The 72,089-nt window shown below is 38.2% G+C and overlaps 3 protein-coding genes across 3 annotated transcripts; 1 reads left to right on the top strand and 2 right to left on the bottom strand.

Annotated features, from left to right (window-relative positions):
* Positions 1–18,320: 18,320 nt before the first annotated feature.
* On the top strand, positions 18,321–19,097 carry LOC133785044 (uncharacterized). Its single transcript, XM_062224304.1, has one exon. The coding sequence runs from the start codon at positions 18,321–18,323 to the stop codon at positions 19,095–19,097; it is 777 nt and encodes a 258-aa protein (XP_062080288.1).
* Positions 19,098–20,857: 1,760 nt separating this feature from the next.
* LOC133784000 (uncharacterized) lies at positions 20,858–23,547 on the bottom strand. Its single transcript, XM_062223558.1, has 2 exons — positions 21,416–23,547; positions 20,858–21,325 (listed from the first exon to the last, which is right to left on the bottom strand). The coding sequence occupies exons 1-2, from the start codon at positions 21,524–21,526 to the stop codon at positions 20,975–20,977; spliced, it is 462 nt and encodes a 153-aa protein (XP_062079542.1). The 5' UTR covers positions 21,527–23,547; the 3' UTR covers positions 20,858–20,974.
* Positions 23,548–61,494: 37,947 nt separating this feature from the next.
* LOC133785043 (uncharacterized) lies at positions 61,495–65,106 on the bottom strand. Its single transcript, XM_062224303.1, has 4 exons — positions 65,074–65,106; positions 62,980–64,033; positions 62,092–62,711; positions 61,495–61,989 (listed from the first exon to the last, which is right to left on the bottom strand). Exons 1-4 carry the CDS (start codon positions 65,104–65,106, stop codon positions 61,495–61,497), a joined length of 2,202 nt encoding a protein of 733 aa, XP_062080287.1.
* Between the last annotated feature and the right edge of the window lie 6,983 nt (positions 65,107–72,089).

The following is a 72,089-nucleotide window of genomic DNA, read 5'->3' as shown; positions in this document are numbered from 1 at the left end:
AGGTTATTCATTTTTTTCTTTTCTCTCAATTGTTTCATCCATTTAGGATTTTGTTTCATCATTTAGGATTTGTTTGCTTTGCTTGCCCAACTAAGATTAATTGTACATATACATGTATATACAAGGATTTGACCTATATAATGATGAATTTTGAATGGAGGTGATTCTCTCATAATCTATTTTAGACAATTAAGATATACGATAATATATTATAAATAAAAATAAATAAATAAATAAATAACAAATTTGCACAAGTACTCAAGTTTTATAATGCAGGATATTGTTAATTAAATTTTACAAAACGTAAAATAATGAAGAATAAAGGCAATTTCCTGCCATTCACTTATTTTTTGTTTAGTCATTCTTCATAATATAACTTCACTATTTTATATAATAATTATTACGTAAATATTATATTGATGCTCTTTTGTTCCAAATTGCAAGAAAAGTTTGAGGCTGTTATATTTGGTTTTAGAAACAACAATTTAATTTATTCAAGGTAAAAAGAGTTACTTGATTCAAATAATAATAAGTGAAAAAAAAAAATAGAATGATAAAAATTGGTGCACATGCCTTGTATGTGCCATTTTCACTAGTATATCTCTTCTATATAAAAAGTGTGTAGATAACGAAAATTCTTGATTTTAACAGTTTTTTATTTTTTTCCGCTAACTTTAACGGAATATTCTTATATTTAACGGTGGATTGTAAACATTACTGAAACTTAAATAAAATTGCAAATTCTTTAGCCCGTCATGGGACTTAGTACAACAAGTGGGACCCAAAAAATTTGACAAGTGTCAAGCTATGAACAAATTTAGTGTTTTTCTTTTTTAAACTTTATACATGATGAACTAATTATGTAAACCGGATGTGAAAAGTTATGATGGCGTGGCTGTGAAAAGTAAGGACAATAAAGTAATTTGCAGTCCAAAAGTGTACAGTCGAGGGAAATAAGATAAAATTGGTATTGTGTTTGAACTTATTTACGATATTGGGTAAGTAATTTTTTGATGTCGCTAAATAATTTTTAATGAAATGATCAGTAATAACGCTGTATCAGAAAGTAAAAATCCTTAAAGTAATTTTTATTTTATTTTTTTGCGTATAAGTAACATTTTTATGTGGGTAAGTAATGTTTAATTGAGTGGTGAGTAATAACGTTATAGCTGAAAGTAAAAAAGCTTCAAGTAAATATTGTTTGTTTTTTTGCGTGTACAAATGAATTGTCTTAGGAAATGTTTCAATTTTGTTTAACTAGTTTAATACTTAGAAGAATGAATTACCATTGATTAGGTAGCTTTAGGTTGTATAATTAATTTAAAATGAATTTTTTTCCATTTTATGGTATTTGATACGTAAGACTTTCCCTTTGTATAAGTAATTTTATAATTCTCTGTTTTGTAACACAATTAGAGTAAAATGTAAGAGTACAATAATAATAATACTACTAAATGTATCCTAGATTAGTATGACGATATAATAATTATATGGCTGTTCGATTAGGAGTCGTTACTTGCTTAAATTTTGTTTGTGATTGAAATATTTCTGCCATAAATAATAACAAGTGATAGTTGTTAGTGTAATTTATGGGGAATAAAAATTTAATCTGAAAGTATTTAGAAGATGATTAATTGATGAATTATTCATACTGTACTTTTTTTAAATTCAGTTGACATGTACTGTGAAATACATAGGTTTAAATTGGAGAACACATTAGGAGCTTAGTTGACGAGGAAATTATTATTTTGTTATTGATTGCATGGAAGAAGGGGTCAACTAATTGAGATGTGTCGATTGTACGAATATGCCGTATTGGTGGTAGTAGAACATCCCCAATCACGGTTGTGTAATCTAAGTTATGGTGATTGAAAACGAATACACCCATCTGGTTTAGCGCTAATACTCTTTCACCATTTGACCATAATTGCCTGATTCTTGTATCTAATTATAAATCTTGTCGGGATCCTGGAAGTATGTAGGTTGTAATTGAACTACCTCCCAATATGTCTATGTCGACTACCTTGTCCTGGTGATGATAATATTTTGACATAGATGAAGTCTTTACTCCCAAACGGATTGAATGTTTATTGAGGTTGATGTTGAAGACATCTTTAATTTGTTGTGGGAAGTAAATCAGTATAACAGTTGGATTTCTTGAGTCGAACAAGTACAATATGTCATTGGTACAATGTACCGCATCTAGACCATTCATGGTGACCTCGTTCCCAATTTTTTACATAATACAATCTAGCTATTTAATTTTATGGAGACTATAAATTGAATTTTGAATTTTTGATGAGAATCTTTGAGATTAGGTTGGGACCTTAATGGTACCTATTTGGGGCTCCATTTGGTTGTGGTTGAAATCTTTAATAGTTGTGAATGTGTTGATAGTCTTTCCCACTGATGGAAGATGGCTTAATTGAACGGCTTGACTCCGACCTATGTCCCGCAGTCATAATTCGTCCCTATAGTGTAGTATAACACATTCGTTGTTACTCAGCCCATTGGTTTTGAGAATAGGTGTAATACCCCAAAATTCCTAATAAGGTTTAGGACCTTGATTAGGACGCCGGGAGGGCCATAATTGATTTATCATGCTATTTAATGATCATATGCATGTTTATGTGAATTATATTATTATATGATGGTAAATGCATGCATATGAGTTTATTTATAATTATAAGGGCATTTTGGTAATTTGGCCCGTTGAGGGAAGTAATTGTGTATTTTCGTGCATGTGGGTGAGTTATGATGGTGCCACATTTTATGTGGATTTCTTCGAGCCTTTTGGCATGAGACGATCATGAAATGCAAGTGTTCGGTCTGGTCATAACGGGTTTAAGTTCGAGGCTCGGGGTGAGTCTCGGGGTGATTTTAATGATTATAGCATTACTGGGAATTAAAGGGTAATGGGATATGGATTATTGTTATGTGAGAATATTGAGAATAGCGGGAATTGGAGGGTGTTAATTATGATTAATGAAATAGGTGCGAAAGGACGGTTTCTCCCTTGGTGGCGATTAAGGCTTTATTTTAGACTTGAGGGCATTTAGGTCTTTTCACCCTTAAGGATGTATATCAGCCATTAAGGCTGTAGAAAGAAGAGGAAAACAGAGTGTTGCTTTCCTTCTCTCCCGATGGTTTTTCTCCTCCATTTCTCCTTGAATTTTCAAGCTTCTTTTTTAGGACTTAATTTGATGTTTGGAAGCTTTTGGTTTGAGTTAGAAATGGAGGAATCGAAGCAAGGATTTTCTGGGCTGTTGCTCGCTGAAGGTAGTGCTACAACGCCCAGTATAGGGCGTTACAGCGCTACCTGCAGAGGAGGTTGGGCTGTTTTGGTTCTGTCTTGAGCGCTGGGGCGCTAGGAGGGTAGCGCTACCCTGTTTCTTCAGAGCCCTGTTTTGAGTGTTTTTAAGGGTTTTTGGCTCGGGGTTTCAATCCTTACGGCCCGGGATCGAATCTACTCACCGTGTGGCTATGTTTTGAGGTCCCAAGAGTGGGGTTTAGATCAAGACCATATCTTTGTTAATTTTCATTAATCGGAGATTGTATTTGGTTATGACTAGGTGACCGCTAAAGGATTAAAGATCGATCGTTCTCAAGGGTCGATCTTGTTTTAATTCTCGCTCGAACCGGAGGTAAGAAAACTGCACCCTGTGTATATGTGACATGCATGGCTATTCTTGATGCATGTTGGATGCTTAAATGTAATGCATGAGAAACATGTGGTTAGGACATGCTTTGTATACTGAGTATGATATTGTTCAGAGCTTGAGCCTCTGTGTTTATGCATGATCCTAATTGTGCTAGTATTTGTTAAGTAAGCATGTTGAATGCCATGTATTCAGATATTGGATATATGATATATGTTTGGTGGCATTGCTTACTTGTTGATGGCACTGACTAGTCAGGGATACTGACCTAAGAGTTAGAAACGGCATAAGCGTCCTGAATGCAGGGCCGAATAAAGATTAGATCAAATTGATATCAACGTTGAATGACTCTATGGCATTAATGTTGGACCGACCCTAAGGTCGATGAAACTTATAAGCGCTTGACTAGTCTAAGCTAGTTACTCAGAGCCAGGGCCTAAGGCCTAGGTGACTGCTTGTCACATGGCTAGGGAACGATGTTCCAGGGTTATGACTCTATGGTCATGAGGAAGGTTATGTTGGTGACTAGTCATCATGCACCTATCCTATCTAAGCTATTGAAAGGATCACTTATCTATAGAGCCCTGGTGACCCTATCGTCACATGGCTATTGGGAATAGAACCCACCCTAGTGACTGTACCACTGTCACTCTTCTATTGGGGCTAAAAGCCCTAGATGACTATTATGGTCATTGGTTGATGTGTTATACTCAACTTTGCGTGGATTTGTTTGCCTGGTGGAATAAGGATATATCTGCTAGGTGTGTGCCTTATGATTTGATGACATGTTATTAATGTTCATGAGCATATTAAGTTTTCTTGCTGGGCTTCGGCTCACGATGCTATGTGGTGCAAGTAAAGGCAAAAGAAAGCTGGACCATCCTTGAGCTAGAGAACTTAGATGATGACGTGTACATATGCAGCTGCTCGACCGCCATGACCGAGGGTTGAAATAGGAACTAGTGTTAAACTCTATTTTGCTGCTTAGATCGGCCTGTTGTAAATATTTTCTTGTAATAAACCTTTAAAATTATATTTTTGGGATCCCAATGTATACAGTAAACGTTCTAATGAAACGTTATACCTTAACCAAAATTTTTAATCCCTAAACCACTAATCATACTTAGTTACACGATTTTAGCCAAATGACTGGATTAGCGAGTTTAGCACTGTTTACAAGGCACACTGTAACAGTCCCTGGAGTTTGGGGCGTTACAACTTTGGTATCAGAGCAAGCCAAGGTTTATGGTTCCTGAAGACAAGCCGGGCATGTACACTCGTCACTGAAGATAGCTTCACTCAGGGAATGGTAACTATTTCTGTAGTTATGTGCTTAACTACTTAAATAGAATGTAAATGCTTTACCTGCACATTGTATTAGGAAGCATGAGATTCTGATAGAGCCTGGATCTTGATTATATGATTATATGCTCCGTGAATATTTATATGAATGTGATCATATGATTACCTGCTCCATGAATATATAATTGTAATATTTGCATGCTGGAGTTGGAGGCATGGTGTGAATGTTGGAAGAGTAGGGATTATGATTGATGTATGAATGCCATAGGCATGTTTTTAGCACTGCAAGTGGTTTGTGATGTGGTGTGGTAAGATTTATCTCGTGGGGAAAAGCTCCTGATATGTTCATCATGATTAATGGGTCAAGTTATTGACTGCATATTCAATCAGCAGGTTTATATTCAAGGCAGATAATGAGGCCTGGTGATGGTTATACATGGGCTGGGAGTTACAGCCAAGGTATCAGTTCTTCATCTGCTTCTATGAATTTCCAGCAGATGTTCTCAGATTTGCAACTAAGATTGCAGAGGCATGAGGAAGAGATTAGGTGTTTGAAGCAATAGTAGAATCTGTTGGGGAGCACCTCTTCCTTTGTTGTGCCAAGAGTGGCACCAGTTTTGGCTCAGCCTAGGGTTGAGAGCAGATGGGAATTTCTCTGTGGAAGATTCCAGGAGTATTACCCTCCAGTCTTCAAGGGAGGCCTAGATCCATTCGGAGCTGAGAAATGGATGGGCATGATTAGTTCCATTCTTGATAGTATGGGACTGGTAGGTCATGATAGGGTGGCTTGTGCGACATTTGTTTTGCGGGATGATGCCCTGACGTGTTGGGAAGTAGTATCCCAGACACGAGATACAACTGCGATGGACTAGAAAGAATTTAGGCAGCTGTTTAATGAAAAATATTACTGTGATGCAGCCAAGACTGTTAAGATGAATGAGTTCCTGAGTCTCGTTCAAGGAAAGGCAACAGTAGCCGAGTATGCTAACGGATTTGATGGGTTGACCAAGTTTGCTTTAGACATGGTACCCACAGATGTAGCTCGGAAGGAAAAGTTTGTTCAGGGATTGAATTCTGGAATAGCTCAGGGCGTTAGAGTTGCCCCAGTACATGAAGTCTCAACCTATGCTCAGGTGGTAGAGAAGGCTCTTGCTGTTGAGAGCATAAAAGATGAGAAGAATAGTGCTAGGGAGCACGAAGCTCAGATAGTGGTATCTCCACTTATTAGAGCAAGCAAGAATGAAAGCTGGAAGACTCATCCAATATGCATTTGGTGCAAGAGGCGTCATCTGGGAGAATGCCGAGCAAGGGCATGTGTTTGCATGTGGCATGGTTGGGCATTTCAAGAAGGACTGCCCAAGGCTAGGAGAGCATGAGCATAAGGGGATAAATAGCTCGATTCCAACTCGAGTGTTTATTCTGAGGCAGTCAGAGTCTGAGACCGAGACTAGTTCCTCAGGGGTGGCAGGTTAGTTTTTGGTTTTGATTTTTGTGCTGACTGATTTGGTGCAATGCTGTTCCTTATTTGTTATAAATAGAGAGGTATAAAGTTGATATACAGGTCATATGGTTATGTTATGATGAAAAGTGATACTGTATTGGTAATTTAAGAGATTAGGTGAATTATTGTGGAAGGACTCATTAGTGACTTTGATAAAGATGGTTATGACTGGCTTTGGTTTGATCCAGGGTATGGATTGGTTAAGTAATTATGAAGCAATTTTAAATGGCAAGAAAGGTGTAGTAACTCTTGAGTTTAAGAGTGGGAAGCCTTGTGGCAGTTGGCACTGTGCATAGATTTGATATGCTGATGACATCTGTATTGAGAGCTAAAGTTTTATGGCAGAGAGATGCATGGAACTCTTAGCTAGTGTGGTGGATACCACTTTGTTTGTGTCAGTGGAGTTAGGGCAGGCTAGATTAGTTTGTGAGTTCTGGATGTGTTTCCAGGGGATTTGTCAGAGTTTCTTTATGTGAAGAGATAGAATGGTGATTGAGTTAATGCCAGGAATGGAAACAGGATTTAGGGCACTGTTTTGAATGGCTCAAACAGAGTTGTAAGAATAAAAGGCCCAGTTAATGAGTAATATGGTATTATCTAAGGTGAATCTTATATCTGGTTAGTACCAGTTAGAGATCAGGGAAAGGATTATACAGGATTTTGCTGTTATAATAGATAAGGGCACTGGGAGTGCTGAGTTATGATTTGGGAAATTGTTTAATGCTAAGTGTTTGTGAATCAGATGAACAAAACATTCAAAGGTTTATTTGAATGGGAATTGTGATCATCTTGGATGATGGTATAGTGGTATTTTCTCTGCGGAGATTTGCCAAGGTTAAAGAACGTCTTAGGGGCAGAAGTGTCCTTGGGTGGTGAAGATATTTAAGGTGCCTTGGGAATTAATTCTAAGTCTTCTTGCAGATGAGAATCAATTAGTAGGTGGTTATGACATCTCAGTAGTAGAAGGAAGTGATTGCCTATGCAACATGTTGGTTAAAGCATCTGACCGGAACTAGAGTAGAGTTCCTGGAGGGCCAGGTGGCCAGATTCATGTTTGAGATTATTATCTCAGGAAAAGTTAAAAAGGAAAGATGATTAAGTGAACTGCAAATAGGAAGATTAAGGAGAATGTCTTAGCTAGGTTAGCTAAGGGTTATACAGTCTTAGATATGAATTTATTGAGGTATGAAGATCAGATTTAGAATCCGATGGACACTGGAATTAATTGGGAGATTCTGGATGAATCTCATGTTATTCTCCTATTCTTTTCATTCAGGCATCCTGTCAATGTAATAGGGTATGAAAGCTTCATAGTGATGGCCTGAGATGGAGAAGGGTGTAATGGTATATTCGTGGTAAAGTTCTTAGCCTGTTAGCAGGTCGGATCAGAGTGTCGGGAATCGGTGAGGCCATGGTATCCTCTGAGTATTTTGTAATGGAAATAAGGAAACATCGCGATGGGATTGCCCAGGTTAGTGGGTCAATGTGAATTGGTTTGGGTCATCATGGACCAGTGTTTTAAGTAAGTTTATTTTGTCAGCAAGGATGAATAGCACAGCTGATCAGTATCAGATCTCCATGAGAGAGATAGTGTGCCTTCATGGAAACTCAAGGTCTATCTTATCAGATGAAGACTCTAGTGCGACTTCCAGGTTTTGGAAGGGGTAAGAAGGCAATGAATATATAGATGGAATTCAGTACAGTTTATTACTCTCAGACTGATGGTAAATCAGAGAGAGAGAGGGTTATCCAATTATTATTGGAAGAACATCTTGTAAGATGAATGGGTTAATACATATATATATATATATCTGGATCCTGAGCTGCTTCAGGGGACTATTGTGATTACTAGAGATTGGAGCTTGGATGCTCACTTCGCAGAATAAATGGAAAGATTTTATTAAATTGAAAAGTAGGAACATGAAGTTCCAAGAAGGGAATTGTATCTTCCTTAAAGTATCACCATGGAAAGAGGTGAGGAATTAGGGGCAAGCTAAGCCCTAGATTATCTTGGTAGTTTGAGTCCTGGATAGGACTAGTTAGGTTGATTTTCGATCAGCCTTAACTTTGGCACTGTCAGTTGAATGCAGTGTGTTATGTATTTCCATGCAAGGACATGGTTAAAGGAACTCATGAGTTGAGTCATAAGAATCTGAAGGTTAAGGTTAAGTATTCCGATAAGGAATAACCAGTTCAGATTGTAACAGAAGAAATAAGGTTCTGAGGAACAGAGTGTACCTTGAGTTAAGGTAATGTTGCAGAATCAGTGAGGTCGAGGGAGTGACCTGGGGAAAAATTGGAATCAGTTGTGCGGAATTCTAATTCCAGGCTGTTTAGGTAAATTTTGAGGATGAAATTTCTGTAAGGAGGGGATAGTTGTAATGCCCCAAAATTCCTAATAAGGTTTATGACCTTGATTAGGAGGTCGGGAGGGCCATAATTGATTTATCATGCTATTTAATGATCATATGCATGTTTATGTGAATTATATTATTATATGATGGTAAATGCATGCATATGGGTTTATTTATAATTATAAGGGCATTTTGGTAATTTGGCCCGTTGAGGGCGTAATTGTGTATTTTCGTGCATGTGGGTGAGTTACGATGGTGCCACATTATATGTGGATTTCTTCGAGCCTTTTGGCATGAGACGATCATGAAATGCAAGTGTTCGGTCTGGTCATAACGGGTTTAAGTTCGAGGCTCGGGGTGAGTCTCGGGGTGATTTTAATGATTAGAGCATTACTGGGAATTAAAGGGTAATAGGATATGGATGATTGGTATGTGAGAATATTGAGAATAGCGGGAATTGGAGGGTGTTAATTATGATTAATGAAATAGGTGCGAAAGGACGGTTTTTCCCTTTGGTAGCTATTAAGGCTTTATTTTAGACTTGAGGGCATTTAGGTCTTTTCACCCTTAAGGATGTATATCAGCCATTAAGGCTATAGAAAGAAGAGGAAAACAGAGTGTTGCTTTCCTTCTCTCCCGATTGTTCTTCTCCTCCATTTCTCCTTGAATTTTCAAGCTTCTTTTTTAGGAATCAAGCCAAGGAACCAAGCTGTGATAAGCTAGGGTTATGCTTCACCATTGAAGAGGGTGTGTTGCTGAGATTGAGGTGAGGTTTTAGCCATTAGAACTCTTGCTTTTGATCTGTTTTCTTAGTTGAGTTCCAGCTGGTTTTTGGGTTGGAAAGTGGGGAATTGATTGGAGTTTTGGCTAGGGTTCTTGGGGTTGTGGTGCCGACGACATGTGGAGGTGGTATTTGGGTTCATTTGGGACTTAATTTGATGTTTGGAAGCTTTTGGTTTGAGTTAGAAATGGTGGAATCGAAGGAAGGATTTTCTAGGCTGTTGCTGGCTGAAGGTAGCGCTACAACGCCCAGTATAGGGCGCTACAACGCTACCTGCAGAGGAGGTTGGGCAGTTTTGGTTTTGTCTTGAGTGCTGGTAGCGCTACCCTATTTCTTCAGAACCCTGTTTTGAGTGTTTTTAAGGGTTTTTGGCTCGGGGTTTCAATCCTTACGGCTCGGGATCGAATCTACTCACCGTGTGGGTATGTTTCGAGGTCCCGAGAGTGGGGTTTAGATCAAGACCCTATCTTTGTTAATTTTCATTAATCGGAGATTTTATTTGGTTATGACTAGGTGACCGCTAAAGGATTAAGGTTTGATCGTTCTCAAGGGTCGTTCTTGTTTTAATTCTCGCTTGAACCGGAGGTAAGAAAACTACACCCTGTGTATATGTGACATGCATGGCTATTCTTGATGCATGTTGGATGCTTAAATGTAATGCATGAGAAACATGTGCTTAGGACATGCTTTGTATACTGAGTATGATATTGTTTAGAGCTTGAGCCTCTGTGTTTATGCACGATCCTAATTGTGCTAGTATTTGTTAAGTAAGCATGCTAAATGCCCTGTATTCGGATATTGGATATATGATATATGTTTGGTGGCATTGCTTACTTGTTGATGGCACTGACTAGTCAGGGATACTGACCTAAGAGTCAGAAACGACATAAGCGTCTTGAACACAAGGCCGAATGAAGATTCGATCTAATTGATATCCGCGTTGAATGACTCTATGGCATTAATGCTGGACCGACCCTAAGGTCGATGAAACTTATAAGCGCTTGACTAGTCTAAGCTAGTTACTCAGAGCCAGGGCCTAAGGCCTAGGTGACTGCTTGTCACATGGCTAGGGAATGATGTTCCAGGGTTATGACTCTATGGTCACGAGGAAGGTTATGTTGGTGACTAGTCATCATGCACCTATCCTATCTAAGCTAGTGAAAGGATCACTTATCTATAGAGCCCTGGTGACCCTATCGTCACATGGCTATTGGGAACGGAACCCACCCTAGTGACTGTACCACTGTCACTCTTCTATTGGGGCTAAAAGCCCTGGATGACTATTATGGTCATTGGTTGATGTGTTATACTCAACTTTGCGTGGATTTGTTTGCCTGCTAGAATAGGGCTATATCTGCTAGGCGTGTGCCTTATGATTTGATGACATGTTATTAATGTTCATGAGCATATTAAGTTTTCTTGCTGAGCTTCCGCTCACGGGTGCTATGTGGTGCAGGTAAAGGTAAAAGAAAGTTGGACCATCCTTGAGTTGGAGAGCTTAGGTGACGACGTGTACATATGCGGCTGCTCGACTGCCACGGCCGAGGGTTAAAAGAGGAACTAGGGTTAAACCCTGTTTTGCTGCTTAGATCAGCCTGTTGTAAATATTTTTTTGTAATAGACCTTTAAAATTATATTTTTGGGATCCTAATGTATACAGTAAACGTTCTAATGAAACGTTATACCTTAACCAAAATTTTAATCCCTAAACCGCTAATCATACTTAGTTACACGATTTTAGCCAAATGACTCGATTAGCGAGTTTAGCACTGTTTACAAGACACACTATAACGATCCCTGGAGTTTGGGGCGTTACAATAAGAGTGGTTGTAGGGGAAGTCCCACATCGCTTTGTATTTTAATATCCCCATTTCTCAGATCAAATAATTTTATATATTTATCTCTGTTGTTTTTATAGAATAATAAGTTTTGAATGGTCGCGTGGCAGTGATGGGTTTCCTGGTTAGGTTGGTTTTTTTCAGTAGAATTTTTATATACATATGCAGAAAGACATTTGAATGGGTGGTCTTCCCAGCTTGCAAATCCAGGGATTTTGTGGAAGCCGTTTGTGTACATAGTTATATTTTCATATTGATTAGAGCGTCCAGTCGTTGTGATTGCTACTCCATTCCAAATGCTAGAGGGTAGAATTTTTCTTGTACAATACCTCCTTGAAAGCTTTAATTGTAAAAAGGAAAGACAACAATTTGTTATACTTGGGCGTTTATCATAAAGCAAATTATTTTAAAAATGATTTATGCTGGAGCAGCATGTATGAATGGGGCTTGATAAAATGATTTTATTATTATTATGACTGGAATCCAATGGCACACCTCATGAGCCTTATTTGTCTCATGATCATCATAGAGAGCCTTATTGGTTGTATTACTCATGTTGACAACATTTCACTAGTAATACATTTTAGACCAAATGAGAATCAGATAAATGATAATCATCTTAACACCATAAGAAATTTACTTGGTTCAAACAAGTATGACCTAAATCAAGTGGATGGGACTAACACTCTTTATTAAGCATAAATCGAGATCAGTACAAAGTTATATAATTCGAATAAGAATGTTGTTTTTATTTTTCAAACTCTCATCAACATAATACAAGAACCCAGAAAAACCTTTGTCAATGCTGAATACAAGATGAGATCTAAGTTACATATTCTCTCTATAAAGCTATTAATATAGTCTATTGATCAGCTTGAGCCTAAAGATCATTTTCAACCACTAAAACCACCAAATACTCAAACTGCAATTATTACTACCTTCTATTGTGACAGTTGAACTGTGCTTAAGTCAAATTTGAGAAAGTTTGGGAGCAAATAGTAGATTTTAACCTTACATGATACTATGATGAGAGTTTTAGTCCAATCAGTTTATGTAGTGGAATGCAGATTGCATCTAATTTGTACATCAAAATTATTTTTTAGTGCACACTCTGGGAAGAGCCAAAAGACAATTTCACAATGTACATAATTTCAAGTCAAGTTAGGTAAACAATATAAAACTTGATAAGAGTAATGATAAAAATGAAAGGAAAAAAATGATCAACAAAAAATGAAACTTAACATGACAAAGAGTATGTGACTGCTAATTATTACAGGGGAAACACATCTATACATTCTACAGACACAATAAAAAGGTGAGATTATGAGTTAGAGAAGTACAAACCTCATCAACATTTTATCCACTGGGATGCGCTCATGATCAAATCTTAATCCTACTGTCTATATTATTGTACACAAATAACAATATAAAAAGAACTTATCATTTTTCTATTTGAAATTGATTAATTAACTAAAAGTCAAAGCTATAGATATTTGATATGACATAAAACAAACAAATAATGCACTATGAATATCACTAATATGTTTTTTTTTTCCTATTAAAGCAGCAAATCGAATCAATCTACAAACTTTTATCATCGTGAAAAGATATATGCAATAAAATCTCTTGGGTTTTTGTTTATATCCTAACAACATAATATGATTACTTGCACTTGCTATCTTGAAGTCAGAACCACAAAAAGCTAGAAACATTGAAATAAATACCCTGAAATTAGTTACAACGAAACTCCCCATGATCTATACTTACAACACAAAAGAATTAATATAAATAAAAGAAGCCCTAAAAGAGTGATTGAAGCACCTTAAGCCTACAATATCACTTATAAAGATTACAAATCACATAAATAATAGGAATATTAAATAAATGAACATTTCATTTAGCTAATATTTTAAAGAGAGAGGTTTAACCTTTTCTGGCACCATTGCTTCATCACCTCTATTCTCAATATTCATGTGATTCCTCTTATGTTTCATCTTTATTGTATCAAATCTTTAAATTGGATTAACAACAAGAACATGAAAAAAGAAAAAAATAATAATAGAAAGAGAACCTAATTGTCCGTGTGTTCATACATATATATACATAAAACCATTTGTCAATTAATATAAGCAGTTCATTTATTGTCACATGAAGATGATATGAAGCAAAATAATATTAGCATGAAGCAAATACCCAAAACTTAAAAACCAACCTCATGAAAATAGCAATAAGCTGGTGTTACTTTTATTCAACTTATATTTCCTTTAGATCTGCTTCCATAAAAATGACACATAAGTTTGGTTGAGTAAATTTAACAAACTGGTGGAGTTTTGAAGCTGAAAGTCTTACAACAGCAAGCATAGCCCATATGTACTGAATAAGCTCAGATTCTTTAAATCTCTCCAAGTTCTCAGGTGCTTCACCAAGGCTAAGAGGATCGAAACCAAAGTCATTGAATATCTATAATTAACAAAAAATTAGTTAGAGTACTGGGGTTTATTTAATCACATATAATTCAAAATTAAAACACTAACATTTTTTGACAAAGATTTAATAAAACTGGAACTAGACAAATACAAACACCTCACACAAATCTGGCAAAGACAACTATGGACGACATCAACTCACAATCTGAAGAGGAACACCACGACAAAATGGGTTGAGAACCAGAGTTCAACCAATTTAAGCTAGTTGCATAAGTTGGATATAACTAAATGGCTAAATTTGAAATGATAAATACCTTACTAAAGCCCTCACTGAAGCAGACAAAAGAATAAAAAATCTTTATAAGCTTTCTCACATGTTTTTTCTTTTTTTCTAAAACTTCACTAACATCAATCTTTTAATCGTATTACCTAAATAAATAGTCTTCAAATTTTCACTCATCAATACCCAATACAAAAACAAGAGTGTCATCTAAAATTCAGCAATGAAGACTACTTTTCGATACATCATCTTCTCCATTTGTGGAACACATTCATGGTGTAAATGAAAAGATGAATCACCATTTCCAGCCCAAAATAATTTCACAACTTACTAGTATGCCAAAGAACTCCAATCACTCTCCGATTCTTCGATTTAGAAGAAATGATTGACAAATATACTGAGAACCAATGACGATGAATGAAACCCACTGCGCTCGAACCTCCAAACTTTGCGTACTGGATATGTACCACCAATCAGCAACAGAAGTCGACCTATTCTATAAGAAATTTAACAGAACAGTCACACACTCCTGCCAATCCTTTGATTATTGCATGAAAGATTTCAGAACATTATCTTTTAGAGTTTTGGTTTTTTTTTCTTCAGAAATAAAACCAAAAAAAATTATATGTGCAATGGGTATCTATGTATTTTAACACATTCTCAATCAAACACCACATTCTCACCATTCACCATGGATCCAACGACTGTTAATAAATGAATGGTCAAATCCTTCAAATACAACTGAAGGACTAAAGAATTGTCCAAATAAAATTAAATAAATAAATAATCAAACAAATTTAAATGGGATATTTTTGAGATATTTTACAATGATAATTATTTAAAAATAATAAAATCATACATTTTTAAACTTAAATAAACTTAAACTTAATATTATATTAAACATATAATATATAATATTGTATTGTCACTACCAAATTAAAAAACTAGAACAAACATAAACTTAAAAAAATTAATTAATATAGGATATTTTAAAGATATTTTATGATAATTTAAATCATATTTATTTAAAAATAATAAATGCATACATATCATTTTTTTTAACTTATAAATTTGTGTGATAGTTTTATCAAGTGATTGTAACTCTTTTTCTTCGTCAAATTTACCAAATGACATTGTGAGATACATTATACTGCTATCTACACTATGCCTTTTTCTATTTCTAATATTAATTTTTTTTAAAATATTATTATATTTTATATATATATATGTCATGTAGCCAGTAAATATATATCTATATTATTGATATAAATAGGGATATTTGCGGCAATAATGCCTATGTAGTTCAGTTTATTGCACTTAAATGCTTATGTAAAATTTTTGGCGGCAATAATGCCTACCGTTACGATTTTAGAGCAGCCGTTGGTCCCTGGGCCGTTAGGGGTATATTTGATACACGTGTCACGACTTGATTGGGTTAAATTATTAAAATTTAAAAACAAAACTCTATTTATTATTCAGGTTTCTAATTTGAAAAAAAAAAACTAACCTTCATTAATTAATTTAACAAGAAAAACCGATTGTCTAAAACAGAGACCCAAAATCTAAAACAAAAAAAAACTCAAAACTCCATACCCAGAAAAATCATCTTTCCCCCCACGATCGAAGAGACGATGACAACCGGAACCGGAGGAGACGACGACGACACTTGCAATACAATGCCGACCATTCGACAACCGGGGGAACAACCACCCGACTACGGTGAGTTCTTTTCTGTTGATTGGGTTTCATTTCTCAAAGTCTTCATGCAGTTATTTTTGGGGGAGAATGATAATGATGCTCTATATAGAGCAGTTTGGGCGGGGAAGGGTGTTGATTTTAAAAATTTTTGGGGGTGAGAATATTGTTGATTTATGGTAGGAGGTATTATTAAATTTGGGTAAAAATGTTGTTGGGAAGCATGTGCATACAATTGACAGAGTGGGGTCCATTGAAATATATACTTTGTTTATTGAAAGGAATCTTTGTTGTTGTGGTCCATGGTTCAATCGTGTGGTACACTATGTTGCTCTTCAAGTGTGTAAACTATATTGTGTTTCAGTTTGTGTGTGTGTGAAGTGTTGACATTGCATTTTTTATTTCTATTGACAGGTGGTCATACTAACATCTTCACTATTGCAATACACCATGAGGGAAGCTGGTTTACTCCATTCGACAATAGAAGATACGAGGGAGGTAAAGTTGATTATGTTGATTGGGTGGATACTGATTACTTCACTAGGATGGAATTGGATGGAATGGCCTTGGACTTAGGACATAAACTTCCAGTGGGTTTTATGTACAAACCAATAGGAAAGGTGCTTAATATGGGCTACATGGTGGTAGGGGATAAGGAGATCCTAGGAATTGTAGAGGATATTGAGAGTAATCGGGCTACAAAGATTGACATATTTCTTGTTTTTCCTGAAACAGTTCTACCTTTAGATTGGAAGGAAGATTCAGAAGCTGTTAAACATGTCCCTGCTAACATTTTACCTCCTCTGAAAAGATGTATTATAGAGGAATTACCAGATGATTGTGATGTCCCTACAGATGTTGTTGGTATCCCTGTTGATGCAACCATTGATGGGGAACAAGAAGAGTTTGATGCTGATCAATATTCTGAGGAATTTCATGATGCTGCCTTTGATGAACCTGATAAAGAGGAATATGAAGAAGATTTTGACTACATGGATGATGAAAGTGATATGGAAGACCAAATACCAGAGGTGGTTGTGCTTTCAGATTCAGAGGATGATATTGGTGATGTGAGGGAGGATACAGTTGAGGAGAACCAAGACCTGGTTCAAAGTGACAGAAATAGGAAAGGAAAGCAAGCTGATGTGAGGGAAAATACATCTGAGGATAGCCAAGACAAAGTTCAAGCTGATGTGAGGGAAAATACAGCTGAGAAGAGCCAAGACAAAGTTCAGCGTGACAGAAAAGGGAAAGGAAAGCAAAGTGATGAAGATTTCATATTGGAGGAGGAAGAGTTTGAGCAAGATGTTGAAGCTGAGATAGAGATGGGTACACAGTCTGACCCTAGGAAGTGGTGGCGATCAGTTTCAGATTTTTGTACTCAAAATCTTGATGATGGAGACTCAGATGGTATATGTTCTGAGGAGGAGTTACACGAATTGAAGTCAGATGATGAGTTTGATGCTGGTAAAAATTCCAAAGAATTCAACCCGAAAACCAAAATGCAAAACTTCCAATTTGTTCTTGGCATGGAATTTGCCACTGTTACAATTTTAAGGAATGCAATAAGGGAGTACTTTATTGAAGGTGATCGAGAATATGTATTTATTGCCAATGATTCAAATAGAGTTAGAGTTAAGTGCAAGGGTGCAAACTGTGAGTGGATGTTGTTTGCTTCAATAGTTAACAAGATAGATGGCAAAACAATGAGGGTCAAAACACTTGTTGACAAGCATAGTTGTGGCATTGTTTTGGACAATAAAAAGCTGACCTCAACTTGGCTTGCAAAGCACTTTTTGGAGAAATTTAGGCTAAATCCGAGTATGGAATACATTGTATTTAGGGAGATAACTGCAAAGACCAAGTACTCACGTGTGTCTAGCTGGACATTTTACAGGGCCAAGAAAAAAGCAAGGAAGATGTTGGATGGGTCTGTCAAGGAACAATACACCATTCTTGATGACTACTGTAAAAGGTTGTTGGCTACCAATCCTGGATCTACTGTGAAGTTGAAAACTGATTTGGTTAATGGGAGAAGGCAATTTCAGCGTATTTATATTTGTCTTAAGGCATGTAGAGATGGCTGGTTGGGGGGTTGTAGACCTCTAATTGGTCTTGATGGCTGCTTTTTAAAAGGATATTGTAAGGACATTTTATTGGCTGCAGTAAGCATTGACGGTAATAACTCCATGTTTCCCATTGCCTACTGTGTTGCTGAAAAGGAAAACACTGAGGTTTGGACTTGGTTCTTGGAGCTATTGAAGGCTGATATTGGGAGTTTGAGTCCCACCAAGGTGACAATGATGAGTGATCGTCAAAAAGGATTAGAAAAATGTAGTGGGATCCATCTTCAGTGGGTGTGAGGTGAGGTTTTGTGTTAGACATCTTCATGCTAACTTTAAAAAGGAATATCCTGGACTTTTACTTAAGCAACTTTTGTGGGCAGCAGCTAATACTACAACATAAGCTGAGTTTGCTCGAGCAATGCAAGAAGTCAAGAATGTCTCGGATGGTGCTTACTATTGGCTGGCAGGGAAGAACCCCACAGAATGGACTAAGTCACATATTTCAGAGTACCCAAAATGTGACATTTTGGTGAATAATTTGTGTGAGAGTTTCAATGCAGCCATACTTGATGCTCGCGACAAGCCAATTATAACTTTACTAGAGAAAATTAGATTTTGGTTGATGTCTCAGTTTTATAACAAAAAAGCTGAGTTGGAGAAGATGACTCAACCTGTGGGGAAGAGAATTTTGAAGATAATTGAGAAGCAAAAAGAGGTTGCAAAGCATTGTCTGGTTACTAGGTCTGACAAGTTTCAGTTTCAGGTTCAATGCAGCAATGGTAGTGCCTTGGTTGTCGATTTGGAATTCAGAACTTGTACATGTAGGAGGTTTCAACTATCTGGGCTTCCTTGTGGCCATGCACTAGCTACTATCTGGTTCATGGGAGGTAATGTCTTTGATTATGTCCACGGATTCTATAAAAAAGAATCATTGCAAAAAGCATATGGACAGAGTGTGCATCCTATGCCTAGTCCAGATATGTGGCCTCAAACAGGACTCAACCCAATTGATCCACCACCTGAGACAAAGCTGCCTGGAAGACTTAAGAAAGCTAGGAGAAGGGAGACAGATGAACCTCCACCTGCTTTAAAGAAAGCTCGAAGAACTAGACAAGTTAAAACATGCAGCAATTTTATGAAAACAGGCCACAGGAGAGAAACATGCAAATCTGCTAAGGTGGTGGTTGAGGTATAAACTTTTTGCTTTCTTCTCAATCCAGATAATTTTTATCATTGATTAGTTGCTTTATCATTGTTTTGTGAATTTGGAGTTAAATATTTGTTTGTTCAACCTATTTTAGAATCATGTGGTCAAAAAGCGAGGTCGTCCACCACTGCAGAACCCAACTGAATCCACACTTTTAAGGAAGGAAAGAAGACTGAAACAACATGTGTTATACCCAAAAATTGGAGAATGCATCCTAGGAGGCTAAGGATAATGCATTCTAGGAGAGCTAAGGGGAGTGGTCCTAGGAGACCCCAAGGAGGATGTGGTCCTAGGAGACTCCAAGGAAGTGGTCTTAGGAGACCCCAAGGAGGATGTGGTCCTAAGAGACCCCAAGGGTGTGTAGGAGGCAAGCCTCCCAAGGTTTCCTAAGTTTTGGCTCGAACGTGTCCAAGGTAAGTAGCTAAGGAGGAGGAGTCTCATGAAAGAGGATGGAGACTTAGATTTTGATAAGGAGAGCCTATACAATGTTCGATCGGACATGTTTGGGAGATGCTAAAGGAGAATGCCTTGGACTTGTTCAAGGTGAGATGTCATGGAGGAGGTTGCCTCAATATTGCCCAAGGTGAGGTGCCAAGGAGGTTGCCTCAATGTTGTCCAAGGTGAGGTGCCAAGGAGGTTGCCTCGTACCACCTTGGTCCGAGGAGAAGCCAAGGAGATTGGTTCAAGGAGGAACATGGCATGCTAGAGGAGAGTGCCATGTTAGAGGAGAGAAGTGCATGTCCTACCACCATGCACGTTCAACCCACGAAAACATGTCCTACCACCATGCATGTCCTACCACCATGCACGTCCGACCAACACTTGCATGAGTGGTCAGTAGGAGGTGGATCAACTAGCTAGAGGAGACTAAGTCAAGATTCCCAGAGACAGCTTCAACAACATACGCGGGAATCTCTCATTCTTCCCACAAATGGGGGGTTTGTTACATTTCGAATTTTGAATGTTTAAATGTAATAAATATAATAAAATATCCCTATCATAAGGGGATATCAGTTGAGGATCCCAGGCCTATAAATAGAGAGCTTATGGGATGAGAGAGGGGTTCTTCTTCTGCTTCTTCTTTCTAGAGAGAGAAAATTGGGTCTGTCTATTCTAGAGAGAGAAAGTGCTTAAATTAGAGAGAATTCTTGTATTTTCACAATCTGTACTGAAGAAACTCAGTTGGCTCAGTCCATCTGATCTTGAGTATAGATTTATAAATCACAACTCTAAGTGGATTAGGCTATTACCGACAATCGGGGCTGAACCACTATAAAAATCTCCTGTGTTCTTTATTTTCTTTATTAAACCGTCTGTGTCGTTTTTATTTCTCTTGAAGGCTTGTCGTTATTGACGTTCTCACGTCGTTGGCTAAAAACGCAGTCAACAACATGCTAAAGGAGGAACTAGTGGTGCAACCAATGCTCAACCCGATACTGTCTGACTGGAAGGAGTTTCATCTTTTGATTTTATTTTGAACTAGTGGTCGAATCTTATATTTTGGTGTCTGTTATGTTGACCATTTTAGAGTCATGTATTTTGGTGTCTGTTTTTTGAGTCATGACAGGGTCATGCTGGCCATGATATTGGTCATGTACAGATCAGATACATTTGGCTTTTTAGGCTATATTTTTGTACCTATCTCTTATGGTAATGAATGTAACTAGTTGTTGATCATATTTATTTCACAAAATACATAAACTAGAACATTGAATTCAAAATAGACCAAGATAGATTACATTGATTTGGGGTTTCATTTTACAAAAAAATTCATTACAAATCAATGCCTAGGGTGCAATAGCTTTGTCATTGTCAATACTGCACATGAAGATTACCCAAAAATAAACTAACAATACCAACAGCTTCTACTTTGATTTTGTAGCCCAAATAACCACAACCAATAGAATTACAGCAAAATACATAGTATTCAAAAAGTAGTAACACTGCATTCGACCTCCATCATTTACTCTATCCCTGCTTTTAGCACAACTTTCACAGCTTTCTCTTCCAACATTTTGAAGGTTGTGAGATTGTGTCTCAAATCCATTTGAAGAACCACTGCATTGCCGATGACTTCCAATGTCAGTTGTCGTACTTAGGGATGTGATTTCAGTTTCAAGGTCACCAATTTTTCTTAGTAGTCCAGGGATGACCACCTTTGCTCGATGGCACATAGGAGGGTCTATCCATTCAAAGAAATTACACCCACCATGAATCTGAGTTGACCAAAACATACAAAATTTATAGTGAACACCCATAACCATTTATTCAATGAATCAGATTACAAAAACAAATGGAGATCTTACCCGATACTTGTTGCATGTTTTGAATCTTCGCCCAGGATTTTTGTTTTTCCAAGCCGTTCTTTCTACCACTGGCCTTGGTGGTCGACAATGGCAATTTTTTCCGTTCTCCATTAACCCGATGCAAAAGATGCCCTAACCCCCAATTCGAAGGAATTACAAGTTTTCTTCTACTGGGTTCACGTGCTATACTGTCGGGGGTGGATCGTCTGGGTGTGGTCGGGGGGAAAGCTTCATCTTCATCGTTTTTCTGGGTATGGAGTTTTGAGTTTTTTTTGTTTTAGATTAGTTTTAGAACTTGGTTTTAGACAAACGGTTTTTTTGGTTATATTAATTAATCACAGTTAGTTTTCTTTTTTTGTTTTTAATTAAAAACCATAACCATTAATTGTTTTTGTTTTTAAATTTTAATAATTTAACCCAATCGGGTCGTGACACGTGTATCAAATATACCCTTAACGGCCCAGGGACCAACGGTTGCTCTAAATCGTAACGGTAGGCATTATTGCCGCCAAAATTTTTACATAAGCATTTAAGTGCAATAAACTGAACTACATAGGCATTATTGCCGCAAATATCTCATATAAATATTTATATATACCCTAAAACTATAATTCATTCTATTATATATATATATATATTAAAAAAACAGTGAACACAATTTTTATTAAAATTATAAACAATGTTTACAATTTTAAAATTAAGCAAACGTGCATTGTATGTTGCTTCTATCTAGTATATATATATATATAAAGATAGATGATTTAAAAAAAAAAAAAAAACAGAATGATATTATGGAGGGTATTTATAACTTTTTCAAATTTTTTTTTCAACTCTCCATAGATGGGGAGATTGTATATGCTGGACCATGGTGATCTCTTATTCCTCCAAATCTCCTTTTTTTTTCCTCCTTATCGTGTTACCGAACAAGTAGAATGGTGCTCTTCCTCTTCCTTTCTGCCAAAGACACTGTTATTGTCATGTTAACTATTATATATAAGTAACTCGATCTATAAACAAGTATAGAAATATTAGTTCTCCTCCTAGGAAGCATTAGAACAAATAGAAAAATTGATCAGAGAAGTAATAATGTCTATTTAAATTATGAAGTGCAGAGTTGCCGCAACACCTTCATCACTCGTTGCATCCTGATCACGCCCTCTTAATTCTGGAGAAAAGATCATCATATACAACACTACTAGTAAGTGTTATTACTGTGATAACTCATTCCAAAGCCATGAAAATCTTGCTTACACATGCACACAATGCTCTTCTGTCCACATGCATACAACATGTGCTTTGATCCCTCTTCCCACCATAACATGGAAACTGTCACAACCATGATCAAAATATTGCTCAATACCATTGCCATGAGAGTCTCATGACATTGGTTGAGCATGATAATTCAAAAAATAAAGCTAAATGCTTTGCATGTCAATCACCTTTGTCTTAATTAGCCTATTCTTGTACCTATGCAATGTGTAAGAATTTTCTGCACAACTCTTGTGCAGAATCTCCCCAAAAAATTCAGTATATAAATATATATATTTTTTTTGCACTCCACTAATTTTTAGTTGTCACAATAAGTGTACTAAAAATAGGCTTACTATCTTTCTTGCATGATGAGTTGCAAGATTGAGGCTTCCTAACACAAAGTGTGAAAAGGAGAGTGCGAATGAAAAAAATGCTGAATTTTCTGCAGAAATTCTGCACAAGAGATTTGTGTAGAAAATTCTTACACATTGCATAGGTTCAAGATTAGGATAAACCATACCAAGGTGATTGACAGACACCATTTAGCTTCACTTTTAGAATTATCATGCTCAACCAATATCATGAGATTCTCACGGCAATGATATTGAGCAATATTTTGATCATGGTTGTGTTGTTTCCATGTTATAGTGAGAAGAGGGATCAAAGCACATTTTGTATGCATGTGGAAAGAAGAGCATTGTGTGCATGTGTAAGTAAGATTTTCATGGTTTTGAAATGAATTATTGCAGTAATACACTTACAAGTAGTAGTGTTGGATATGATGATCTTTTCTCGAGACTTATCGGGGGGCCCTTCATCAGCTGTAAAAGATGGTTGTGACTGAAATGTCAGTTTCATTATTTGTTCTTCCTAGAAGGAGAATTGATATTTCTATAGATTGTTATGGATGAGTAACTTGTATATATATAACAGCTAACATGACAAGGGTGTTGCTCATGTACCTATTCAATAAAAAAACTTGATGATGACTCTTACCAAAGAATTTATACTTTTCTCCTTTTGAAAGTTTTTATTTTTCCCTCTTCTACGTAGATAATGTTTCACAATTTGTTCACAAGTATATATAACTTATAATGTAATCCACGTTTGGCATCAATTCATTTCTTTCTACGCACGGCATTTTTTTATATTGCATATAAAGGTGTACCGAATATGCTTTTCTGAAGACAGAGATGTCTTAGTCGTGATCATATACTGTCCTCTCTGAAGAAAGCTCATTGTGACATTCATTGTGGTTTTTGTCAAATTATTTATACAAAGTCGAGTGATCTTATGCTTTCTAACGAGGTCAAGCATACCCAATCGTCATGTTTGGCTGCATCGAATGTGATTTTAATTTCCATTTTTATGTTATTCATTGCCATTTATAATTATATGTGTATTGGAAATTACACACTATTTTAAAGTAATATTTTAAGATATGGTTTTTACTGAGAGACACTTGTTATTAGTTTGGTATTTTTGAAGATTTGTATTCTCTTTTATGTGTACATAAAAATATAAGTATTATTATGCTCAAAATTGTTATAATGAGAAATTGTCCCTAGAGTATGACAAAATAAGAAAAAATAATAGTGAGATTTGTATTAAGTGAAAATTACATTTTATATGGGATTTTCAATAAAGTTTTAAAAAATATGGCTTTTTTTTTACAAGTATTATTTTATGGTTTTTTAAAACATGTATTCTCTTTTATGGGATTTTTTCCTTTATTTTTGTAAAAAAATCATTATTATGCCATATTTTTGTAAAATATCATTATTACGCCATATTTTTTTCCCATAATTTGATTTTTTTTTTATTAAATTTGTCTATACAAACCATGATAAGTTTAATTACTATATTTTTGCATATTAATAGCTAAAAAGCCATATGAAAAAATCCTTGTATTATAATTAGTCTTACCTGCAAATTTGAGTACCCTACTGTCACAAATATAGGCCCATGAAGCACAATCTATGTTGACATTCTTTTGCAACAAATCTGGAAGAGATCTCATTGCATTGCACGAAAATATGCATTTAATACCAATCTATATCTTTATATTTATATATAAAAAGTGTGTATTTATTTTTTTTTTGGTTTTAATGTTTTTTTTTTAATTTTTACGAAATATTCTAGATATACAATGAAATATACTTTTAAATTCAATTAAAAATAAATATTTATTAATTATATTAATTTAAATTTAAATATTAAAAAATATCATTATTATAATAATATATAGTACAAAACTAGTATTTTAATAATTATATTAATATAAATTTAAATGTTATAAAATATCATTATTATAATAATATATAATACGACATTAGATATTTAGTAATTATAATAATATAAATTCAAATGTTATAAAATATTGTTGTTATAATATATAATGCTAATTTTTATAAAATTTTGGTAGAATAAATATTTAGTAGTTATATTAATATAAATTTAAATATTGTTAAATATCATTAGTATAATAATATTTAATAAAAAACTAGATATTTAATATATATATTAATATCAATTCAAATTTTATAAATATCATCATTATAATAATATATAATACATAATCTTAATTTTTATTATTTACATTTAAAAAAAATATGTTACTTATTTTTATTACATAATATAACTTATATAAATATTAAATAACAAGAAACATTATAAATACATTATATGCAAATGTCGTGTGTGTACAAATACTATGAGTGTATAACTACTTAAGAAATTAGAATAACATTTCTCTTCTATCAAGAATAAACAAATTTCTTTATCAATTATTAAGGCGAGATTTGAATAATATCATGAATATTTTGTACCTTAAGTATGGTAGTTTGTGATATCATATTATTTTTTAAAAAAAAAAATCATAAATAATGTTTTGGTTTAATTTTCTTTTAATATCTTTATGTCATTATATATATATAATATTATTTATTTATTTAAATTTTATATGACAATCATAAAATCTTAATAAAATTAATTAGTAATTTTTTAAAAATAAAACTAAGCAAGCGTACATTTGCACGTTGATTGCAGCTAGTAATATACAAATGTGGGTGTGATTAGAAAATCATTTTTAATTAATTTGTTTGCAATCGGTTTATGGAAGTGATGAAGAAAATAATAAAGATGTGACCACGGATGATATTAAAGATTGGTATATATTCCAATCTACGCACCATTAATCATGAGGCATTTTATTTGTTTTGAAGCAATTACATAAGAGAAAGACATGAGTCAAAAACTGGACTAGAGGAGCCAGCCTTAGAAGTTGAATTGGAGAAATGCAGAAAGAAGCATCAGATGATCAAAGTAGAGAAATGAAATTAATGAGGAGTCTGTTCCACTCCCAAGATGTCCAATCCGTACCCAAAGTGTCCTTTCACCGTGTATCCGAGGCTACCTTTTCCCATGTTAATAATCACGACTAGTGCCTTGATAATCTTGACCATTTGATCACGTTCGATTGCCTACCCTGTAGGTGATCAACGGTTGGGGTGGAGTTGCTTCCACCCCAAGCTCTTTGAGTATAAAACTCGAGAACCGCCCCTCATATACTCACTTTGGTCATTTGAAATTCAAAAAATCACAGAGCCTGAAACGCTCAGTGGTACCTGTGTCTCCGACGACCTAGACGGCTGGAGGGAATCCTCGTTCTTCTGGTTGAATAACAAGAAACACTTTCAGGTTCACACATGGCACAACACCTACAGGCGCTTCATATCGAGTAAGTAATTTCGACCCCTTCTTGTTTTTAGGTTCTCGTTTGTCGAATGTGTAATTGCATGCTTAGGGATTTGATGTTCATGGAATTTAGAGGTCTTTTTTGACATATTTTTAGTTAATTTAGGCCCTTTTTGACATTTAAAATTTTCAACATTGTCTGTTTCGTGCTTTATGGGTTTTTTTCGTGCTCTTGGGCATTCGACCGGAATTTGGAAATTTTCTAGATTCTGGTGATGTTCATGAACTCCAGTGGTGTGCTTCGACACCAATCTGTTGGTTCCAAGGACACACCAACCCCTTAGCATTCTTTCTCCTCCATTCTCTGAGCAGTAGTCTTAGGGTCTCTCGTTTTGGCCTGTTTTTCTTCTGGTCAAGGCGCTAACTGCTTGGTTTTGTTTTAGTGTACAAAGAGCTACATCACCTCCACCAACAAGGATTCTACTACTTCAACCAGGAGATCTTTGACATGGCTCAAAATGTGGGACGAATCCTCGAGAAGAGAAAGCAGAAGGTTGCGAAGTAGAGCAGGCCTTTCGTAGTGATGGAAGACAACACCCTAGCGGAGCAGAGGCATGTCTGAGTTGGCATCTCGGAGGAAGAGGCAACCATGGATCCCTTACCAGGAGAGCGAATCTATATCATTGACGGCTTCGAGGTGGAGGAGCTCCCGAGTAAGCAAAGGCACCGGGGAGCTCTTAACAAGATCCTTTCCCACCATGGAGTGGATACACGAGACATGCTGATGTGCTTGTCCCAAAAGAATGAGAGGGCACACGAGACCGTCTACAGCCTCACAGCGTGGAGTGCTTCACACCTCAAGACGGGAGCCACGTTACCGTTTCACCAGTACTATGCCGACTTCTTGAAGTGCGTCAGCATAGCTCCCCTCCAGTTGTCCCTGAATGGATATCGGGTGCGATCAGGGCTATTTTTTCTGTACAGGAGGTAGAACTGGGCCGCCCCTTCTCCGGCAGAGATCCTCTACGTGTACAGCTTCTGAACCTGCTACGGGTACAGGAGGGAGAATCGCGACGGGTACTATACTTTGATAAAGTATACGTACCTGGGTTTGTCCTACAAGGCTCCGAGCATAAACTAGAGCCACACGTGGGACTACAAGGACCATTTCTTGTGGACAAGTGGCTTTCCCATGCGGAACAATCCTACCCTATTCCTGGACTTCGCCAGGGTTGGTAAGTTTCTCCTCGAACTGTCTTCTATAAGTTTTCCTCCCCTTGTGGTTGGTCCTTAGGAGTTGAGTTTTTTGCAGGTCCTTTTTGCCGCACTCCTCACGTGGATGCCTACCACGAAAGGTTCCAAAAGAAGAAAACCCTCCCCGACGAGGAGATGAGCCTCGCCTTCCTCATCATGGAGGCTCTCCTACGCTAGTACAGGCTTTTGTAGGAGGGTCAACGCATAAGCTCTGTGAGCCTGTCCAGTTTTCGTGACTCAAAGAAATCACTGGAGGATGCCAGGTTTCACATGAAGTATGTGGCAGAGAAGATGCTCCTTCGGTACAACTAGAGGATGCGCAATGAGCATGTGGAGACAGTGCTCGCTGTCTAAGCCACTGCCAAGGCCCAAGAGGATGAGGAGCTTGAGGTAGAGCTTGAGGCAGGGATAAAGTTGTCTTCCATGCCTCAAGGTAAATCCCCCATAACCCTTTATCATGTTAAGCATTTAGGGGAGGGAGTTAGTCCTGACTATACATGGGTTTCTCCATCACTCCTCAAGTGCGGGCAGGTCTCAGAGTGTCAATGGACGTAGGAGGAATTTTAGGATTACCAAGACTTGATCAAAAAAATTCTTCGCCACCCAAAGAGAAAACTTTCCCTCCAAGGATTGGTGCCTCTGGATGAGGTAGCGTCCATGCACGTTGGGTGGTTTTGCCAATACAAGACCAACACCACGTAGGAGATCGGTCGACTAACTCGTGAGTTTTCCCACTCCGTTCTTCACCCGAGGGAGCATTATAGTGGTAGCCATCCTGAGGATATTTGACACAATTGCATGCATTTGTCATTTAATGTTTTATTATTTGTCTATCTTTCCTTCCCTCCGAGTACTAACAAGGTTCTTTATTTTGCAGAAAGCATGGGCATGTCTGACTTCATTCGGGAAAAATGCCAGAGAGTATTGGGGCCCTCTCAAATTGAAGTCCTGAACACTCCTTGAGTAGAGCCTCCACCCCCGTCGATCGCTCATCCAGCCTCGGCGGCCTTTGCAGCACCAGAGACCCCTGCAGCCCCGACAGTTGCTCCACTAGTCCACCCCTTGAGACCAGTGGTGTCTGCTGTGATTATTGACCTAGATGGATCCCCTCCATGAGATGTGGGGCCTTCTTGGAAGGTAAATGAAATCCCTTCTTTCAAGGTGTCTGGCGGTCCTCCAGCCAGGACACCTCACCTCATTATCTTCCCCAAACATTTCGAAGGGGAAGAGCTGAAGAAGCACAAGCGGGTGGTTGAATACTTCAACACTCGTATCGATGAGGGGAACAAGGACTACAAAGTCCTGGCAGAGTACATGAGAGAAGATAGGCCACAGACTTTGCCGCTTCCTTTTAGCTACGAGGAGCTAGAGCCCCTTCTAGTGGGGAGGGTCGGTGATTAGACGGTCCCGCTGGCGGCGAAGCTGCTCCAGGGACTGGCGGGGTCCCTCTACGAGATTCCATTTCGTAGCTTCACCCACTGTGGCAGTGATAATGAAATATCACTCCTTGCCACATGTTGCTATGCCACTCAGCGGGTAAGTTACCTTCAATTTTTCCAAGTCCTTTTTTTTTTCTTAGCCATGTCCTTGTAACTAATTGTTTTTGTTGTGTAGGTCGCGATGTTCTGTTAGAGACTCGATGATGTCATGACAATGAGGTCTTTTGAGCTCCAGGAGCTCAGGGAAATCTCGGTTCCCCTAGAGAAGCACATGCGGCCATGGAGAACGAGAAGAGTCGTGCCTCCGAGCTGGAGACCGAACTGGCCATGGAGTGGTGCAGATTGCAAACACTCGAGGATACTTCCTCGAAGTTGTTGGAGGATATGGTGGGCCACACCCAATCAGTAGAGGAGTCTGCTCATAAGATGGCATAAGACCTTGCGGTTGCTCAAGAGGAAATTTACATCACCCGCTAGGAGTCCTCCAGGCATTTGGTAGAGGCCACCAAGGCCCGAGAGGAGGTTGCGCAGGTGGCTTTACGAGCCGAGGTAGCTGCCAAGGACATCGAGGGCCTAAAACATCAAGCTTAGGATCAGAAGCGCCAAACTGAGGATCTGAAGCATAAAAATGAGGAGATGACCAATGAACTTGATATTATGGCCAAGGACACCGTCTATGTTGCGTGGCAAAGAAATAGGGAGATAGACTTGGCCTTATGGGGGATCCCAACATACGGATGTTTCTCGAGGAGCGTCTTCGGGCATATGAGGTCAGAGAGGCTAAGACGCAAGAGGCCACGGTAACAAGTAGGACTCCTAAAGTCAATCCCGTGATCGAACTCGTGACGGAGGTTCCTCCGGGCGAGTAGGCCATTGTAATTTTTTATTTTCTTTTGATATGGCATAAACAAATTTATCGCTTGAGCCCCCGAGCACAATCGTAAGTAATTTGACTTTAATGATTTGTAAATGACTTTTTCTTGCACTATTCTTATGCCTTCATTGCTTTATCACTCGACACATTCTAAGCATTTCGTACTTGTGCAATTTGGTCTTACAAATTTGACAAGGTTTTAAAATCTAACTCAACGTAACTTAACTCACAAGAATTTTATACCTTAATCAATCCATTACTTGTGGGCCTTAGTCTTTGAGACTTAGGACTTTAGTACCCTAGATAGGGACTTGTGCATGAATTCTGGGGACTCGAGTGTCATCGACTCACCTAGTATTATGATGCTTTTAAACATTTAGTGTTGTTCCCCAGGCCTGTGTCATTGGGAGTAACTTTAGTGCGCTTTCGAGTGGAAGCACTAAACATGTCCTTACACCCACGAGTTTCAATAACTCAGGTCTTAGGAGGTCAGTCTTACTTAGAGTTCGAAGACGTAATGTTACTCCTTATGGACGTAGCCCTTGGGAAGGTACACTAGGTCCTTTTTACGAGTCCACCCTCGAGTAAAGATTACTCAGCTCTTGGAAATCGGGAACTCGTTGTTAGTCCTCGGGCCCACAGTCCCCAAGAATTGGGTTGAGTTCTCAACCCTTCTAGTCCAGGCCTTGCTCTGGAGTACAGGGGACTTGGAGCTTGAGAACTATTTACTACTCCTCAGGCGCACATTCCTTGGGAGGTAACTCAAATTCACCCATTAAATGGGTTTTTTTAAGTTTTACACACACTAGATCTTCCTAGATCGCTCCGTTCTTGCAAGCCTTGATGCTAGGCTTACTCCACTTGCGATAAGCTTAGTTTCCTAGGTCCTGCTTCGTGAGTACAGGTGTTCAAGTTTTTGGTAACTTGAAGCTTACGCCCGAGTATCGCTACCTTAGGCTTCCGTTCACTTTTTGAGATTTAGAAATTGTTTAGTGTTCCTCAGGCGCATGGTCCTATGGAGATAACCTTAAATTCACTCTCATGTTACTTGGAGTTTTTCAGCACTAGGGATTGTTCCCCAGGTTTTTATTTACGGGATCATGTGACACTTGGCTTACTCCACTCATAACAAGCTTAGTTTCCTAGGTTATGAATCTTCCAATACTAGGGCTAACTCCCTAGGTTATGACACTAGGCTTGCTCCGTTCATGACAAGCTTTGCTTCCTAAGCTACTTTCAGTGTTACTCTTGGGGCACATGGTCCTTGAAGTATTACACTGAACATAGTTCCCCCTGAGTATAAATGACTCGGGGGTCCGTTCGCCTACTAGAAGTCGGGAGCCCGTAGTTAGTCCTTGGGACATAACTCAAGTTCTCTGGCCATAGGTTACTTCGTTTTTTAGCCTGCTTTTTCCAGCTGTAACACTAGGCTTACTTCGCTCATGATAAGCTTAACTTCATAGGTCAAGCCTCTGCGAGCCTACTTACGCCAGTTTCGACACTAGGCTTGCTCCACTCATTACAAGCTTAGCTTCAAATTTCTTGCTCCGTGAGCGGCTATTCTGCGAGGAGACCCAACTATACCCCAAGTGATCGCAGACTTTTCTGCATTCACTTGTCCAGGCCAGTGAGCGGGTACACCTCGAGAAGTGAAATTACTAAATTAAAATTTAAAATACAAGCAGTTTCTTTGAATTTCATCTATCGTGTTTTTCACTCATGATTTCCATTAATCATGCCCGGAGGCTACAAAATGCATACAAATTTTAGAAAATGCATTGCTTATATTACTGGTAATACCAGCAAAGGTGCTCGACATTCCAGGTGCGGGGCATCAACTCCCCACTTACTTGAGCCAGTTTGTATCTTCTTGGACACACGATGCTCTCAAATTGATACGGACCTTCCCAGTTAGGGCCCAACACTCCAGCACCAAGATCTCGGGTGGCTAAGAAGACTCTTCGCAACACCAAATCTCTGACCCCAAACTTCCTATCCTTCACTTTAGAGTTAAAATATTTGGCCACTTTTTGCTGGTAGGACACTACTCAAAGCTGTGAGGCTTCACGGAGCTCCTCCACAAGGTTCAGAGATTCTTGGAGTAAAGCGTAGTTCATGTTTGAATCATACGTATCTCGCCGGGGCGTGGAGATTGCTGCCATGTGATAAACGAGTTTTTGACTCGTTTATCTATGTGTTTTTAGGTAGAGTATTAGGTGTTTAGTTTAGTTTAGTTTTATTTTACACTTTTTTTTTCTGTGTTTTCAGGTGTCGAAGGGCTTATGTGAGTTAGGTGTGGAAACATGGTGGAAAAACCGACAAAAGGACAAAAATTGATGGAAAGCAGTGTTTCAGAGCACTTTCTGCGACTGCAGGAATATGATTCCGCGATCATAATTCCAGAGAAGTTGGACATTTCTAGGGTATTCCTACAACCACGGGAATGATATCCTGCGAACGTAGGATATGTCTAGAAATGTGAAAAACGCAAATTTTTAATGAAGGGTGTTTTGGTCATTTCATGTTTAGGAGAAACACTAATCAGGTTTAAATCACAATTTTGGAGAGGAAAAGAGGGACTTTGGTAGACCTAGACTAGGAGAATAGGACTGGGATCATTTTGGAGAAGAATTGGGATCAACTTAGAGTTCTTTTCTCTTCTTCTTATCTTTACTTTATGATTAATTTCTTGTTTATGGATTTCTTAATGATGAACAACTAGCTTCTGTATTAGGGATTTTAATATTGGAAACTCGTTTATGAATTAAAGTAAAGTTTTATTTTCAATCCCGACTCGTACATTGACGGGGTGGCGGATTTGTATAGACTACCGTAAGTTGAATACCGCTACAAGAAATGACCACTTTCCTTTACCTTTTGTGGATCAAATGCTTGACAGATTGGTGGGTCACAGTTATTATTGTTTTCTGGATGGTTACTCGGGATACCACCAAATTGCTATCGCGCCAAAGGATCAAGAGAAAACAAACTTCACATGGCCATATGGTACTTTTGCATTTCGTAGAATGCCATTTAGTTTATGTAATGCTCCAGCCACCTTCCAAAGATGTATGACGGCCTTCTTTTCTGATATGGTGGAGAAAAGTATAGAAATATTTATGGATGATTTTACGGTTTTTGGTACTCTTTTGATGAGTGTTTGAGACACTTGAAATTTGTCTTGCAGTGGTGCGAGGAAACTAATTTGGTACTAAATTGGGAGAAGTGTCATTTTATGGTTAATGAGGGAATAGTACTTGGCCACAAGATTTCAAAAGATGGAATAGAGGTGGATCGGGCAAAGATTGCTACTATTGAAAATCTACCACCTCCAATTTCAGTGAAAGGGGTGAGAAGTTTCTTGGGACATGCAGGATTTTATAGAAGATTCATCGAGGACTTCTCTAAAATCTCTAAACCGTTGTAAACTTTTCTTATGAATGGTGTTCCATTTTATTTTAATGAAGAGTGCCTAAAGGCTTTTGGGGCACTTAAGGCAAAGTTAATTTCAGCACCTATTGTTTGTCCACCAAATTGGGATTTACCATTCGAACTCATGGGTGATGCAAGTGATTATGCGATAGGAGCAGTCTTGGGATAGCAAGTGGAAAAGGTATTTAGAACCATCTACTATATGAGTCGAACTCTTAACGATGCACAATTGAACTATCCTACTATATAGAAAGAGCTTCTAGCAATAGTATTTGCATTTGATAAGTTTCAGCCTTACCTCATTGGTAATAAGGTGATTGTGTACACTGACCATTCAGCTATCAAGTATTTGATGAGTAAAAAGGATGCCAAGCCTCGTCTCATTAGATGGGTGTTATTGTTTCAAGAGTTTGACATGGAGATTCGGGATAAAAAGGGGATAGAAAATCTTGTGGCGGATCACTTATCAAGGCTTGAGGTGGCGGAAAGTGAAAATAGTAAAAAAGTGCAAATAAATGATCACTTTCCAGATGTACAACTCTTTGGGGTAAGTGAAGGTTGCTTGGTGCCATGGTATGTGGATTACGTTAACTATTTGGCAGTAAATGTTGTACCTCCTAGATTGTCTAGACAACAATTCAAGAAATTTTATTCTGAGGTAAAACATTATTATTGGGAGGAACCCATCCTTTATAAACACGATGCTGACCAAATAATTCGTCGTTGTGTAGTAGACGATGAAATGATCTCTATTCTCACCCACTGTCACACTCTCCATTCTGGGGGTCATTTCGGAGCAATGAGGACAGCAACAAAGGTATTACAATGTGTTTTCTTTTGGCCTACTTTATTTAAAGATGCAAATACTTTTGTTAAGTCTTGTGATAGATGTCAATGCACTAGTAACATATGAAGAAGAGATGAGATGCCACTGAATGTTATATTAGAAGTTGAGTTGTTCGACGTGTGGGGGATTGATTTCATGGGACCCTTTCCATCATCCTACAATAACAAGTATATATTGCTCACTGTGGACTATGTGTCTAAATGGGTGGAAGTAGCGGCAACTCCTACTAATGATGGTAAAGTGGTTCTAAATTTTTTGCATAAGAATATTTTTACTCAGTTTGTAAATTATTTTAAATGTGTGTTATTTACTGTTCATGGTTGAGTTGACAAAAATGGTTAATGGATTAAGGTAAGTTGAAGAAGTGGTTAGATTGAAAATCTGGACTACTTGTTAGTTATTTTTCGAATATTATATATGCTTGTCATTAATTAATTTTGAGGCTTAAAAATTGTGGTTATTATGATTCATTTGTTTAGTGTCTGTCTTTATTTGTTTAGTTTGTCTTGAGTTTTGTTTTCTTTGCTCGAGTGCGAGCAAATGTTAAGTTTGGGGGAGTTTGATAAACGAGTTTTAGACTCGTTTATCCATGGGTTTTTAGGTAGAGTATTAGGTGTTTAGTTTTGTTTTGTTCAATTTTATGCTTGTTTTTGTGTGTTTTCAGGTGTCGAAGGGCTTAGGTGAGTTAGGTGTGGAAACATGGTGGAAAAACTGACAATTTAATGACCCGACTATTTCTAAGACTTGGACCATTAAAACTACTAGACATAGCTAATACTTTTGGAGAAAACATACATAAGAAATAATCATAACTTTATTAAAACTCCAAAATAAATATTGTATTAATAACATAAAATTATAAATTTAAAATGTAATATGGCATGGGTACCCGTTGTTTATAAAACATAAGGCATAACTTTAAAAAAATTGTTCAAAAACTAAGTGCAGAATTACAAAAGAACATATAAAAAAGACTAATAAATAAACATCATCCTCGATCGACATGCAGTCCATTGAAACAAGTCATATGCCCAATCATAGATTCTCATGGCTTGCTTATCTAAGGAAGTCATGTGCCCAAGCGACTGAAAACATATTTTATAGACATATCATAACATAAACATAACATAACATATAAGCACATAAAATTTATCATATTTTCCTTACCAAAACTGGGATATTTGAGAACAAGAGCTGGACTAGAACACTCACCAAAAGTAAGAATGGTGAGTTTCTAAAGAAAAGAGATGAAAATAAACTAAACCATCAAAGAAGAAACTTACCGAGAAAAACCTTAAATCAAAGAATCTTAAACACCTAACCACAAAACCATAAACAGAAGTTAGGATCAAAAGAAAACTTAAGGAAAACTAAGGAATCATAAAAAAAAAAATAGAACTTATGAATAATATTACATTGGATGAACTAGAATCGATCTACACTTCAATATCAAAATCACACTTTATCTCACTACCCAAGTGTTTATATAGCTGTAAGATAATAAAGCTTTTATCCCAAAACCCAAGTGTATCTCTCTATAGAAACCCTAGCAGCTTGAAGACTCTGAACACAGCTTGAAGAATGAAGAAAAATGGCTGAGTACTGGGTCCTATTTATAGAGTTTGAAGAGTGAAACTATCCTATTAAAAAAATACTTAAATCCTTAAATAAACATGATTATGGCAAGTGTCATGCTCTTCATGGTTCTAGAAGATTCTAGAGTTTCTAGATCTTTCTTTTATTTAAAAAAAATACTTAAATCCTTAAATAAACATGATTATGACAAGTGTCATTCTCTTAATGGTTATGGAAGGTTCTAGAGTTTCTAGATCTTTCTTTTATTTAAAAAAAAATACTTAAATCCTTAAACAAACATGATTATGACAAGTGTCATGCTCTTAATGATTCTGGAAGGTTCTAGAGTTTCTAGATCTTTCTTTTATTTAAAAAAAATACTTAAATCCTTAAATAGACATGATTATGACAAGTGTCATTTTCTTAATGGTTCTGGAAGGTTCTAGAGCTTCTAGATACTTCTTTTATTGAATTATCCATTTAAAATGCTTAAATCCTCAAATAAACAAGATTGTGACAAGTGTCATGCTCTGAAAATTCTATCTAAACCTTAGATTATAATTAAAATATTTCTATGACAAAAAATATTAATTAAACCTTATGTTATAATTAATATTTCTAAACTATAGGTTAAACTTATAAAATCCATAACTATTTCTATGAGTTTCCAACTAAATCCCGACTACCTACTACTACTACTACTACCTACCTAGCTAAGTAAACATTCTGGGACTCTACAGACAAAAGGACAAAAATTGGTGGAAAATAGTGTTTCAGAGCACTTTCTGCGATCGTAGGAATATGATTCCGCGGCCGTAATTCCATAGAAGTTGGGCATTTCTAGGTTATTCCCGCGACCGCAGGAATGATATCCTTTGACCGTAAGATATATCTAGAAATGTGAAAACCGCAGATTTTTAATGAAGGGTGTTTTGGTCATTTCATGTTTAGGAGAAACGCTAATCAGGTTTAAATCACGATTTTGGAGAGGAAAAGAGAGACTTTGGCAGACCTAAACTGGGAGAAGAGGATTGGGATCATTTTGGAGAATAATTGAGATCAACATAGAGTTCTTTTCTCTTCTTCTTATCTTTACTTTATGATTAATTTCTTGTTTATGGATTTCTGAATGATGAACAACTAGTTTCTGTATTAGGGATTTTAATTGAATCATTGGAAACTCTTTTATGAATTAAAGCAAAGTTTTATTTTCTTTACTCCTCTATTGAGATCTTGTTAATTTATGTTTATTGTTTGAGAATTGGTTGGCCATCTATTTTCATAACCTATATGATTTTGAATCAAAACCTGAAAAGTGAGATTGAGATATGCTATAATTGTCTGGACATAAAATTAATCATTGAACGAAAGTATCATGATTATTTGTGTGGTTCTTGAGTTATCATTCTTATTGCCTCCTAATGCTGAATTTTTCATCGAAATATAGAAAATTATGCTTTAGGTTGAGTTTTATATTTCGTAACATCAATATAAAAAGATTTTGTTAACTTGCCATCTTAATAAGAAGAAAGATTGTAATTATTGCATTGATGAATATTAGAGTGGATAGTTGATGAGACTGAATTCCCTATTTTTATTCTTCTACTGAATTAATTTCTTGAAGTCTTTGTGTGTAATGACCCAACTATTTCTAAGATCTTGGACCATTAAAACTGCTAGACATAGCTACTAATTTAAATAAAACATACATAAGAAATAATCGTAACTTTATTAAAAACTCCAAAGTAAATATTCAAAATACATAAATGTGGGGTATGAGATCCCATTGTTTTAAAATAAAACATAACTTTAAATTTAAATGAAATTGTTTACAAAGTTAAATGCGGAAAATACATAAAGACATAAATTTAAAGAGACTACAAATAATGTCGTCCTCGAATCGACACGTAGCCCATCCGTTCCATTCATCCTCAACACACATGCCAAGCTTCCAAGAATTTTTCCGCCCCCGTATCTAACTTCCTGCATCACACTAAAAAAAATAAAGGAGTGAGCCTAATGCCCAACAAGGATAATCTACCAATCAAACACATATAACATAAAATATAAACATAAGACTATATCAAAACATATGACTATAAAACATAAACATATGACTATATCAAAACATATATCATAAATCATAAAACTATATCATAAAACATATACTATAGAATATATATCACAACTCTAACCCATGTACATGGTAAACATTTGGGTTTGCTAGCTAAGCAACTATGAGCCTCAAAATACATTGAGGTTTGCTAGCTAAGCAACTATGATCCCTATATGACATAAAAATATTTAGGGTTTGCTAGCTAACAACAATGAGCCTCAAAATACAATGAGGTTTGCTAGCTAAGCAACAATGAGCCCCTAAGCAACATAAAAACTTTTGGGGTTTGCTAGCTAACAACGATGAGCCTCAAAATACATTGAGGTTTGCTAGCTAACAACTATGAGCCCCTAAGCAACATAAAAACATAATCATATAACATAACATATTATAACATAAACATATCATAACATATAAGCATATAAAAACTATCCTATTTTCCTTACCAACACCGGGATATTTGAGAACAAGGATGGGACTAGAACACTCCTAAAACCAACAATAAGAATGGTGAGTATTTCTAAAGAAAAGAGATGAAAAGAATAGAACTAAACCACCAAGAAGAAACTTATTGAAAAGACACCTTAAGTTCAAAGAACTTAAATACCTAACAAAGAGTTGAAACAACGAGTTAGGATCTGAATGAAAACTAAAGAATCAAATAGAAATGAACTTAAGAATAAGAATACCTTTGGATGTACTAGAACCGATCTACACCTCGATATTGAAAGCACACTATATCTCACTTCCCAAGTGTTTATGAAGCTTAAGATGATAAAGCTTTTATCCAAAACCCAAGTGTATCTCTCTATAGTAATACTAGCACCTTAGAGGCTCTCATCAAAACCTTGAAGAATGAAGAAAATGGCTGAGCACTAGGTCTTATTTATAGATTTTGAGGAGTGAAACTATCCTATTAAAAAAAAAAACTTAAATCCTTAAATAAACATGATTATGAAAAGTGTCATGCTCTTAATGGTTCTAGAAGGTTCTAGAGTTTCTAGAACTTTCTTTTATTTAAACTATAATTAAATCCTTAAATAAACATGATTATGACAAGTGTCATGCTCTTAATGGTCCTGGAAGGTTCTAGAGTTTCTAGAACTTTCTTTTATTTAAACTATAATTAAATCCTTAAATAAACATGATTATGACAAGTGTCATGCTCTTAATGGTCCTGGAAGGTTCTAGAGTTTCTAGAACTTTCTTTTATTTAAAAATACTTAAATCCTTAAATAAACATGATTATGACAAGTGTCATGCTCTTAATGGTCATGGAAGGTTCTAGAGCTTCTAGATACTTCTATTATTGAATTATCCATATAAAATGCTTAAATTCTCAAATAAACAAGATTGTGACAAGTGTCATGTTCTTAATGGCTCTGGAAGATTCTAGAGTTTCTAGAACTTCCTTTTATTTAAATCCTTAAATAAATGTGATTATGACAAGTGTCATACCCTTAATGGGTCTATCTAAACCTTAGGTTATAATTAAATTATTTTTATGAAAAAAAATATTAATCAAACCTTATGTTATAATTAGTATTTCTAAACTATAGGTTAAACTTATAAAATCCATTACTATTTATACGAGTGTCCTACTAAGTCCCGGTTTGAACCAAAATCCACGAAATCTAAAATACTAAAAACTACTACTAACTACTACTACTATCTAACTAGCTAAGTAAATATTCTGGGACTCTACATTGTGTTTATATTTTGAATTTTGTTTTAAGTTTTACTTGTAGTTATTTTGTTCATGAATTAATTTCTACATTTTAAAAATAAAACATTCAATTAACCAAATAGAAATCATAAATTAATTATCTAGTAATTGATAAATCAGTCTTTATGGGAAAATACCCAGATTTACCAGTTTTATTACGAATTGCGATTACATATACTTGCATATCATTAAAATTTTCGCTACACCATGACTGGGAGCATGGATTCATATCCGTAGGCCATGGGGAATGGAGAGTGGGTAGTAGAGGTCCTAGCAGTGGTGCGATAGCTCCATAATGCCTTAGGCAGCTCCCCGGGCTAGGCGCCTTTCGTCTATTCCAGCCTTTTCTTTAGGGTGGCTTTAAGTGTCTTGTTAATAGCCTCCACCCATTTGTTTTCTTATGGGTGGGAAACGGAGGAAAAGCTCTTCATAAGTCCATGCCTTTGGGAGAGTTTGTGAACAACTCACTGTCAAATGGCCGGATGTTCTCAGAGACAATCTTCTTCAGGAGCCCGTAGCGGAAAACTATATTCTTAATGAAGTCTGTCACCTTCTTGGATGTGATAGTAGCGAGAGGTTTGGCTTCGACTCACTTTGTGTAGAGTCCAAGAACTTTACTTAGCTAGTTAGATAATAGTAGCAGTAGTAATAGCTAGTAATAGTTGTAGTATTTTTTTTATGACTGTGGATTTTGGTTCAAGCCAGGACTTAGTTGGACACTCGTAGTAACACTTGTAGATTTTATAAGTTTAACCTATAGTTTAAGAATATTAATTATAACATAAGGTTTGATTAATATGATTGATTATGGAGATGATAATTATTATACTATAAGGTTTAGATAGACCCTATAAGATGTTAACACTTGTCATATGTGTGTTTAATGAGAATCAAGTATTTTTGAGGAATAAGTTTATTAAGAGTAATATTTGAACATCCTAGGGTCTGCCAGCAGCTTTGAAATCGTTAAAGGACTTAGTCAAGGCTGTTTACTCAATTCAAATTAGGATGAAAACGTGTAATTACGTGTATAAGATTTTGGCGTATACCGATATATCGCAGCTTTAGGGGGTGATATATTGCCATACGGGGATACGAAAAACACGTAGCTTTGCACGACAACCTCGATGAGCCTCGGGTATATCAGCCCAGGTGATATATTGCCTAGCATGGGCAATATATCGGCTATGGTGCATGATTTTTGAACTATTTTGAAACCGAGCTCAATTCAATCCTTAACCTCTTGATAAGTCCAGCATCTTTCTGGCCTAGTCTTCAACCTCTGCTGAACGATTATTCAAATATTTTTCAATTAAAAAGCCATTATTTTATTCAAGTTAAATGAAGATCTTTTCATTCTTGAACTCTATAAATAGGACCTAGTACCCTGCCATTTCTTCATTCATCAAGTTGAGTTCAGAGCCTACAAGCTGCTAGGATTACTTTAGAGTGTTAAACACTTGGGTTGGGGTTATAAGCTTAATCATTATAAGCTTAATAAACACTTGGGAAGTAAGGTTTATAATATATTTCGGTTCGAGGTGTAGTTCGATCATAGAAGCATTCAAGGTATTCCAAATTCTTGATCATTTATGTATTGTTTCTTTAAGTTCTTATAGTTTTTCTACTCAAATCCTAACTCGTATTCTCTATTCTTGGTTAGGCATCTAAGATCTTGAACGTAAGATTCTTGTTGGTAAGTATCATTTCGATGGGGTAGTTATTCTTTACATCTCTATTCCTTAGTATACTCACCTCTCTATTATGGTATCTAGGAGTGTTCCAAAATCTCGACTTTGTTCTCATCATCCCGGTATATTGGTAAGGAAAATAGGATAGTTTTATATGCTTATATGTTATGTTGATATGTTATGATAAGTTATGCTATAATATGTTATGTTATGTGTTCTTATGTTTCATGGTTATGATTTACCCTACCTCAGATATTAGACAGGGGACGTAGATGGGTTATCATAAACCTACCATGTGATCCAACCTACCTCAGATATTAGAAAGGGGACGTAGATGGTTTATCACATGTTTTAATGGCCATTAATAGTATAGTCTTATATGATGTACGTCTTTATAGATATATGTTATATGTTTATAGCTTATAGTTTATGTGTTTGATTATGTTTCATGCTTGTAGTAGATTTTCCTTGCTGGGCATTAGGCTCACTCCTTTATGTTTTATATGTGCAGGAAAATATCTTTGGCGGCAGGAAGGTTCTTGGCAGCTTGGGAATGTGTATTGAGGGAGAATGACATCGGTGGACTGCGTGAACGATTCGAGGATGAAGTTGCTTTTAAGTCTTTAAATTATGATTTCTATGTAATTCCGCATCTAATTTTGTAACACATTTATTTAAGTTATGTTATGTTTTTTTTTCAAAATAGTAGGATCCCATATCCTTCTTATGAATTTATGTATTTTTGAACCTTTACTTTACACTTTTAAATAAAGTTATGGTTGTTTCATTTGTACGTTTTCTTAAGATTAGTATAGTAGCTTCTAATGGTCCAAGTTTAGATTAGTTGGGTCGTTACACTTTGTGAAGTAGTCTACCGCCACAATAGCGTACTTCACTCCTCCCTTTTCAGTGGGAAAGGACCCGATAAGGTCAATCCCCCAGACTGCGAAGGGCCAAGGACTTGTCATCTGGGTGAGATCATCAGAGGTGCTCGAGGTATGTTGGTGAAGCATTGGCACTTGTCGCACTTCTTGATGTAGTCCATCGCATCACCATTCACAGTGGGCCATAAGTACCCTTGTCATAAGATGTTCTTGGCGAGGCTCTTCCCCCTGACGTGATCCGCGCAAAAAACCCTCATATAATTCTCAGAGTATAAGGTTGGCCTCTTGCTTGGACACACACCGGAGAAGGAAAAATGAATATCTTCGCCTATATAGATTGTTGTCCATGATCATGTGTCGAGGTGCTTGGTAAAGCAGCTTCCGAGTAGCTTTCTTGTCTTGCGGTAACTCTCTGGAGACTAAGTACTTCACAATAGGCCCCATCCAACCATCTTGAGGCTGGACTGCTTCTACCTCCTCATAAGTTGAGATGCTCAGGGCGACTAAGTAGTCAATTGTAACCACGTTGATTAACTCAACATCCTAGGTGGTTGCAAGCTTGGCTAGGGCATCAACGTTAGAGTTATGTTCCCTCGGCACTTGTCGGATGGAATATCTCCTGAAGCTATGCAACATTTCCTGGGCCTTTGATAAATATGCGGCCATCTATGTTCCTCGAGACTGGTATTCTCCAAAGACTTGATTAACAACTGATAACTTCAGGAATTGGAGTTATTTTTATGCTTTTTAAACTTATATTTTATCAAGAAAAGAGTGGTTTAGCGTCTTTAGTAGTGTCTTTATTTTAGTTTTGTCAAATATTAAATATAATAAGATAATCTTAAATATTAGTATACTGTTGGAAAAATATATCCTAAATTGTGGAATTTTATCTTGGCAGGTGGTTGATAGAATTTTGAGTAGTTTGAAAGAAATTGAAGCTTGAAATGGATTCAAGAGGAGGTAATGCTGCAACATTATAGCAGCATTGCGTTCTACCAGTCAGCTATTTGGAAGGCCCCAGTGGGAAACTTAAATTTTTTCTTATCCAACTCAATTTTTTGGACTTGTTTTGATTTGGGATGAGTATTAATTAAAATGCTATTGGGCCTTTAATTGCTTTTGGACCATTGACTTTCAAAAGAAGAGAAAAAGATTCAAAAGGGGGAGGCCCACGCGAGAACAAAAAGGGAAACTAACCTAATGGATATATCATCAACATTTCCCTTTTTCTTTGGGGAGACACACGCACAGTAGCAGGAAAAGAGTAAAGCAGCCACCTTTTAGAGGAACAAGAGAATGAAGAAGAAGAAGAAAAGGAAAAAGAAAGAAAAGGGAGAAGATTCAAGGAGAAGGACAAGAAGAGAACCACTTGGGGACACCTATTGGGGCTTGATTTCCTCATCCCTCTCTTAGTATTTAATTTATTTTCTTTTATTGTATTTTTCTTTACAATGTTTGCATTTATTATTAGTATTTTAGATATTTTAATTATGAGGTAAACTTTTCATAGCTAAAATTGTTAATGAGCCCTAATGTGTGATTTTGGAACTTTGTTAATGGTGTTAATGTGAAATTGGTTTTTATTCATTCAAGTGGTTTTAAAGTTATTTACTTGCATTTGTTTGGCCATCAATTATGAGTAAATGAGTAAATTAATAATTCTGAAAAGGCTTTAATTAATGGACATACAACTTGAATGGTGCAAGATTAAGTTCTTTGATTTTGATTTGTGTTAGTATAGACATATATTAATGCCTTGCATAATCTTTGTGGAATTGGTGCTTGACAGATATTCTTGAAGTTAGATTGGTATAGATACATTTTAGTTTAATTAGAGAATTGATATCATAGTAACTTCGATGGAAGCCTATGAACTAAATTGGAATCTAGATTAATTATTCCCAGTTTGCCACAGTGTTAGCACCTGATTTACATTTTAGAAAAAAATAATTATTCTAGCTCATCATCATTGTCTTGCTTTCTCGTTCATTTGTTTATTTTATTTACTTTCTTGTTTAGTTTTTAGATTTAATTAAATCTTTATCATTTGCTTTATTACAATTTGTTATGTGTTGATTTTACACAATTTATTGCTAACGCAATCCCTGTAGAGATGATACTCACTTATTACTTTATCACTTGTTTGTCGATTGTGTACACTTTCAGAATTTTATTTGCTTAAATTTATGCAAAAAAAATTTGCGGTGTTGCCGGGGATTGATTTAGTAAAATTTTGTTTGTAAAATCAATTGCTTTTCAATTTGGTTTCTTATTTTTTATTAGTTTATTTTTGTTTTTCCTTGTTCTATTTTACACTTTTGTTTGTTTGATCCTTTTGCGAGGTACTTGAGATGTCTCATAAAAAAGTCCTCATTAACTTTGTTCAACATGACTTGGAGCCTTTACATAGAGCATGGTGGAGATACAATTTTTTTTTTCATGAGGTTCTCTTACCATGGTTTGTCTAGAGAGTGTTTACTTGAAGTCTTTCTCAATGGGTTGAATGCCACCACAAGAGAATGGGTAGAAAGAGGAGATGGTGCCACAAATTTCTATCAAATATCCATTGATGAAGCCTATTGGATGTTGGAAGACATGGAAGAATATGATGAATGGTATTGTTTGAATTCTCCAATAACCAACCAAGTTTTGGAGAATAATTTCAGCCATATGGAGCCTACTTTTGAAGAAAGCACTCAAGAACCATTGGGGGGGGGGGGGGGGCATTGTAGGATTTTCAAGACTGCATCATAGAAGAACCTCAACAAGTGGATCAATCAAATTCATTGGAGGAGTTGATGAAGGAATTTAAGGCTAAAAGTGATGTTTTGATTCAGGAAAATGATGCACCTTTAAAGAATTTAGAAAATCAAATTGAGAAATTGTTCAAGGAGTTGCACAATACACCCCTGGAAACTTTGCCTAGCTACATAGAAAATTCAGGAGGGGAAAATCATCGTAATGTCATGCCATTGGGGAGTGGAAAGGAGAAGGAGCTACCAAAGGAAGAAGTTGAGCATGAAATGAAGCCCTCTTCAATCCAAGTGATGAAACAAAGGGAGAGGCAATAGTAAATTCAATTGTGTCGAATTCTATGTCTACCCAAGATGTTGATAAATCTTTTGAGCAAACTAGTACAGAAAAGTTAGATGCAAACTCATCACCACCCCATATGCAACACTTCCAAGAACAACAAGTTTTTGATTCTCAAATATGGGATCCACTAGTCATGGAAGCATACACATATGAAGATCCTATGTGGCCACCACCTCCTCCACCATCACTGGCATCATATCTTGGTGTCCTTCACACTCATTCATAAAAAACAAGTCGAGTTGAGCACACGAACCCATCAATATCACATCTCGCCAAGCTTAAGGGCATCCATAATGAAGACCCATGTGTTGGGCATATGCCACTCTGTTTGGGCGAAAGCTGCTCTTTGATGAGCACTTTTCAACAAAGTCAAGCCGACGAATTTAAATTAAGTGCTTCTTGGGAGGCAACCCAATTTTCTAAACTTTGTTTTTTTAGTTTTGTTTTGGTAATTTAGTTAACTTCATTGTATTTCCTTTATTAAATATTTTTTTATGTTTGTAAAAAAAAATGGTTTTCCTTGTTTTCTTGATATTCTTTCACACGGTTTTCGGTGTTGTATTTAATGGTGCAAGTGTTAGGTTATAAAAGATAGTGATTTGGAGTGAAAAATTCAAGTTTTTGAATGTTTTGGAGATGTAGTAGGTAAAAAAAAAAGGTTGAGAGCTTAGGAAAGAAAATATGAAATTCTGGGTTACAATGCTGCAACAATTTGGGCTAAGTGAACAACATGTTCATGGAATTTAGGTGGTTTCGGGTAGAGAGTCATGCGATGTGTCGCCCAGTAGGTGGCGACACATCGCCTGTAATTTAAAAAAAATCAAAAGACTCAAACACCCAGCTCGTAACATTTCTTTTTCTTCTTCCCCTCACACCATCTGTAACCCTAGCTGCCACCCTTCTTATCTTCACCACCTCAACCCACCATCACTTCTAGCCATGAGTTCCACAGAGAAAAAGCCCATCTTCGACCATCTATGACCCCCGCTCATAACCTAACTTCGCTCAGCCCCCCCCCCCCCCCAAACCCTTGCCGCTTCCACCTCTTGCGTGACCCAGGTGTGCGCATCTGAGAGCTCTGACCTACCGAACCCAGTCACGCACCTCTGCGCGATTCTAGGTGCAAGTGATCCCAGCCTGCGCGAGGGCCTAATGCCCTATTGAACTTCTTGTCAACAACCAAAGTCGATCCCATGTAGTTTATTTAGCCAGATCCGAGCTGAGCAAGTAGTTGTGATTTTGTGGTGGTCATGGGCTTTTGTTCTCACAACTCTAGTTATTGGCCTCCATTCGCACACCTCAGGTGTCAACTCCCAATTTCTTGCAACTTTGGTTGGAGCAACTCATTCATGCAGCTGAGACATTTGGCCAATTTCCAATGAGCATTTCTTAACTCAACTCTTTACTTTTGTTTTGTGATTCTATGTGTCTGTGATAAAGTTTTTTTTGAAGTTTTGGATGAATTTCTTAATTTGTGACTTTATTGAGGCTCTCATTTGTGTTGTTTTTTTTGTTAATAGTTTTTAGTTTTGTCTTTGTTATTGGAGCAGGTGCAAAAAAATCTCTTCCATACTTGAATTTGGTGGTGTGGTTGTCTAGTCATTTTGGTTGTATTGGTTAACTTGAGTCATTTAGTTTTGTCTTTGCACTTTGTGAGTTTGTGTTGTGGTGTTGGTCATGTAGTTTGTCATTGTCTTTCTTTTGTTGTTTTTGTTTTCTTGAGAGGATTTTGCTTACTTTAGTTGGTACTTACTTGGGGCTCAATGATGACCCATCTAAAAAATTGCATTCATGTAAAATATCCATCACCTCGCCTCTTGTTTTGTGTTCTAGGCTAATAGTACTCAAGTGTTAATGATGTTTAAAAAATCTTGATGATAGTGTGGATCCCAATTTTGCGTGCATAACTTGACCAATAATTTCTTGAACCCTTAAGGCTAGCAAGACTTTTGGGAGAGCTTAAGATTCTAGAATTTCTTAGTGGTTCCCTTGAGGCGAAATCCTAGACAACACTTAACTGAGGACATGATTTAGGCCATCTTTGGACCGTTTAAGCCTTTCGAGCCAACCGTTACATACTTTTTATTCCTAGTCACCCCCATCGATCTTAATTGACTCCCTTTATTTCTTTACCACATGCTAGCCTAGCTATACACACTTCCTTTTACCTTACCCTATGAGCACCTTGGTTTTGCTTGGATATATGTTGAGTGTTGCATCATGAGGGAGAGTGAGAGGAGTGTGCCATTGTGAGTGGTATTTTGGTGAGTGCTACATTGTTTGCCTTTCTTATTTTCTACATTGGGGACAATGTTGATCATTAAGTTTTTTTTTTTTGGGGGGGGGGGGGGGGGTGGGGGGGAGTGTGGTTCTCATCGTATTGTCTTCTTGCTATTGTTATATTTGCATTTATATATAAAAAAAAAAAGGAAAACAAAAAGTTTATTTGTAAAGAAAAGAGTGCACCCCTAGAAATGAAAAAAGTGAAAAAAAATGTACAATTAAAGTTTGCAGTTAAGTTTGGGGGTGTAGCATCTTATCTAAGAAAAACAAAAGTAAAGTATAGTTTTGGTATTATGTTTCTTTCTTTGTTTGATTTTAATAATGAATAGTGACAATAGTGATATTCAAATGGTATGGGTATTCTTTGGGGAATAAATGTGAGTTCTTACTTGGTCTTAGGAAAATTAAGGTGCTGTTAAGGTGATTTGAGCAAAAATGACTTATTTTAACCTCCCTTACCTAAGTCTTACATTAGAAGCTAGATAAAGTCCTTTTGATCTTTGGTTTAGTGTTTGTCTACATTAGTAGAGAGGTAATCATTAAGTCAACCTATGGAGAAAATTATTAGGCTTTATGATCAAGGTTTAGTTTTCTTTGGGTAGATTTGAGAATAATTTGGGAAGAACTATGTACACACTTTAGGGAGAAACGTTTGATTCTTGATTTGATAACATTATTAACATTTGAGGAATTTGGTTGAAAGCATTTGCAAGAGGCATCACCATCATCATTCATCATCTTTTTAATAAATTTCGGAGAGTATGTCCCTTATTAAGCATAATACTAAGTTAAGCATTTCCTCTCATTTGTGTGTCTTTTGTAGTGTTTAGTCGTTTTGTGTGTTTGTCTTGTTTTGAGTTGGATTTCTTTGTTTAGATTCTTTTATCTATAGAGTCATCACTCAGGACAAGCAATGAGATAAATTTGGAGGTGTGATAACTGTAGAAATTAGAGTTATTTTAATGCTTTTTAAACTTATATTTTTATCAAGAAAAGAGTAGTTTAGGGTGTTTTGTAGTGTCTTTATTTTAGTTTTGTCAAATATTAAATATAGTAAGATAATATTAAATATTAAATATTAATATAATGTTGGAAAAATATATCCTAAATTGTGGAATTTTATCTTGGTAGGTGGTTGATAGAGTTTTAAATATTTTGAAAGAAATTGAAGCTTGAAATGGATTTAGGAGGAGGTAATGCTGCAGCATCGCGTTCTACCAGCCAGCTATTTGGAAGGGCCACGTGGGAAACTTAAATTTTGTCTTATCCAACTCATTTTTTTTTGGACTTGTCTTGATTTGGGCTGAGTATTAATTAAAATGCTATTGGGCATTTAATTGCTTTTGGACCATTGGATTTCAAAAGAAGAGAGAAAGATTCAAAAGAGGGAGGCCCACGTGAGAACAAAAAAGGAAACTAACCCAATGGATATATCATCAACCACTCCCTTTTTCTTTGGGGAGACATACACACAGTAGTAGGAAGAGAGTACAACAGCCACCTTTGAGAGAAACAAGATAATGAAGAAGAAGAAAAGGAAAAAGAACGAAAAGGGAGAAGATTCAAGGAGAAGGACAAGAAGAAAACCACTTGGGGACACCCATTGGGGCTTGATTTTCTCATCCCTCTCTTAGTATTGAATTTCTTTTCTTTTCTTTTATTTTATTTTACAATGTTTGCATTTATTATTAGTATTTTGGATATTTTAATTATGAGGTAAACTTTTCATAGCTAGAATTGTTAATGAACCCTAATTTGTGATTTTGGAACTTTGTTAATGGTGTTAATGTGAAATTTGTTTTTATTCATTCAAGTGGTTTTAAAGTTATTTACTTATTTTTGTTTGGCCATCAATTATGAGTAAATGATTCAATTAATAATTCTGAAAATGTTTTAATTAATGAACATACAACTTGAATGGTGCAAGATTAAGTTCTTTGAATTTGATTTGTGTTAGTATAGTCATATTAATGTCTTTCATAATATTTGTGAAATTGATGCTTGATAAATAATCTTGAAGTCAGATTGACATAGACATATGTTGTCATAGTAACTTCGATGGAAGCTTATGAACTAAATTGGAATTCTAGATTAATTATTCCCAGTTTGCCACAACATTTATTGCAACATTAGCATCTGATTTACATTTGAGGAGGAATTAATTATTCTAGCTCACCATTGTCTTGCTCTCTCGTTCATTTGTTTATTTTATTTACTTTCTTGTTTAGTTTTTAGATTTAATTAAATCTTTATCATTTCCTTTATTCCAATTTTTTATGTGTTGATTTTACACAATTGATTACTAACACAATCCCTGTGGAGACGATACTCACTAATCACTTTATTACTTGTTTGCCGACTGTGTACACTTGCACAAATTTATTTTCTTAAATTTACTCAACAACTACAAGATGGGAATCACTAAAAATCTCAAGGTTATTAGCCTTGAGCTCTAGGGCCATCGAGAGTCAGCAATAAGGGCTTCGTACTCAGCCTCATTGTTAGAGGCGTCAAACCCAAACCTTATAACACTGTGGACCTTGTGCCCTTCAGAGGATACAAAGATTAGGCCCGCTCCTACTCCATTCTCATTGGAGGACCCATCTACATATAGCTTCCACATGGGTCAGACCACCGGGGCATCCCCGGGTCGTTCATGTGTCCCTGTTCACTCGACAATGAAATCAACAAGTGCTTGTCCCTTGATGGAAATCATCGAATGATAAGTAATGTCAAACTGACTTAGTTCGACGGCCACTTGAGGAGTCTCCCTGAGGACTCGGGCTTTTGGAGGACTTGCTGCAAGGACTGGTTGGTGAGGACCTTCATGGGATGCGCTTGGAAGTAGGGCCTTAGCTTTTGAGAAGAAACTATTAGGCGAAAAGTTAGCTTCTCCATAAGTGGATACCTGGACTCCACTCCGTGGAGTCTCTTACTCACATAATAGAATGGGTGTTGAACATGGCCTTCTTTTCCAACTAAGGCTGCATTGATGGCATCCTCCGAGATAGTCATGTAGAGGAGGAGTGGTTCTTCATCCATGGGCTTTGACAGGATTGGCAGATTAACTATTTGTGCCTTTAGTTACTGGAATGCCTGCTCACACTCCTTCATCCATTCGAATCTTTGATCTCTTCGGAGGATGTTGAAGAACAGAATGCACTTATCCATTGCCTTGTAGGCAAAGAGACTAAACACACCTATCCTCCCGGTGAAGCTTTGTACGTATTTATGTTTTCGGGGGGATGGCATTTCGGTCAAGGTCTTGATCTTCTTGGGATTTGCCTCTATCCCACAGGCACTAACTATTAAGCCCAAGAACTGTTGGGGGAGAGTGAGATAACACCACCACAAGAAATAGAATCTACATAAAATTTTGATTGACAGAGACTTAAAAAAGATTGAGAAAGACCATGCAAACCCAATTAGAACAATTGGTGTTTGTCAACTTTGACGAAGCTTCAAAACCCTAGGCAAGATCACCACTTTGAGCAAATAACTTGAGCAAACCCTTGAGAAACCAAACACTAACCAAGGCATATACGTGTTGCAAAATGCTATCCTAATACTCTATTTCCCAGCCATCATTGATGCTTGAGCCCTTCTCTTTAGGAAATGAGGATAGAGATTGAACAAGCCTTCAACTCTCAATGTCAAGCACTTTCTTGGAGAGTTCTTGGAGAAAACTTAGAGATTATTTGAGCTAGAGAGAAAGAGAGATGGTAGAGAGAGATTGGAGAGTGATAGTCTTCCAAAACACTATTTGGACACTTACAATATTTCATGTAATACAGCAGGCGACGATGCGTCGCATGTTAGGGTTTCTGGAAAGCCTAGCTTTCAGGCGATGTCTCGCCTCTTGGATGGCGATGTATCGCCACCCTTTCTGAGTTTTGACACTTACAAAGGTCCCAAAATTGCTCTAAATTCCACCTAAATTTTTGGGAACCTTTAAATACTGTCATGTATCACGTTGGACCAAAATTTGCATTTTATAAGTGCCTACAATTGAAGCTCAAATTCACATCTTCATTATGTGAATTCTACTAAGTGTTTATACCTTGCTTGTATTTTTACACTTATCATTTTTATTTAACCAATCATAACAATCCCCCACTTGGTTAAATACAAGCCACATTCTCTAACTTAAACAATTTTGGTGCATAAAATAAAGTGACTTTCGGTTTGAACTTTACCTTTGTGAAAATACCACAAAGTCTTATGAAAATCATTTGTTGCTTAAAGCTTGAACCAAGTATTCCATATGATAACATCGGTTATACCTCACACACCTCCACCACATCTTTTTTTTTTCCCACTTTCTCGCTTAGCACTATCATGGCCATGTGCTCATCTCGAACTCCCATGAGAGGCGGCAACACCTCTAAGACCACATAGGTGAAGTTCTTACAACATCTTTGCTACCTTTATAGATGATTCTTACACTCAACTGAACTTCATTAAAATCCCTAGGCTTAACCCTAACTCGGTAGCAACAAACATTAACCATTTCAGATGGAACTCATCATAAATTTTAGTGTTGAAACTATTTACTTATCAACGACTTGTTCTTACCCATTGAACTCTTTCCCTTGATTTGTACAAGTTGAGAGTTGGGTTTCCATCGTTGGTGAATCTATTTTTCAAGGAGTTTCAATCCCATCCCTTTTGAAGTAGAACTTATTAACCTTCTCACAAGAGGTATAGTAAATGGATCCGCTAAGTTCGCACTTGTCTTAACATATGAGATCGATATGATTCCACCTTGAATCAATTGTCTCACATATTCATATCTAAGACTAATATGTCTAGACTTTCCATTATATGCACTATTATATGCTCTAGCAAGTGCGGATTGGCTATCACAATGTATTGGAATTGTTGATACCATATTCGAGGTTAAAGGAATATCCGTCATGACCTCTTTTCCGGTCGCCGCTAAAGCTATAAAATCCGCTTCCATGGTTGAGTGTGATATACATGTTTTCTTCTTGGAGCCCCATGAAATTGCACCTCCTCCAAGAGTAAACACCCAACTGGTGGTAGAGAGATTATCTCCAACTCTAGATATCCAATTAGCATCGGAATATCCTTCAAGTATCTTTGGAAAATTTATATAGTGAAGACTATACTCTATGGTACTTTTAAGATAACCAAGAATTCTCTTAATAGCTTTCCAATGCTTGATACTTGGATTTCCAGTTAACCTACTAAGTTTACTAACTGCATATGCAATATCTGCTCTTGTGCAATGAGCGGCGTACATTAGGCTACCTATTGCACTTGCATATTCCAATTGTGCCACCGCTCTTCCTTCATTTTTTTCAACCTTCATGTTTGAATCAAAAGGTGTTGACGCTGCTTTTCGCCAACTTAAATAGTAGAGCAATTAAAAAATAAAAAACTGGAGCAAATAAATAATGAGGAAAACAAAAGGATTTTTACGTGGTTCAATAGTTAACTTTGCCTAGTCCACGAGTCTATATTATTAAGACTTAAGAGTTTTCTGGAAACTTTTCAGAGAAGAGTTGCCCAAAGTTTTCTCTCAAGAAATTAGAAATCAGTCCTTTACAAATGGTGATTCCTTCTCTATTTATAGAGAAGGTTGTAGAATTCATTCCCACATATTTCGAGAAGATATTCTGTAAATCAATTGAAATAATGATATTAAATGCATTATCTCCTACATACACGGAAACGTCCCATGAAGATCGGGAACGGATAACAGATTAAATGATATCCCTTAAATATTGGGATTGTATTATAATAAACACATTCACACATAATGGGTTATCCCAGATGACTCATCAAATCTTCGGAATCAGCAATTGGTTTTGAGTGTCAAGGCTATGAGTCAATTACGAGCTTGCTACCCAACTTCGCGCTATGCTTTGGATAAGTAGGTGCTAACGAGGTTGTCACATCCGAGCTTGCACTTCCCGAGCTCGAGCTATCTCGCCTGAAGGCAATCGGCAAAAAATATATTCAAGTGTCATGCCATTGCGAGCTCAGAGAATACTCGAGGCTACACATCCTCGAGATCGTTGTTTGCTTCAAAGAGGTTCGACGGTTGGACCATATGTTGACCGCACGTATTTCGAGCTCACACCTGATGAGCCCAGTTTTTGGGGTAATTACTTCTCATCTCAAAATTTGGGTGTAACATTTTTCCCCCTCAAAAGTATCGATTCGAATCCCGTGAGAAGGAAACTTTTGAACTGCCCTTCTTGGAAACTGTATCATCAGCTGTACTCAAGTGTAGACACGCGTCAGCCAGGTATTGGATGGTCAGAGTACTTGAGTGCCTTTTACACCCCAAGCACGTCCATCCGCCTGCCAACTTTATGGCACCATTCTTCCATTTGCTCCTGGCTATTTGATCAGACATCGAAATTGACCAATGGTCCAGATTATTTCGTCGTTTGGCATCCTTTGGGGCCTATAAATATGCCACCGTCTTCCTCATTTTACTTTTATGCTTTCGAGTTTTCAGAAAAGAGAGAAGAACTAAGAAAACCATAACTCAAAAACTTCCGTCCTTGCATGTTCTCTAAGCCGAGGAAGCAAAACATCACTGGTCTGTTTAACTCCGTGAGATCGTTCTTGCAGCCGATCCTTCAATCTTCAATTTCTTTGTATCCACCATCTACATTGTGTAAGCATCTGTTCTTGACTCCATATATCCGTGTATATACTTTGTTTTTTCCATGCATGTTTTACGTTGTTGCACTTTTAGGCATATTCATTAGTTTTGTACTAGGATGCTTTTGTCAACACCGTGTAGTTTTTTAGGCTCATCTGGTGTTACGACTTTCCAAACCCAGATTTTGCATAAATGATGCAAATATGGCTTTTACTGGGTTATCTTGATTTTGACTATCGTATCGTGTAGACCAAGAAAGTGGGTATAGGATTAGGGTATTCAAATTGCACGTTTCCCAAAAATATCACTTTTTGAGTAACCGCCAACTTTTTCCCTAAAAATCTGGGATTCTTAAAAATAAATCCACCTTTCCCCCTTTTCGTAGAATACACACTCCAAGCCTGATCTCGTTCGTTTGATCGAGCTTGTTCCATAGTCTCTATCATTTGACCTTAGAACGTCTTGATTTTCATTCTTAATCTCTTGTTTGTCTGTCCCTCACCATTTTGCTCTCTTGCTAGATGCTGCAGAACTCGGAAAAGTGGCGGGGGTCAAAATTCGCAATTCCTTACTCACCGGCAACTCCGAGCTTGGAGTCACCTTTTGCTCGGAATCAACGCTTGATTCGGGAGCACGAACTAAGGTGTGAGCAAGAAGACACCCGAGCTCACTTTCGACAGCAAATCGACGAGGTTGAAGAGAAAAAGAGGAGAAAACTTAGGGTCGCAATATATCCGGACCCAGACCCCGAGCCCAGACCAATCCCTCTCGACCCTACTCTTAAAGTGACAGTGGCATTCAAACCGGGTGATCTAAGCTTTTCACTGATGGAAGAACCATCAAACCTCCCATCTACCTCACAGCCAACTACTATTCCCACCTCGAGGGGAGAATTTTTCGTGGCCGAGCATTATTGGAGCTCGATTTCTTCACTAGGAAAAATCTCTTACATCTTGGCGCTCCACGAAATTGGATTATCAGGCTCGCTGAGGTGTCGAGCTCCTACCTCCCACGAACGAAGCTGTTGCGCCCAGGGAGATGGTAATCCCGACAATAAGTTAAAATACGTGGCTTGGAGCCATGAGCATATGAGGGCAGGGGCCTTATTGCCCTTGAAGTCCTTTTTCAAGGATTTTTTGGATTTTGTTGGGCTCGCTCCCTTCCAACTCAACACCAACTCATTCAGGGTTTTGTCAGCCCTGAGGTTGCTTTACCACGAGCTAAAGTGGGAAGGACCTTCACCAAAAGAGATTTTGTATCTCTTTTGTTTGAAAAGCAACCCCTCCCGAGCTCGAGGAGGAGATGGCTTCTATTACCTCATGAGCTATCCCCAGGAGAAGAAAATCTTTGAAGACCTGCTGAACCATCCCCCCAACTTCATACTTGCATTCTTCTCGACGGACGGCCTGGCTCCGTCCAGATATTATTCGTTCAGGCGAATTCGTAAGTATACGACCCTTTTCTTTTCATGCTTGAATTGTTGTCTAAGCTCGAACCACTCATAACACCTTCAATTCTTCAGCCAACTATCACCGCCCTACTCCCACAGACAAGATGAAGGAGCACAAGGAAGCCTTGCTTCAACTCCCTTATGGTAGGCGCTCCCTTTCCTATCTTCTTCATGAAGATAGACTTCGAGCTTGTGGTAACCTGGAGAAGGATCAATCCATAAATGACTGGTCCAATAAGAAGTACACCAATTGGGAGTCTGTGCCTCTCCCAACCAGCAGCCTTCCTCTGAGGCGAAGCTCTAAGGCACGATCCCCAGCTCACCATCGCAGGAGTCCGTGCTTGGGGAACGAGGCCAATGACGAAGCTTCGAGCTCGAGTGACAAAGGTACGATCGTCCATAGCTCAGCCTTATGGTCTCCTTCGCTATTTCAGCATAAGCTCGACACCTTATCTTGTGTGAAGATGATAGGAACCACTTTTATGTATGGTCTTGGGTAGATGAGAGGGTTCATAGGTTTGATAGTTGGCTAGGGAAGTATGATAATATGTATAGTCTGAACGAGGTCTGGGATGGAATAGATGTCCAATACGGGATGAATGATTATAGGGACCTTTTGAGGTTGACCTCCACCTATAGGGAAGGGACTCCCCTTGCCTCTTCCAAAGATGGGGGAATTATGTGGTCGCCGAGCATGAGCTCAGGGGAGATTTCCAGTTAGGTTCCTCATTACTTGTCCTTTTATTCCTTGACTGTCTGCATTACGCTATTGAGATCGACTTCTAATGTGATTTGATTGTGCAGGTACTATGGACTCCGATCTCGACACTGTGCCTGCTAGTGGCGAGGGGCCAAGAGGAGTAGGCGCCCGAGAGCCTCGCAAAAGTCAGATCGCCCTGCCAAGGTCCTTAAGAGGACCAACAAGACTCCTCCTCCCCCAGCTCCTACTGTTACGAGCTCAGCCTTGGATCAGACTCCCCAGGTCAAATCTTCCACCATGGGTGTCCCCTCTGTGCCTCTTGCCATCATGGTCCACTCAGTGCTCGGCCCACTTCCGAAGAAGCCCGCGACCTCCAAAACATGGATGTTGTCGATTTATACTCATGTTGATGAGTATGCTGTCGAGAATGCTACTAGGACTCATGGGGCCACACTTGGCTCGGATGTCTTGTCTCAGGTAGGCCAGAGCATCGTCAGCTTCGAGGCTCCCCAGTGGCAATTTTTGAACAATGCTCAGGACTGCAACACTCTTTATGACAAGAGTGTCGAGCTTGCTGTTGCAGTAACCTCTCTCACCTTATTATTTGTTGTAATTGTGCTTAGTGTATGTTCTAACTTGATTTGTTTGTTTGTTAGTCTCACACTGCCTTTTCTCAGCTTAATTACAAGTTGAACAACGAGGTTCACTAGAGCATGTCCTATGCCCAAGAGTTGAAAGATCTTCAAATTACGCTCGCTGACGAGTTCAAGGCTGTAAAAGCAGAGATGGAGGCTGAAGCCGAGCAGATGAAAGCCAGGACAGCCAAGCTCGAGAAGTTGAATGTCAGGTTCTAGGAGCTTGAGAAGATCAATGCTAAGCTTAAGGAGGAGAAAAAGGCCACCTTCGAGATAATGGAGGGCGAAAAGGATCGTCTTCTAGAAGAGTTCAAGGAGAAGAAGGATCAGGCGATTGACCTCGCCATGTACAGGATCTGGGCCAGTAACGCCGATCTCGGTACTAACTTCCTAGGCTTTTTTGAGGAAGAGCTCATGGCCAAATGGCAAGCTCGGCTTGATGCGGAGGAGGCTGCTCGGGATGAGGCAGAGAAGGCTAAGGAGGGCACTCCTTCCTCCTAAATCTCGATTCGGGGCTGCGTCCCTTTGAAACCTTTGTAATAGTTTTTATCTTTTGTTTTCTATGCTCTTGGGGTCAAGACAATTTATGGCTCGTAAAAGAGCTATTTTCTTATGATATTTACAATACCATATTTGACTTTACTTTAATATTTTTTCTTTACATCTCTTAAACTAAAATATTTTAAGCAATTTATATTAACAGTTTGCCTGTCTGTTTATTCATACAAACACGTGGTGGATTTAAGCTTGAGTTTCAATGTATAGTTTACTTGATGTTTATTCATATAGTTTACTTGATGTATCCGTGTCCGATCTCGTTACTTGTCAAGATCGAAACTTACTTTTACCATGCACTCGAAAATACTTATATGGCGTGTAAGGCGGGTAGTTTAGTTATATCCTGCTTTTCTAGTTATTTTTTCTCATCCTCGGGTAGCTGCCCAAGGTTATGAGGTCGAAACTTTCCTTTTGCAAGATATTCCGGCCTCGATCTCGACTTAAATTGAGGTGGATTTATCTATGTCCCACCTTTTGTCGATTAGTTTTAGCCGGTTTGTTACAAACCTATTTAGGTTGTGTTTTTGGTTCGTAATCCATACACTTATATATTTTTGATCTAGTTATATCAAGATCGCGCATTTGGTTATATCCAAATTACCTTGGCTCGCACATTTGGTTATATCCAAATACTTTACTTTTAATGTCCAAATTATTTTAGCTCGCGCATTCGGTTATATCCAAATACTTCTTTAATAATTTGGTTGTGTCCAAACTATCTTAGCTCGCTTATTTCGTTAAATCCAAACACTTCTATTCTTTAATAGTTTGGTTATGTCCCAACTATCTTAGCTAGCGTATTTGGTTAAATCCAAACACTTTTATTCTTTAAGAGTTTGGTTATGTCCAAACTATCTTAGCTCGCGTATTTGGTTAAATCCAAACACTTTTATTCTTTAATAGTTTGGTTATGTCCAAACTATCTTAGCTCGCGTATTTGGTTAAATCCAAACACTTTTATTCTTTTTTTTTAATCAGAAAAAAGAATATATTGCTCAACACAAAATTACAACCAAAAGCTCACAAGCAGAGTGTGACGCCCCACGTCACTATGGCTGCTTTCTGGAATGACGACTGGCCCTACAAACCAACAAGAGTCTTTCCAACGTGCTTTGTCCTCACTCGCATGCTTCCTGGGAAAACTTCCTAGGAGGTCACCCATCCCTAGATTACCCCAGGTCAAGCACGCTTAACTTTGGAGCTCTCAAGTGATGGGCTACCGAAAAAAAGATGCATCTTGTTGATATAGGTAGTACCCATCAATCCATTTAAGCCCTCTTCAACTGTGTAGTCCCATACCTACATAGTCTTAGAATCATCACACTTGACCTTCCCCAGGCGGTGTGGGATTGCACAGCTTACCCGGTCTTTCCCCTTACGGATCATGGGATTCTGACTCTCACAATCACCCCCCCTTACGGTCCCGACGTCCTCGTCCGCCACACTTCTGGCTGGGTCAAGGCTCTGATACCATATGTGACGCCCCACGTCACTATGGCTGCTTTCTGGAATGACGACTAGCCCTACAAACCAACACGAGTCTTTCCAGCGTGCTTTGTCCTCACTCGCATGCTTCTTGGGAAAACTTCCCAGGAGGTCAGCCATCCCTAGATTACCCCAGGTCAAGCACGCTTAACTTTGGTGTTCTCAAGTGATGGGCTATCGAAAAGAAGATGCATCTTGTTGATATAGGTAGTACCCATCAATCCATTTAAGCCATCGTCAACTGTGTAGTCCCATACCTACATAGTCTTAGAATCATCACACTTGACCTTCCCCAGGCGGTGTGGGATTGCACAGCTTACCCGGTCTTTACTCTTACGGATCACGAGATTCTGACTGTCACACAGAGCTACCAAGACACCAACTTACAACTTCCTAACAAATTCAGCAAGAGACCGATTCTTGTCCAGTAATTTTTGACTCAAAATACTACGTAATCTAGCTTTCAATCCCAACTTAATCATACAATCTATACGATGAGCTGAGAAAGAACAATAAGCAAAAATACAGGAATTTTTGTTACACCATATACAATAGACAACAGCTGCCAAGGAGGCTACAGCAATGCGTTGCATTAAATCTTTAGGCTATCCTTCTAACCAATTCGTCCAATCTGCATACTGCTTTGGCCAAATAACAAGACCTAACCAGATTTTAATCAACTCCAAAACCTGTTGAGAGAAGATACAATCAAAGAACAAATGCTTATGAGTCTCCTCAACTCTCTCACAAACCAAACACAAGCAAGATGCAACAAAAATATGACAATGCATCAAATTGTCTCTAGTTAGCAGATGACCAAGGGCCGATTGCCATAATATAAAACGATGCTTAAGGACAGCAAGTCTACTCCACACAGCCTTAACAAAAGTGACCAGGTCCCTCTGAAGCCAAAAACTATACAGAACCTTCAGATTCAACTTACCATTCACAGTCGAAGCCTCCAAATCCTCTTCAGATATCAACTCTTTTAGATAGCATAATTTTTTCCAATATCAACTAACATATGATTTTAATGTATAATTCCAGAAAGATTGACCTTTAAAATAAAGCTCGTCTATCCACTTAACCCACAACACGTCTTGTTTAGAGGAAAGAGCTCAAATAAATTTGGCTAGTAAAACTTTGTTCCACTTAGGGCCCTCCTTAAAACCTAAACCGCCCATAGTCTTAGGAAGACAAACCTGAGCCCAAGAAGAACAATGGAACTTGCTGCGATTGCCTTTGGTTCCCCATAAAAAGTTGCGACACAACCTATCAATTTCTTGAATGACACTCTGAGGCAATAGAAAAATACTCATCTAGTAAGACCGAATTCCCAACAAGACAGAGAAAATCAATTGCGTTCTCCCAGCAAAAGACAAGTGTCTACTCGCCTAAACATGGAGCTGAGTCTAAATCTTCTTAATAATCTTACCACAATCAGCTGCCATCCATCTCGTAGGACGCAGCGTAGCACCCAGGTACTTCAAGGGAAAAGTACCCTCAACTATAACAACAGATCTCAGAATATTATTCTTCACTTCAGATGACATACCTCCAAAGAACACTTGCGATTTATTCAGATTAGCAGACAACCCAGAACACTGACTAAATCTGGAAAATCCATCAAATAAGAGTTGAACCGATCTAAAATTCCCCTTGCAAAGCAAAATAAGATCATCCGCAAAACAAAGATTAACAAGTTGCAAATGTTTACACATGGGATGAAATCAGAACTCCCTATGTTGAGAAATAAGCCTTAGAAGCCAAGTAAGATACTCCATGACAAGCACAAACAGCAAAGGAGAAATCGAGTCTCCTTGTCTTAAACCTTTTCTCCCATCAAAACTCCCTTGTAATGTCCCATTCATCAGGAGGGTATAAGATGTACCCGTCAAACAAATCATTATCCATTGAATAAACCTTCTTGGAAAACAAAAAGCTGTCAGAATATCCTCCAAAAAAACCCAATAAAGAGAATCATAGGCCTTACTTAGATCAATTTTTATCAAGCATCGGGGAGAAATATTCTTCCTAGTATAACCATGAAGCAAATCTTGAAGAATTAAAATATTATGTGCAAGCAATCTATTCTTTATAAAAGCTCCTTGGTTTTGATGGACAATCATAGGAAGAATTTTAGTCAACCGAAAACAAAGCATCTTTGAAATACATTTGTAGAGAGTGTTACAACAAGCTATAGGTATATAATCAGAAGCTTTGGCTGGAGAATCTACCTTAGGAATGAGAGATAAAATTGTTCTATTAAGCTCAGATGGAATCTCCCCACGCTTAAAGAATAACAAAATCGCCTCAGAGATTTCATCCCCTATATCCTTCCATAATGTTTTGTAGTTTCCGGAGCCATAACCATCTGGACCAGGGCTTTTGATGGATGGTATACTAAATAATGACCTCTTAACATCCTTCATAGTAAAAGGCTAAATTAAATCTAGTTGTTGCTCCAAAGTCAAAACTGGCCCTTGCCGGAAACAATCCTGATTTACTCGACTAACTGCTGTACTAGATTTGCCAAGAAAGCCTTTGAAATGATTATAGAAATGCTCAACAACCTCAGCATAATTATCAATAATCTGACCCTCATCATTCATATAAGAAGTGATTCGGTTGCCAATTCTCCTCTGCTTAAGACTAGCATGAAAATAAGCAGTATTATCATCACCAAATCGAAGCCAATTAATTTTGCTCTTTTGTCGAAGAAAGCTCTCATACATTCTGGACTTACAGCCAAAATCTAAATACACCTCTTTCTCATCCTGCTGAAGAGAAGGTGAAGAGGGATTCTGCTGTAACAAGAGCTGGGTCTGCTCATAATTAAGTTCTGCAATAGAAAATTGTTGAGCAACATCTCCAACTTGCAGTTTATTAAACTGAAGTAAAATAGGTTCTAGCCTCTTTAACTTATGAATAATCTGCTGCAACCCATAACCACCAATCGGTATAGACCAGTTACAAAGGACTGTACTCCAAAAATCCTAATGATGAGCCCAAATGTTATAATATCTGAAAGGCCGAACCCCTGAAAGCTGAACTGGAACTATTTTGATAAGGAAAAAACAATGATCGAAAATAACATCCCAGTTAATACGAGCTTCAGAATAAGGAAGTGCATCTATCCACAGTTCATTTATAAAAATTCTGTCCAATTTTGAGAAAATTCTGGTTCCTTCCATTTGCTTATTTGACCAGGTATAATGAGAACCATTCAAACGTAATTCCGACATCATAGCATATGCCCTCCAAAGATGACTATCTTCCACTTCCAACTCAGTAACTGGCCTACCACCAATACGATCATCATATTCAAAGACTGCATTGAAGTCCCCTACTACCAACCAGTGAAGAAAAGAATACTCAAGTAAGGCTAATTGAGTCCAAAGACCTTTCCTCTCCTCCAATGAATTCCTACCATACGCAAAAGTCATGTAATTTTTTTGAGAAACTCCCTTGATCTTCACCTCACAATTAACTAATTGGTCAATTGCCTGAATTACATTTAGAGAAACTATATCCTTCTTCCAAACTAACAAAATCCTACCCTCCACAATCAGGCTACTATACCAATTCCATCCCAAGAAAACAGTCCTCATCATCTCCTCAATCTTATTGCCTTTCAATTTAGTCTCAAGAAAAGCACCTAAACCAATTTTATTGAACCTACAAAAGTCTAACGAAGACCTTTACTTATTCCTTCTATTCAAACCCCTAATGTTCCAACACAGTAAGTTGCACCCCTCCATTAGAAGTATGGACCTCTTTTGGACACTTCTTTGAGACCTCCAAATGATTCTCCTGTAATATACTATATTTGTTAGCTCTCAAAGTCATAAATGTTGAAGCATTTTGCCTAGAACGTCCCTTCCTTTTTGGTGTAGTCCATTTCATCTATTTCCCAGTCATAGAACAACTAGCATCCTTTACTGTTTCTGTTTGTTTTTCCATTATATCCATCTGTTCACCCTTTCCAGCCGCCTGATTATGATGATCCTTGGATCTCGCCTCAAAACTAGGCACTGACATATCAGAGGAACCCCCATTTTCCAAACCAGAATCCTTCTTTTTTGGCCTCCAAACAGCCTCCTGAACATGCTTGCAACTAGCAAAAGTATGGCCTAAACTTTTACAATTCGAACAATGGTTAGGAAGCCACTCAAACTCTATAACCTGTTCAATTAATTGACCTCGTTCATTGATAAAATTGATAAACTGAGTATCATCTGATATCTCTACATCCACAAGAACTCTAGCAAACTTCATCATTGACCTATCCTTTGTAACCTTATCAATCATCATAGGCTTACCTATAGTGCTAACAAGAGCACTCAGGCTTTTAAGATCCCAATATTGAAGACCCAAATCTGGTAGTCTTATCCAGACCGAAACTGATTTCACCAATCTCATTTTATCAAAATCTGTCGACCAAGGCCTCAGCAAAATAGGTTTTCTGTCAAAATGAACCACACAAGATTCCAACACCATATCTCGAGTTGCTACATCTCGGAATTTGACTATAGTATGACCCACATTCATACGAGAAATTCTCTCTATACCCAATTTTCCCCATAAACGTTTAATAAACCCTTCAAAAACAGAAAATGGAGGATTTGCTCCTAAAACAACACATGCCATAGCTGATTTCCAAAATGAAGCTTCCACTTCTATGTCCTCCACATCAACTTGAGCTATCAACTTCCCATCTCGGCACAAGGGTTCCTCAAATTTGAGCCGAGCACCTCCCTGAGAAGCAAAAGATTCCTGAAAATTGGACCACTTTTCTTTAGCTAGTTCTTGGAAATTCGTCTCCTCAGCTGCATTCACCCAAGACCTAGAGCCAGAAATGCTTTCATCTTTGGTCAATTCGTAATCCTCCAGTAATTGATCCTCCCCAACCGCTTGAAAGTCAGCTACCGTATCAGCAAAAATCTCCTCCGGGGGATCCCCACTCACTTCTTCTTCTATCTCCACTCATTCATGATTATTCTGGACAGATCAACCCACTATCTCAGTTGATCGAAGAACAGGCTTCTGAGAGGTCTTCTTTTGCCTCACCATGGGGAGAGAGAAAACCAGTCGCACGCCTCAATTATTTTCCTATAAGGTAATAGAGTTATCTCAATATATATTACTTTTCGTGTACGATATTTTTTTATTTTTTCAAGCTTACAGTATATATACCACTAATGCCCCCTTAATATCCTAATAGTGTGACCATAGGTTATTAAATTAAGAGAGTTTGCAAAAAATACAACATATTGAAACAAAAATGAACTTTATTCCGAATTGAACAATTTATTAACAGAAGCATAGTAAAGATAAACAAGCACAGTTACAGCTGACATCATTCCTACACTATTGATAGTAAGGTCGTAGATGTTCGCCATTCCATGCTCGTGGTACCAATTCCCCGTTTAATCTTGCCAATTTGCAGACGCCAGGTCAGATAACTGATTCGATTTGATAAGGCCCTTCCCAATTAGGCCCAAGCACGCTAGCGGCTGGGTCCCGCGTAGCTAGGAACACGCGCCTTAGCACCAAATCTCCCAATCCAAAATTTCTGTCCCAAACCCTTTTATTGAAATATTGGGTAGCTCACTGCTGATAAGTTGCATTTAATAGTCGAGCGTCATCCCGTCGTTCTTCAATCAGGTCCAGACTTACTTCGAGCTAGGATTGGCTCGAGGCTTGATCATAAGCGTGGCTACGAATGGTGGGTATTTCGACCTCGATTGGTAGCATAGCCTCGCATCCATATGCCAGAGAAAAAGGGGTATGTCCTGTTGAAGTATGAGCTGTGGTCTGATATGCCCATAAGACTTGGGGCAACTCCTCGGGCCATTTTCCCTTAGCTTCATCCAATTTCTTCTTCATAGAGCTCTTCAAAGTTTTATTCACAGCTTCAACTTGGCCATTTGCTTAGGGATGGGCCACAGAGGAGAAGCTCTTTATCATCCCATTTTTCTCACAAAAATTGGTAAACAGTTCACTATCAAATTGAGTACCGTTATCCAATACTGTCTTCCTTGGCATTCCATATCGGCATATTATATTTTTTACCACAAAGTCCAAGACTTTCTTTGAGGTAATTGTTTCCAGAGGTTTGACCTCGGTCCACTTCGTAAAATAGTCTACTGCGACTACTGCGTACTTAACTCTGCCTTTGCCAGTTGGCAACGAGCCTATGAGGTCAATTCCCCAGACTGCAAATGGCCATGAGGAGGTCATCATAGTTAGCTCGGAAGGTGGAGCTCATTGGATTGTTGCGAACCGTTGACACTTATTGCATCTCTTGATGTAATCAAATGAGTCAGCCTTGATAGTGGGTCAGAAGTATCCTTGGCGTATAATTTTCTTTGACAAGCTATGCCCCCCAGTGTGGTCCCCACAGAATCCTTCATGTATCTCTTCTAGGATCCTCTTGGCCTCAGTTGGAGTCACACATCGGAGTAATGGCATAGAGTATCCTCTCCGATATAGCCTTCTTTCAACAATAGTGTATCTAGGGATCTGATACATCAATTTTTGAGCCTTGTTCCGTTCTGCTGGGAGAATGTTGGTTTCAAGGTACTCAACTATTGGATCCATCCAGGTCAGTTTGGAGTTAATCATGCAGACATCTTCTTGCTCAGGTTCGCTTATACTGGGTGTCGACAGATGCTCGATTGGTACAACGTTCAGCTCGTCGACCTCGGTGGATGTGGCGAGCCTGGCTAGGGCGTTTGCATTCGAATTTTTTTCTCGGGGGACCTTCTCTATTGTGTAGAAATAGAAATGTTTGAGAACTTCTTTTGCTTTTTCTAAATATGCAACCATTTTTTTCCCAGGAGCCTGGTATTCCCCTGAAATTTGGTTGACCACCAACTGCGAGTCACTGTAGCAATGTATCACCTTAGCCTTGAGTTCCTTGGCTATTCGAACTCTTGCCAGCAGAGCTTCGTATTCAGCCTCATTGTTAGATGCTTCGAAGTCAAATCTCAAGGCGGAGTGAAATCATCTTCTAGTTGGAGTGATCAATATAATTCCTGCCCCCGTCGTTGGAAGACCCGTCAACATAAAGTTTCCACAGCTTGTGGGCTGGGGTTATAACTTCGTCGTCTGTCATTCCAGTGCATTCCACTATGAAGTCTGCCAGGGCCTGTCCTCTTATGGTTGTCCTCGAATGATAAGTGATCTCGAATTGTCCAAGCTCAACAACCCATTTTAGTAATCGGCTCGAGGCTTTTGGCTTTGACAAAACTTGACGTAGTGGTTGGTCGGTCAGCACATGGATGGGGTGCGCTTGAAAGTAAGGTCGGAGCTTTCGAGATGAGTGAATTAGGCTGAGAGCCAATTTCTCCATTAAGGGATACCTCAATTTTTCCCCCAGAAACCTTTTGCTAACATAGTATACTGGCTTTTGCACCTTCTGGTCTTCTCGGACGAGCACGACGCTAATGGCGTGCTCGGTTGTAGCGAGATATAGGTACAAAATTTCTCCTGTGATAGGTTTTGACAAGATAGGAGGCTCCGCGAGGTGCTTCTTGAGCTCCTGAAATGCTAGCTCGCATTCCCCTGTCCACTCAAATTTTTTCCCCCTCTCAAAAGGTTGAAAAATGGAAGACATCGGTCTGTAGATTTTGAGATAAACCTACTTAATGCCGCCATCCATCCAGTTAAACTCTAGACATGTTTATGCTTTTGAGGTGAGGGCATTTCAATTAACGCTTAGATCTTGTCAGGATTAGCCTCTATTCCCCGAGTATTCACAATGAAACCCGGGAACTTCCCTGACAATACTCCAAAAGAGAATTTGTGGTGGTTGAGCTTCATGTTGTACTTACGTAGCACTGCGAATCATTCTTCAAGGTTGTTCACATGGTTATTGTTATGTTTATATTTAACTAACATATCATCAACACAAACTTCCATGTTATTACCTATCTGTTCAGAGAACATCATGTTTATGAGCCGTTGGTATGTGGCTCCAGCATTCTTGAGCCCGAACCGCATGACATTGTAGTAGTATAGTCCTTTAACTGTCACAAAACTCGTATGCTCTTGGTCCGGGGCATGCATGGAAATTTGGTTATATCCAGAATAAGCATCCATGAACGACATAAGTCCATGCCCGGCTGTGGCATCTACGAGCTGGTCGATCCGAGGTAGGGGAAAGCAGTCGTTAGGACATGATTTATTGAGGTCTGAGTAATCAATACAAGTCTGCCATGTTCCATTAGGTTTTAGAACTAGTATCGTGTTAGCGACCAAATCTGGGTAGAAGGCATCTCGTATGAATCAATTTGCCTTCAACCTGTCGACCTCTTCCTTCAGGGCCTTCTTCATGTCGTCGTCTAGGATTCTCCCTTTTTGTTTCTTCGGGGGAAAACTCTTATCAATGTTAAGGGCATGGATTTTCACATTCAGGCTTATCCTCACATGTCTGAATGTGACCATGTGAAGACGTCCTGGTTCTTCCTCAAGAAGTAGATTAATTACTACTTTGTTTCCTCCGACAGGTTTTTCCCTACCTTTACAGTTTTCGGGGGATCGACCTCCTCGAGCTTGATCTCTTGGAGCTCTTCTAGTGGCTCGAGATCAGCCCTTCTTCTACTCTTGGATTGATCTCTTCGTCTATTTCGAAGACTATCCCATCCTTATTCTGAATTACAACAAGTGTTTGTGCACTTGTCTGTTTCATTCCTTTAACGGAAATGCTAAAACATTCCCTCCCTGCGAGCTGGTCCCCTTTTAGAGTCCCGATGCCACTAGATGTCAGGAACTTAATGGCCAGATGCCTTACAGATGAAACTGCCCCATCCCTACTAGGGCGGGTCTCTCGAGCAATACGTTGTAGGCCGATGGAAGATCCACTACTACGAACTCCATCATCTTGATTTTCGAGACTGGGAAGTCTCCCAAAAGTTACGGGGAGTTCGATGGATCCCATACAGGCAATCCCTTCTCCTGAAAATCTGTACGATGGATCCCATACAGGCAATCCATACAAGGCCTTTAGGTCACGAAGCGCGAGTCCCATCTTTTCTAAGGTGGCCTTGTAGAGGATATTTACTGAGCTCCCGTTATCAACCAGGACTCGGTGTGCCCTCTTGTTCGTGAACTGAAGGGTGATGACCAGTGGGTTCTTATGAGGAAACTATACATGAGACGCATTGTCCTCAATAAAAGTTATGTGTTGAGATTCAACCCTTTGCTGTTTTGGAGCTCTGGGTTCGGGTTTGTAGGGAGATCCGTCACCATTTTTCAGCTCATTCACATATCGTTTCTGGGCATTCCTGCCCGACCCTGCAATATGTGGTCCCCCCGAAATTGTTATGTCATCTTCTCCATCAATCAGAGGGGGTCGTTCGTCCTCCCTTGATCGGGAGTTGTTATTCTAGGCAGGTGGAGCTGCTACTGCCCTCTGGCTGGTGGAAGCCTGATTGGGGTTTTGGTTCCTAACATATTGTCTAAAATATCCTCTCAAGATCAATCCTTCAATCTCAACTTTTAATTGCCTGCATTCATTGGTTGTATGTCCGATATCTCTATGAAACTTGTAGTAATTGTTGGAGTCTCTTTTCGCCTTTTGGTTCCTCATGGGGTTGGGCCGTCTGAAAGGGGCCTGGTTTTCATTAGCCAGGTAGATATTCTCCTGAGACTCATTGAGCTCGGTATACACTTTGTATACGAAGAAATATCTTTCTCCTTTCTTCTTATTTCCCCCTTCTACCTCGGGATTATTCCCTTCATTCTTCTTCCTTTTAGAAGGGTTGTCCCCAGGGGGTTTTGAGGTCGTAGGATTCGCCGAGGTCGAGGCAGAGTTTACATTTGTTGTTGTAGTTATGGGCAGAGAGGTCATATTCAGTGCTGACCTTGCCTCTTCTACATTAACAAACCTCTCAGCTCGTCGATTAAACTCGGTTAAGGACCTTACGGGCTTTCTCTGCATATCCTCCCAGAGAGGACACCCAGGCATTACTCCAGCTCGGATAGCCATTAAATGACCACTGTCGTCGACGTCATGAGCTCGGGCAACCTCCAAATTAAACCTCGTGAGGTAACTTTTCAGTGTTTCATTCGACTGTTGTCATACATTAGTCAAGGCAGATGCCTCGGGCCTAATGCCAACCATGGATTTGAATTGCTTCTTGAAATCCCTTGATAATTGATCCTAATAAGCAATTGAATGTCTCTTAAACTTCTCAAACCAGTTCTTTGCTGGTCCCATGAGCGAGGCTGGGAACAACATGCATCTGAGCTAGTAGCCCACATTACTGGCTCGCATGATCGTGTTGAACGTGCTTAAATTACTGTATGGATCCGAATTCCCATCAAATGGTGGGACATGAGGAATTATGAATCCCTGAGGAAACGGGGTGCTAGAAATATGCAGGGCGAAAGGCTCGAGCTCTTCATTGAATTCTTCGTCCAGTTCCCAACCTCGTTCATTTTGTAAGAGCCTGAATGCTCTTTCTAACTATTCGATCCTTTCTTGGACTGGATCTAAGGGGGGTCTGACTTGAAGCAGCGGGAACTGGTTATCGTTGATTACAACTCTAGTTCCCCGCCTCGGTGTGGGGTGCTTGCGCCCGTTGAGATAGTCTCTCAGGTCTGAATTTGGGGGATTGTCATTTCCCTGATTATGGTTCAGATGTTCTCATAAATCTGGGTGATTTCTTCGAGTCATAGTGTTTCTATGTTCCTGGTCATATATGCTGACCGATCTAGTGTCACCCAAGCCTTCATTGACATGGCTCGTTGCATGGTTTTTTCAAGACGGGTTTCTTGCTGGTTGTCTTGTCTCAATAGTGTGAGACCGAGAAATTTTGCTTCTTGTAGGTTGGGGACCCCTATGCTCCCTGGTAGCCTCCCCATTTCCATGCCTTCGCCCAGCTCTCCTTTCCTTATCACCATGGGTCGGTTGTGTGTTCCTCCGAGTTGGTGAGGGATACCTTATTGGTGATGGTGGGTGCCTTATTGGTGATGGTGGCTGCCATCCATTACGGTGCCTAGAAGGCCCTAAGTTTGGTCGATCTGGTTCGGGAACATTCAGCACGTTACCAGGATTTTGGGTTCGAGCCTTCCATGGGGGCTCGGTTATTCCCTACTCTGGCTGGTACCTCCGTAGTTGGGCTGGCAGGAGCTCCAGCTCGGTTACTTCTCTGGGGTCTTGACAGAGTAGGGTGTTCTACTGGCGGCGGAGGTTGCTCCCTTCTTCGGGTGGCAGCATTTTTGTGCGGTTGCCCTCGAGGCCTACGTGGTGGAACATGAACGTTCCGCAGAGGCGGAGCCTGGGCCTTTGGCGGAGGTGGGGCCTGAGCCGCCTGTGCCTCAGCAGCTAGTCTGGCTAGCTCTTCATTGCGCTTCTTGGCCTCTACCAACTGCTTTCGCAATTGATGATTTTTGAGCTCCACTATCGGGACATATCGTTCAGGATTGTAGTACATGTCCTCGTCATCCCTGGGGGCCGGTGGTCCTCGAGATTCGGATGAACCACTCCTCTCATCAGGGTTTGAGTTCACCATGAACAGCTTTCCAGGGCGTCGGGGGTAGTCAGCTTCATCTAAATTTCCTCCTCAGGAACATTGGGATCATTTGCTGCCATTGTTGATTTGGGAGGCTCTTTGACTGAACAGACTCATGAACGCACTATTTAATGGCTCTCAATGAAAGCACCAAACTGATGACGCCCCTTTTCGTCAACTTAAATAGTAGAGCAATTAAACAATAAAAAACTGGAGCAAATGAATAAAGAGGAAAACAAAAGGATTTTTACGTGGTTCAGAAACTCTGCTTAGTCCACGAGTCTATATTATTAAGACTTAAGAGTTTTCTGGACACTTTTCAGAGAAAAGTTGCCCAAAGTTTTCTCTCAAGAAATCGGAAATCAGTCCTTTACAAATGGTGATTCCTTCTCTATTTATAGAGAATGTTGCAGAATTCATTCCCACATATTTCAGGAAGATATTCTATAAATCAATTGAAATAATGATATTAAATGAATTATCTCCTACATACACGGAAACGTCCCATGAAGATCGGGAACGGATAACAGATTAAATGATATCCCTTAAATATTGGGATTGTATTACAATAAACACGTTCACACGTAATGGGTTATCCCAGATGACTCATCAAATCCTCGAGATCAGCAATTGATTTTGAGTGTCAAGGCTATGAGTCAATTACGAGCTTGCTACCCAACTTCGCGCTATGCTCGGGATAAATAGGTGCTAACGAGGCGGTCACATCCGAGCTTGCACTTCCCGAGCTTGAGCTATCTCGCCTAAAGGCAATTGGCGAAAAATATATTTAAGTGTCATGCCATTGCGAGCTCAAAGAATACTCGAGGCTACACATCCTCGAGATCGTTGTTTGCTTCAAAGAGGTTCGATGGTTGGACCATATGATGACCGCACGTATTTCGAGCTCACACCTGACGAGCCCAGTTTTCGGGGTAATTACTTCTCATCTTGAAATCTGGGTGTAACAAAAAGTGTATGTGCTTCTCTGATTTTGAGATGACTGAATTTGTAGATCACTTTCTCAACATAGTGGGTTTGACTCAACACAAAACCCCCACTATTCCTTCTAACTTTGATACCTAGAATGGTATCCACCTCTCCAAGTTCTTTCATTTTAAAGTTAGAAGATAGAAACCTCTTCGTTTCCATTATTCCTTTCATGTCATTACTCAAAATCAACATATCATCTACATATAGACACATAAGTATGACAAAGTCACCACAAGTCTTAGAGTATAAGCACTTGTGTGCATTTTTGTGTCTAAATCCATTAGAAACAATGACTTTATCAAACTTCTAATGCCATTGTTTTGGAGCTTGTTTCAAACCATATAATGATTTGACAAGTCTACACACTATATATTCATTTCCTTGAAGTTCAAAATCTTCCGGTTGTTCCATATAGACCTCCTCCTCGAGATCCCCATTTAAGAATGTCGTTTTGACATCCATTTGGTGAACATAAAGGTTGTATATAGATGATAAGTCAAACAACAACCTTATAGAAGTAGTTC

Source organism: Humulus lupulus, chromosome 6 (genome assembly GCF_963169125.1).
Source record: "Humulus lupulus chromosome 6, drHumLupu1.1, whole genome shotgun sequence".
NCBI lineage: Eukaryota > Viridiplantae > Streptophyta > Magnoliopsida > Rosales > Cannabaceae > Humulus > Humulus lupulus.
The sequence above is the reverse complement of the archived record's forward strand: the minus strand, read 5'-3'. Positions and strand labels throughout refer to the sequence as shown.

What these genes read in the sequence shown, in the direction of transcription:
- LOC133784000 (XM_062223558.1), bottom strand. Translation starts at nt 21,526, where the DNA reads ATGGAGAACGGAAAAAATTGCCATTGTCGACCACCAAGGCCAGTGGTA. An exon ending in AAACATGCAACAAGTATCGG is followed by an intron (nt 21,326 to 21,415) that starts GTAAGATCTCCA and finishes TGGTCAACTCAG; the next exon opens with ATTCATGGTGGGTGTAATTT.
- LOC133785044 (XM_062224304.1), top strand. Translation starts at nt 18,321, where the DNA reads ATGCAAGAAGTCAAGAATGTCTCGGATGGTGCTTACTATTGGCTGGCA.
- LOC133785043 (XM_062224303.1), bottom strand. Translation starts at nt 65,106, where the DNA reads ATGGAATGCCAAGGAAGACAGTATTGGATAACG. An exon ending in GAAGACAGTATTGGATAACG is followed by an intron (nt 64,034 to 65,073) that starts GTACTCAATTTG and finishes GAATGAGTGGAG; the next exon opens with ATAGAAGAAGAAGTGAGTGG. An exon ending in TTCCAGTTCAGCTTTCAGGG is followed by an intron (nt 61,990 to 62,091) that starts GTTCGGCCTTTC and finishes TATGGGTTGCAG; the next exon opens with CAGATTATTCATAAGTTAAA.